Source organism: Barbus barbus (assembly GCF_936440315.1).
Source record: "Barbus barbus genome assembly, chromosome: 10".
NCBI classification, from domain to species: Eukaryota; Metazoa; Chordata; class Actinopteri; order Cypriniformes; family Cyprinidae; genus Barbus; species Barbus barbus.
Genome location: NC_136738.1, coordinates 11,102,649 through 11,174,737, shown reverse-complemented (window position 1 = coordinate 11,174,737; position 72,089 = coordinate 11,102,649). Strand labels below are relative to the sequence as shown.

Genomic DNA, 72,089 nt, shown 5'->3' with positions numbered 1-72,089 from the left:
TGAATAGAGCCTCATCACCGCCGCCGTTTAAACGCAGAGCGCGCCTCTCCTCGGGAGACCGGTCTCTTCCCCGTGCATGCACGCTGGTGTCCTCGTGGGTCCAGGAAGGGTGCGTCGAGGAGGACTGCCGCACCCGTTAGGCGGCTGACGGGCCAGGATGCCGGGCCGCCGAATCCCCCAGAAGCGCCGGGAACCAAGGAGATGGAAGGAGCCGCGCACGAGACGCCGCCGCCGCCACTCGCTCCCGGCCCCGAGAGGGGAGCGCGTGCGGCCACCGGACTCCGCCCCTTCCCTGGACCCTTCCCTTCTGAACACTACCTTCCTGCACAAGCCCCGCGGCACAACGAGGACACCAGATTCCCCGTTTATTTGGACACTTTTTCCCCTTTGGACACGTTATTTTATCCCTTATTGTTTAATAAAAACCTCTCCGAGGCTTGACGCCACGCCCACTGTGTCTGTCGTTGGCTCCTCCCGCCACAATATATATAGGTTTTGTAGCCATAGACTCATGCATGATTTGTATTATCGTTAAAAAAAAAAAGACATTTTATTTTTGAGAAACTAATTATTATTGTTTAGCATGCTATTAAAATCTATTTTTGAACAGAGTAGGCTATTAATCATAAACATGTTCTAAACATACTTAGACTCGTAGCATTCATCATGTTACAATGTACTCTCATATTACTTTTATTGTTTTATATAGAGCATGAAAACATACTCGCGCCGTAAGAAATTTAAATACAATGAATTGCCCATCATATTCAAAATGTTTTACTGGATTTCAAACATTTTAGTCAGGAATTATAGTTTGGGGATACTATATAGCCCATATAGCCATCCTGAAAATCATGTATGATTTTATGGTATAGAAGATATGATTCTGCACTCATAGACTCACGCATGCTTTGTACTATAAAAGGATGTACTTCGTACTATAAAAAATATAGTTTATATCTGAGAACTAATTGTTATCGTTTGGCACGCTATTAAAATATATTTGTGAACAGATTATTAATAATAAACATGGTCTAAACTTTCTTAGATGCGTAGCATTCATCGTGCTGTAGCTTGGGAAAAACCCAACTAGTAATGTGTTCAAGTTTATGTCACAATAACACGTTAACTAAAGCAAAACATAAACATTACTTACTCATCAGATCGATCTTCTCTACTTGATAAACTCTTGTTCTTATTTTGAGGGAAATCCAGCCTTTACTCAGCGCGTCTTCTTCCAGAAACGAACAGTATAGCAGCGATGAACTCTTCACTCCTGACTCTTTATGTTGGGCGTCTCCATGAGCGTGCGGATCACGTGGTTATTTACATGTGAACACGAGGGGGCGGGATCCCATTAAAAATAATGAATTAGACGGGACAGACTGAACATTGTGTTGGTTTCATACAGATTACTTCATCACAGAATATTTGTTTTCGATATGACTTACTTCAGTTGAAAGTAGACACTTCAAGCTTTCTATAGCGATAACTCCCATGTCTGTGTGTCGAGTATTTGCTGAGTTCCACTTCATTTTAGTGACGCGTTTCTGAAAACAGTTTGCGGAGACGGAGAAGACAGAGAGCGCACCCTGTTTGTTTTCTTTATTCTTCAAAAGCACAAAGTTTAGTTGTTATTATGAGTGTATACAAATAAAAGTAGACCCCTTACAGATTGTATTGCTCTTATCTGAACGATCAAAAATGGCAGAGTAATTCAAGCTCATTTCTGCCTTATCAGGAAAATCTGCCCCAAAACGCGTATACGTGTTTATCGGTCCCAGAGGGTTAATTGCTTCTAACCCTCAAGCACCTAAATATGTGGACACAAGTCCGCGAGCCTCTGCCCTGCCAGTCATTAGACTCCAACGTGTCGCAGTGTCAAGTCACAGACACAGCCCCTAATGCACTGACTGATGATGCAGTAGCAAAGCCTGTACCTGGATCAAGCACAAGCAGCAAGGACCAGGACCCTCTCCTCTGCTCACTGCAGGAGCCTGAATCAAAGACAGGCCCCCTTCAAATCATGACTGCAATAGATGTCCAAGGCACATCAGTGTCCGACGCGGCATTAGCCCTGTGGGCAGAGAATTCAGCCATCAGCCTGAATCTATTCAGAACACTGAAGCAAAAACATCATAGTCTACCACATGTCGCTAAGCACAGCCACTTCCCTCTCAGTCCCTGGTCGACAACCATGGCCACCTCCAAGATCATCTGCACTGTGGACATGCGATGGAACAACAGACATCTGAGTCACTACTTCCTCGTTGTCCCAGACCTGCCTCATGACATCTACATTGGAGCGGATATCATGGTCCTGCTCAATGCTTGCATTGATACCATGAACGACACCATATGGGCTCCTCTGTCACACCAACTGAAAACTTCAGCCAACCTCAAGAACCTCCAATCTGGTCAAACCATGCCAGACGCATGTGCTATGATCAAAGAGCAAGAAGCCACAGCCACAGCAAGAGTGTCAGTGTACGCCTCAACATGCGACCTGGCCAAACTCTCAACAGTAAGCTAGGCTTCTTCCAACCTTCCAGGACCTGCCTGAAACTAGGACTGACACTGGAAGCCACACCTCTCATCGAAGTGTCATCTCGTGCTGTGTATGTGTTGTTCAACAACTGTACGGCCCAAGACATCCACGTTCCCAAAGTCAATCACCTGAGATGGCTCATCAGCCAGGCATTCCACGACTTTGAACTGATGGTACCTGTCATAGGCCCTATACCAGAACAGCTAATGCCAGACGAATACAACGACACCGTAACATTCACAAAACCCCATGGAATCATTGCATCACTTCCATTCTGCGTCCAGAGAAAGCGTCTGCCGTTCAGAACTAACCGATGACACTCATCTCGCTGTCTAAACTGTCGCAACACAGCCTGCGACAGAATCACCTACACAGGTGAATACCTATATAGATGTCCCAAGGCCCAAAGCCCCTCAAATAACTTAACTGCAGAAGAACCCTACGCCGGGTTCAACGCACAAATTCAGCAGATCCTGAGTGAGGCGGATGCCCTCCACAGCGAAGTGGATCGCCAAGGACTCAAAGAGGTTCTGCACAAGTATAAGGTCTCCTTCGCAAAGGATTCCCTGGATTGTGGACTGACCAACATCCACACGGTGCGCATCCCGACAAACCCAAATGCGCCACCCACATTTGTGCGACAATACAAGGTTCCAATATCATCATATGAGCCAGTGCAAGAAATTGTTGACTCCATGCTGCAAAAGGGGGTCATCCGGCCCTGTAAAAGCACATACTCTACCCCGATATGGCCAGTCCTAAAACCCAATGGCAAATGGCGGCCCACTATCGACTATCGCAAGTTGAATCAGCAAGTACCATTGTCACGATGGCCTATGACCCAATTGGACCAAGAAATTCCCAAAATCAAAGGCTCGACGATCCTGTCCACACTGGACATTGCCTCCGGGTTCTGGTCGATCCCTGTCCACCCCGATGACCAACACAAGCTAGCAGTCACCTTTGGCAATCGACAGTACACCTTCACACGGTGTCCCTTCGGCTATGCCAACTCACCAGCTGAATTCAGCATCTTTCTGAACAAAGCATGTCCTGACGCCAGAGCCAGAGGCAACCTTGTCTATGTATATGATATTTTGATGAAAAGCTCAAGTGTGGAAGACCACCTCAAAGAAATTGATCACGTCCTAAACCAGCTGACAACGGCAGGAGCCAAAATCGCCCTTTACAAAGGACAGTGGTGCAAAACCAAAGTGAACTATGTCGGACTGCTTGTCAGAAGAAACGGCATCAAGCCACAGTCTAACCGCACCCAAGCAATCCAAAGCATAAAAGTGCCGACCAACATCTCTGAGCTGCAAAGCTTTCTGGGAGTGTGCAATTACAGTTCATCGAAAACTACGCGGACATCGTCCGACCACTAACCTCCCTCCTGAAAAAGGATGAACCCTTCGCTTGGACGGAAGCCCAGGACACAGCGATGAGCCAGCTCAAAAAGCGCCTGTGCTCTGCTCCGTGCCTGGCCTACCCAGATCCAGGAAAAGAATTCTATCTGGACGCTGGATTCTCCAGTCATTGCCTAAGCGCAGGCCTATACCAGCTCCATGACAAAGACAAGCGAGTGGTCGCTTATGCTAGTAAAACGCTGCTTCCCCCAGAATGCAAGTACTCAGACTGCGAAAAAGCTCTGCTTTGCACTGTGTGGGCCTATCCAGCGTTTCTCTAATTACATCGGTGCACAGAAAATCATCATTGAGACTTGTCACCTTCCTCAACAGTCAACGCATCAGAGATGGCGTGGTGACCAACACACACATAACTACCTGGCTAATGACTCTCCAAGGACGGGACGTTGAGGCAAGATACGCCCAAAACTAAATATAATAATTGGGAAATGGGCTAGCAGCCTGCCAAAACTGTTCAACGGACATGCTGCACACATCAGCGAAACCTAAAGAACCACCACAACCTCAACTGACGAACCACAGGTACTTCGAGGAGAATGTGTGTGAAGGAATGCCCACAGCATATGTCGATGGCTGCTCCTACAACCACAAGGGCAATTTACAAATTGGAGCGGGAGTGGTCTGGCTCAACAATGACCCTTGCCCACCGCAACAATTCAACTTAGGCCCTCGCTCATCGCAATATGCTGAAATAGCAGCCATCCTCATCACACTTCAAATGGCTCCATCCCACAACATCAAATAACTCCTCATCTGCACCGATTCAAACTACGCACCTCTCAGCTTCACCTGCCATTTAGCTGGATGGAAACAGAATGGATTCAAGACAGCTAACAACAAGCCTGTCAAGCACAGGAACTCTTACAAGCAAGCGATGCCATTCTCACTGAACATGACATCATCGTTTATTGGAAAAAGACAAAGACTTCAATGACTAAGCCAATGCCCTCGCCAAAGCAGGTGCATTACACGGAGAGTCCTGGACATTTCAATCCCTCCCACCCAACCCATCAGTGGCAGCCATAACCCGCCGCCAGCACGCCACTGGCGCACATACCCCCACCTCCTCCCACATTGCCCTATCACCTGAATTCGTTGTTGACGATCTCCTCACCCTCCAAACTGAGGTTCCAACACTGTGAACTATGGCAGCTCACATTGCCGATCCCTTATCTCATCCTTTTTCCACCTCCGACCTCACCGCTTCCTCCAAGCTCCGCACGCTCCACTCACTCAAGCACATGCTGCATCTAAGAGACGGTGTTCTCACATATGTCCCTGAGCCCCTCACTGCGCCAAAACTTGTAGTGCCTCACGGCCAAAGGGGGATAATGCTGACACACGCACATGATGCACCATGCGTGGGACACCACGGTGCCAAGGCCACCTATGAAACACTCAAGCAAGTAGCATACTGGCCTGGCATGCAGCAAGACGTAGCAGAATACGTAAAAGGATGCCTGGTGTGTTGCCAGTTCCAACCGGCAAACCCAAACCACCGAGCCCCACTGCAAAGAAAGGGAATGACTTTCCCATGGTCGGATCTCTAAATAGACTGGGTAGGACCGCTGCCACAGTCAACACAGGGTAACAAATACTTCCTCACCGTGGTCTGCGAATTCACGAAGTGGATAGAATGCCTCCCAGCTCCCAATGATACAGCAGAAACAACAGCCTGCCTGTTAATGAACCACATCTTCTCAAGATTTGGACTGCCTTTAAGGGTCAACTCTGACCGCGGAACCCACTTCACCACTGCAATCATGCAGGAAGTGTGGAAACTCCTGGGTATACAGGCCAAGCTCCCCATAAACTTCCACCCAACTTCCTCGGGTCAATTGGAACGTGGCAACCAGACAGTGGTCAGCATGTTAAAGAAGTACGTGTCCACTAATCAAAAGGATTGGGATATTAAACTTCCGCTGGTACTGATGGCCACTCGAGCCACCCCTCACCAGTCCACCGGAGTACCCCTGTTCACAGGTAGATGACAGGATGACGCTACCGCTACATCTGCTGTACCAACCGGTGACCTGAACCTCGTCACCGCCTATACCACTCACCAGTACCTGGAAGAGTTGCATCAGCAGCTGAGAACAACTTTCGCCTTCGTGCAACAGCAATTGCAACGAAGCATGGAAGGTCGTATAGCCTACTACGACCAAAAGGCCTCTCACCATAAGCTCAATGTCGGAGACAAAGTGTGTTACTACAGCTTTGCCTAAGCAAAGCAGAACACTCCCCATCACCTGTCAAAGAAGTTCTTACCTCACTGGACAGGACCCCACGAGATAGTAGACAAGCTCTCACCTGTCGCCTACCGAATCAAAATCAGCCAAGGGCGCCATGAGCCAGTCCTTCGATGGGTCCATCGAAACCAGATAAAGAGGCACAAGAGCTCCAGCCAACCGGGAAAGGGGGAAGATCAAACCCACTGACACAGACCGACAATCATACGCACTACACCACACTAACATAACTTCTGTTGTTTAGGAAACATATAGCGACCTTGCTGAAACACAACACTTACACGCTCTCCTCAGCTGCACTGCTAGGGCCAACATCTAGTAGAGAGGAGTTACTCCACACATTTGACGCTCGTTTGCTGCCTCACCTCATTCGGTGTCCTTGTGCCTCTTTTTGTTTTTCGTTGTGTCTCTTTTGTGTTTTTCCTTTTTCCTCTCTCACTGTAACTTATTTTCCCCTCTAGTCCCCTCATCAGAGAACTCCCTTTACCAATTCCTTAAAATCCAGGTCCCGAAATTAAGATTGACCCCCTTCAATAGAGTCTTTGTAACTCGTTGTGAGAACCGTGGTCAACCGATCCAGGCGACCGGGCCTTTCTCCTCAGTTTGCCCATTATCGACGCTAATAACATTTACTGGCTCGAAGACGTTGTGAATGTGGGATTTTGCCAGAGGAACACCTGTGTCAAAATCCACACTCCTGAAGTCGTTGCGTATCACGATAACAACGAACAGTTGTATCTGGCCCCAAACCTAAAGATGTGTACGCTCACGAAGGACATTCACTTCCTTTGCCCAAGTAAACCCTTTTGTCCATGATAATACTGAGGGCATCTGCAGCCTAGAATCTATTAGGCCCGACACTAGCTTCCCCGCCGAAGCGCGAACGGCTACCCTCACATACGATCAACATGAAACAGCCACACGCATTATCCTCCCTAACCAAACTCTATGGATCACGGTCCCTAAGGGCTCGATCCTCCATATCGACGATTTAGCATTGTATCACCTTACCGACGACAAGTATCAGGCTGAAATCGAAATCTCACCCATCTTCAAACAGCACTCCTTCGCCCTTGATTCAGAATTGGAGGAAAGGATCAAGAAGGAAGGAACGCAACTCATTGATTTAACTTCTGTTGATGCCGCTTTAGAAGCTATCCCTCGCCTTCCGCCCGCCGGCACGCCAATTGTTCGGTCCTGGTCTGCCGCTGACACAGCGCTTTGCATCTCTACTATTGTAGGATATGTTGTGACTTTGACACTGGCCTTCCTCCTACACAAGCGAGTGAACGCCGTTCAAGAGTCTTTCAACAAATGCACGTCAGGCGTCCCGTGCAATTTCCGACGTGATAAAACCGACCAAGAACCTGAACCGGAGAACTCAACCAACCTGATTGAGATCACGCCTATACCGCCTCGTCGAACCCCTGACAACTAAACCAATCAAAATGACCCTATTACCAATACCTATGTCTTCTCAAGTTTCTAACCTGTTACTTCCCAAATTACCCTGCACCAGGATTCAGTCAGTGACGGAGATGTTGTTTGTGCCTTGTGTGTGCCTGTTCTCCCTGCTTCTTGTTCCAGTGCTCGTTGACGTTCACAATGGAAAAAAAAACACTTATAGGAATCTGCTAGGATATGCTCTTTATTTTATTAAATAATGCATCAACTGATTTATGCGCGGAAAACTGAGCCATGCAGGGCGGGGCTTCGCCCTACAGAGACACTTGTGATTGGATCAAACAGCAAAAGGGGCAGACTGAAGTCAGTCCGTTAAAAGACAGACACCCAGCTTTGTGCTCTGCTCTCTTTGTACTGTTTGAAACTTCTGCTACTGCTCTGATCGCGCTGTTAAGCGCTTCCAGCCATTAACATCTGGCCGAGCAGTGAACAACTATCAAGACACAGTCAAACTTCTAAAGAAACTGTAACATCTGAAGCCGTAAGAACTGAAACAGACTTCCTAAGAGCATCATCACGTCACAGAGAAACCAACCAATCGCAAGAGGGCATCCCCAGTGATATCACGCAACAGCGATTTCAGCAGCCAATCCGCACCCGGGTTCCCTCGACCAGGAAAGGAACAGAGCTCAAGTAAAATCAAACAATTCTTCCTAATGCTTCTGGAAACTGGTTGCATTCATCTTTAAGTGTAAAGATAGTAAAGTTCCTTGCTTATGACTCCCTCAGGTTGAAGTTAGAGCATTCTTGAAAACGAGTGTTAGAACCTTAAACTCTCTTCATATCAAATAAATTCATTGCAATGTGTGTGTTTGTGTGTTTGCGTATTCTGTTTGTGTTATTTAGCTTAGTACTTGTGTAGAGTAGTAAAATAAACTTTGATTTTATTAAGAAATCTTTGTCTGGTGCTGGGTGATTTTCAAGTCTTAAACTATTTGCCAAAGATCGCGTTACCTATGCTCAAAATTGACCTAATCAATTCTGTATTACTGGTGGCCACGGTAAATAAAACTGAATTGTTAAGACATAACGTACTGATTTTAATGCTTGCTGGACAAGTCGTTAATGAGGTATCGTTAACAAGGTATAAGTTGGACGTTTTGATTAATATCGATTAATCATGTAAATATCAATATTGAATCTTAAGAATAGATTCCCCAAAAGCTAAATTAAAATAAGGGCTAATCCTTTACAACATGGTCGTTCTATCAGGCATATCCGAAAAGAGTGAAGGAAATTCATGAACCAATTTAATAATTTGCTCACTCTGTTCTGTTGTCAGGTGTGCAAGAAAGCTCTGAAAATCACTCAATATAGAGTTTTGAAGCTTTTTAGCTGAAACTTGTGCAACTATTTCAACTGGCTCATCTTCACTAACAGTAGCCACTGCAAGAGGTGAAACAGAGGAGGAAATTAGATCATGTAAATTAACAAGGACACTATCACCAGGTTGAAAACTATGATTCACACTTCACTTATCGTAGCGGGTCTTCATTCTTGACTGAGCTGTAATCAGGTGTTCTCTAGCCAGTTCGCAGGCCTTATACAGTTGCTCACGAACAGTGCAAATGTAGTCAAGAACGGTCACAGGTGGAGAGTTTTTAGCTAATAATTGCTCACTAAACAATTTCAACGGCCCACGCACAGGTGTGACCGAAAACAAGATCAGCCAGACTAAACCCAAGACTCTCTTTCTCTACCTCATGGACAGCAAACATAAGGTACAGAAGACCCTCGGCCCAGTCCTTCCCCTGGGCTATGCAGTAGGAGCGCAACATTGATTTAAGGGTTTGATGGAATCTCTCAAGCACCCTGCGACTCAGGGTGATATGCACTTGAGAGTTGGTGTTTGACTCCTAACTCAGGAAGGGTCTGTGTGAATGCCTTGGATGTAAAGTTCGACTGACGTTTGCACAACATGGGGCAGGCCAAAGGTAGTACAAAACTTCACCAGCTCTTTCGTTATCACTTGGGCCCTAATTGAACGTAAAGATATCGCTTCTGGGAAACGTGTTGCGGTACACAATTGTTAGAATATATTCGTGTCCTGACTTAGACTTGGGTACCGGACCCACACATTCAACAAGGAGTTGCTCAAAAGGCTCTCTCATAACCGGAATCAGCTGCAGAGGGGCAACTGGTATATTTTTGTTTGGTTTCCCAGCCAATTGACAAACAGGACACAATCTAGAAAAGTTAGACACGTCCGATTTTAATCCGGGCCAATAAAAATACCTGGAAACTCAACGAAAGGTTTTTGTAACACCCAAATGTCCAGATAGCACATGTTCATGAGCCATTTTGAACACCTGCTCACGATAACCAGCTGGCAATACAATTTGGAACAATTCTTGTGAATCCGCATGAGCTCTATCCCTCCACTTACGCATGAGCACCAAATTTTCCCAGGAATAAGTTACCTTAGCATTAGACACTTTACTGAGGGGAACAGCAGCTTCAATGCATTTTATTAATGAGGAGTCTAATTTCTGTGAAGCTGCCAACTGTTCCCTACCAATCTTTAAAGGAAAGGTAAGCGTGCCCTCACTGCTAGGACAAAGTTCTGGCTCTACAGGCACCTGATTTTCCAATAGTTGGTCACAAATTGGTGACACCAAAAAATTATTCAGAGAGATCCACCATTTCACTGAATTTAGAGGATTGGGCACGAGTCACGACACATGCAGGGAAAACTGCCAGGAATTGATGTGCGAGATCAGATTGCTCATTCACACAAGGATTATGGACCACAATTGGCCAGGGAAAAACTTCACCCCCTGCGAGGTCATTTCCAAGAATAACGCCCACCCCCTCAACAGGTAACTGAGAATGTACCCCAAGTTTTACAGTTCCTGTTACAAGGTCAGATTTCAGATAGACATTGTGAAGAGGAACATTTATGCACTGCATTCCAACTCCGTGTATAAGCACATCTGTACCAGAATAAGTACCAGACCGGGGCAATAACTCCTCTAAAATAAATGACTGAACTGACCCAGTATCTCTCAAAATGGTGACAGGTTTGCACTCAGGGTCAACGGAGACAGACACTGACCCAGACAGGGGGAAAGGTTGATATGACATATCGATTGTATAGCTTTCTTCATGTGCAGGGTGTATGAGTGCAACACTTTTAGATTTGGAAGCAGAGTTCTTTTCCTTTCACACCTTACAGTCAGAAATGTATGTGAAATGTAACAATGTCTGGTGAGTCAACACAAACTCATCAACTACAACCGTGGCATTGGTAAGATTTGAAACTCTCTGCTCATTTAAAGAGACAACAATATTTTCCGGAATACAACTTTTGACGTCCTCCAGTAAGACCAGCTCTTGAAGCTGATCAAGGGTCGTTATCCAACTGGAGAGACGGCACCTCTCGAAAAGGGTTTTCTTCTCCCTCGCGAACTTGACAAACGTCTGTTTGGCTGTTTTCAGATGTGATTTATATTTTTGACGGTATGCCTCTGCCACTAACTCAAACGCTCTCAGGGTGGCAGATTTCACTGTATCATAGTCAAGGGACTGATCTACTGGTAAAGCAGAGCAAACCTCCTGCGCTTTACCAGAAAGACTGCACTGCAAAAGCAGAGCCCGCACATCATTTGGCCAGCGCAATTTCGTAGCAACCCATTCAAAGGCAACAAAATACAAATCTACTTCCGCTTCTCTATAGATTGCTTCAGTCTGTTCCTGTCTGTTGTGCTACTGAGAGGTTTGCGATTGTAGCTCTGCTTTTTTATTGAATCTTTACCTTACTTTCTCTCTCTGTTGTTTAAAGTGATAATATATAACTAAATTATATATTATCTAAATTATATATTACCCACTATATTTCTGGTATTATCTATCAAACTAATTTGATTGTGCGCTTTTAAAACCGCGAGTGCAGCGCATTAGCATTCGTTAGCCGGTTAGCTTGTTTCTCGCGGTTCCACTCACGTTTCTATTCACGCCTATTATTGTTTTCTTTTTTCCCGCTCCATTTTCATTTCTCTCTTGCTCCATTTTTCACGAGGTCATCAAACAACAGTGGTAAGTGGTAAGTTAATTTGGTATCATTCATCAATCACGGTGAGTAATGGCTTCTTCTCCTGCTATTGTTGTTTGCAATGCTTGCCACATGTACAATTTCTCTATCCATGTCGGCGACGAAGGATTCACATGTGATAAATGCAGGGAAATAGCTGGCTGACAAAGAAGATTTTAGAACAAGAAACACGCATCCAAACTGTAGTTGAGGATAGGAAGAATGTGAGGGCTGTAGATACGGCCTTGGATGCGACTAAGTCAGGGAGTCCTGTACATTGTTCAGTTCCGGCATTAGAGCCCATGCAGCAGTGCAACTGGGTGACTGTAAGACAGCCTAGTCGCGGGTCAAAACAACACTCTTACATTCCGATCAAAACATCAAACAGGTTCTCCCCACTCAGTGACGCACCCACTGAGAAACCTGATGAAAGTGGCGATTCTATTGTAAGGAATGTGAAAAGACACCAGCCACCATAGTCCAATGTTTACCGGGAGCCGCTTTAAAAGTGCTGGCTAATGCTAAATGTAAATTCAGTAAGATTGTTATCCATGTCGGTGGTAATGATGTTCGACTTTGCCAGTCGGAGATCACTAAAAAATAATGTTAAAGAGGTGTGTGAACTTGCAAGTACGATGTCAGACACTGTAATATGCTCTGGCCTGCTCCCTGTTTACCGTGGTGACGAGATTCATAGCAGACTGCTGTCACTCAATGGCTGGATGTCTAAGTGGTGCCCGCAGAATAACAGACTTTATAGACAATTGGACAAGTTTTTGGGGCAGACCTGACCTGTTGAAAAGAGATGGTGTTCATTCCTCCTAGGGTGGTGCCGCTCTTCTCTCTAGAAATATGGCACATAGTCTTAGAGTCCGTACTGGGGCCCAGGTCAGGAAGCAGACAGACTGGCTAAACCGACCGTCTGCTAGCCGCCTCACGTCACAGAAGCCAGTTAATTATCAGCACATAGAGACTCCTTCACCTAGATATCACACTATAGAGACTGTGTCTGTTCCACTACAAAATACAGAACACGTCCAAACCAAATTAAAAGTAACAAATTAATTGATGTTCAACAAATAAAAAATGTTTACAATACAGAGAAACAATTGATAAAACTTGGCTTACTGAATATCAGGTCCCTTTCTACAAGAGCACTTTTTGTAAACGATTTGATCAATGATCATAACTTAGATTTGCTCTGTTTGACAGAAACATGGCTAAAACCAGATGAATACATTACTTTAAATGAGTCTACCCCCCAAGATTACTGCTATAAAAATGAGCCAGCAATTCTGCAGCAAAGCGATTATATCTCAGATCATTATCTAGTCTTGTGTAAACTCTATATAGCTAAAACTGTAAATTCTACTCCTTGTTACAAGTATGGTAGAACCATCACTTCTACCACAAAAGACTGCTTTGTAAGTAATCTTCCAGATTTATCTCAATTCCTCAGCATATCCAACAGCACAGAAAAACTTGATAATGTAACAGAAACTATGGACTCTCTCTTTTCTAGCACTTTAGATACAGTTGCTCCTTTATGCTTAAGGAAGATCAAAGAAAACAGTCTGACTCCGTGGTATAATGAGTGCAATCGCACCCTAAAGAAAGCAGCCCGGAAAATGGAGCGCAGCTGGATGAAAACAAAGCTAGAGGTGTTTCATATAGCTTGGTGGGAAAGTACCCTATATTACAGAACATAATTCTTCTAGAAGAAACCCTAACCCCCGGTATTTATTCAATACAGTCACTAAATTAATGAAAAATAAAGTATCAACAGGTGTTGGCATTTCCCAAGAGCACAGCAGTAATGATTTTATGAACTACTTTACTTCCAAGATCGATACTATCAGAGATAAAATTGTAACCATGCAGCCATCAGCTACAGTATCGCATCAGATGCACTATAGATCCCCTGAGGAACAATTCCACTCATTCTCTACTATAGGAGAGGAAGAATTGTATAAACTTGTTAAATCATCTAAACCAACAACATGTATGTTAGACCCTATTCCACCTAAACTACTAAAAGAGCTACTTCCAGAAGTCATAGATCCTCTTTTGGCTATTATTAATTCATCATTGTCATTAGGATATGTCCCCAAAACCTTCAAATTGGCTGTTATTAAGCTTCTTATAAAAAAAAAAAACACACAGCTTGACCCCAAGGATCTAGTCGATTACAGACCGAAAGCCTAGAGTGTCTTCTTTCCAAAGATACCTAATTTGTTTGTGTAGCACACTTTGTCAGGAACTGTTACCGTTTTAATTTAGGTAGGTTATTTTCACCTGTGAGGCCCAAAATGGGGGGCAAAGGTTAACAGGTTAAGCGTAAAGGAGCAACTGTAACTAAAGTGCTAGAAAAGAGAGAGTCCATAGTTTCTGTTACATCAACAAGTTTTTCTGTGCTGGTGGATATGCTGAGGAATTTAGATAAATCAGGAATATTACTTACAAATCAGTCGTTTGTGCGTAGAAGTGATGGTTCTACCATACTTGTAACAAGGAGTAGAATTTACAGTTTTAGCTATATGGAGTTTGCACAAGACTAGATAATGATCTGAGATATCATCGCTTTGCTGCAGAATTTCAACACCACTAACATCAATTCCACGTGACAGTATTAAATGTAGAGTATGATTTCAACAATGAGTAGGTCCTGAAATGTGTTGTCTAACCCCAATAGAGTTGAGAATGTCTATGGATGCTGATCCTAATGCATCTTTTTCATTATCGACATGGATATTAAAATCACCAACAATTAAGACTTTATCTGCAGCCAGTACTAACTCAGATAGAAAATCAGCAAACTTTTTAATAATGTCTGTATGGTGCCCTGGTGGCATGTATACATTAGCCAGTACAAACATCATAGGGGATTTATCACTACTACGTGTTTCTCTAGATAATGTTATACGCAGCACCATAACTTCAAACCAATTATACTTAAAGCCTGCCCTCTGAGAAATACTGAGAATATTGCTATAAATTGTAGCAACACCTCCCCCTTTACCTTTTGTACATGGCTCATTTTTATAGCATATTGGGGGGTAGACTCATTTAAAGTAATGTATTCATCTGGTTTTAGCCATGTTTCTGTCAAACAGAGCAAATCTAGGTTATGATCATTGATCAAATCGTTTACAAAAAGTGCTTTTGTAGAAAGCGACCTGATATTCAGTAAGCCAAGTTTTATCAATTGTTTCTCTGTATTGTAAACATTTTTTATTTGTTGAACATCAATTAGATTGTTACTCTTAATTTGGTTTGGACGGGTTCTGTATTTTCTAGTTCGGGGAACAGACACAATCTCTATAGTGCGATCTAGGTGAAGGAGACTATGTGCTGAGAGTTAACTGACTTCTGTGAAGTGAGGCGGCTAACAGACGGTCGGTTTAGCCAGTCTGTTTGCTTCCTGACCTGGAAATTGCAATTAACTTTCGTCTACAACTGTCAAAGTGGGTTTTGAATTGTGCAGGTAACTGCTATATTATAATATTGAATAATAGTCTGTTTTTTCAATGTAGCAAGCAAATGCTAAATAAAGGTAAAGTATTAAGTGCATTTTATCAAGCTTGTTGTTGTTTAACTGTAAAAAACTAAAGAGAAATGAACGTCACAAAAACCACTATTATATTTTTTTATTTGCTAATATGGAATTGCAATCTACATTTATAACAATGTTTATTTTATTTTTTATTTTCTTTCTCTCTTTCAGATATCTTGCTACTGGAGACTCCTTCCGGACCATGGCCAGCAGCTTCCGTGTTGATGTCTCCACAGTCTGCAAGGTTGTCCCAGACGTGGTGACTGCAATCTGGGACTGCTTAGTGGAGGAGTTCATGGCTGTCTCCTCCACAGATGAATGGAGGTCCATTGCAGTGGGTTTCGAGGAGAGGTGGAACTTCCCGCTCTGCTGTGGAGCACTGGACGGCAAGCACGCCCTGATAAAGGCACCCCCCAACACCGGATCCCAGTTCCACAGCTACAAGGGAACTTTTTCCTTAGTTCTCCTTGCTGTTGTGGATGCAAGTGTAGCAGTTTTACTCTGGTTGTGAACTTATTAAAAAAATGATGCTGAAGATGGAGGTCTCAGTTTCTTTTATTCTGCAGAAACACAGAACACAAATTAATTCTTTGGACACACGTCTCTCTCCTTCACTCAGGCTCTCGTTAGCAGAGCGACAGAGAACACATCTGACCCCGTCAGCGGCAAATTGATTCTAAAATGTTAATATATTCAAAGTAATAATTACAAAACATAAAACAGAAAGAAACAAATAAACCACAGAATAAAGTAGCCAACAAAATACATGTTATATGAGATAAGGTATCATATTGTGTGTATAGACATAGTATAGGAAGAATATTTCTTTTCTGCTTACTCATATCGATGAGCAATAAGATGGAAAATGTAAAACATCAAAAATTATACACAAATAACCAAACATCCAAATATGAATGTATCAAATATGTATATCAAAACAAATGTATCAAATAAAAATGCAAGTAAAATGTATCAAAATATTCAATATGACATCACTTTTGCAAACAGACCTCACTTTTTTTATATCAAACTCATAAAGTTGATTTTAAACATTTATCAACATATAACACAGTAAACATACAGCATACCTGCAGAAACACAGAGCACAAATTAATTCTTTGGACACACGTCTCTCTCCTTCACTCTGCTCAGACAGAAATGAGAAACTTGTAAGCTATACCAGTAAAGCATTCAAAATGCGATCATTTACTTTCATTCTCATGACATCACAGCCTTACATTACATTTAGACGTTCTTTATCTCAGGAAATAACACACTGAACTCATTTGGTGCACTTCAAACATTCTTACCAGGCTCTCGTTAGCAGAGCGACAGAGAACACATCTGACCCCGTCAGCGGCAAATTGATTCTAAAATGGCGCTGTTGGCGCACCGCACGAGGTATCATGTGCGTCACTAATATGTGCTCCCTATAACACAAAATCCTGCAAATATGGTTCTGCATAGAATAGATGATGTACACTGTACCTTATAACTCAGAACACAAATGAAAAACACAAAAGAAATAAGTTTTGTTGAAGTTCACTCACATTCAACATTTTATAATTATTAGCCCAGCTACATACTCCCCCCTGAACTTCACAAAACTTGTTTATTAGGGAAGGCATCTATTATGAAAAATTCTCAAGAAAACTTAGACTGTCAATTAATATACTAGTCATGGCAGCATATATGCTTCCCACTCCACAGGGAAAGTAGTCCAAACAGGTTGATCAGGCCTACTAAAGACACACTTGCAATAAGGGTGCCCCAAACACCATTATTATGACGTAAATAAGACAGTGATTTGTAAACTCAGAATCTCATGAACATTGAGAAAATGGGCCAAAAAATTGGATTACACAAAAGGAATTCACTAATATGACTCCTCTGTTTGTCTTAGCTCGATTTATGCCAGTACAGATCTTGCAAACTCGCTGACAGAACTTGTTGTCTTTACATTTTGTGCCATGTTCTGAATTAACCTATTCACAGGCTTCACAAGTCTTCCGAACCTAGTTCTAACTTGTAATCCAACTTGGTTAGAAGGTGAATCCATAGATTCAGAGGTCAGCACGCCGTCACTGACTGGACCTTTCTCTGATATGGGTGATTGTGTGTCATAATCAGTCTCTGCCCCATTGGAATGAACGGTGACATCATTGTAACACAAGTCACCTTGCACTGCAGTTAAATCAGTCCTTGAAGATTCTGGGTTCACTGCCAATGAAAAAACACTTTCTGACCCAAAGGGGACACCGTTTGGGACATCATCTGGAGTTACGGACTTTTCAACCCAACAGGCAGTTCGATCGGCAATGTTGCATGCAGACGTGGGTGTTACAGCAGCACTCAATGTTACTCCACTGCAATCAACGTCTGGTTCACTGTCATCACTGAACGAGGGTTCGAATACGTCAACCTCAATCGGTAAGAAGTTAGCTTGAAGAAGCACGTTTCTATGAACAGTTTCTTCCTGACCATTGTGGGTGTTGCGAATGCGGTAAGTATGACATTGAGGATTAAGAGCAACAACAATATAAGGTGTGGACCCCCACTTGTCTGCTAGTTTTCTCCGTCCACGTTCTCCTTTGTTCGCCAGCAAAACCTGGTCACCAACTTCAATCCTGCATCCTCTTGTCTTCTTGTTATATAGGTCCGCTTGGCGCCTTTGACTGGCTTCGGCATTCCCTTGAGCAAGAGACAAAGCGTCTTTGAAGTCATCCCTCAGACGTCTCACGTACGTATCATAGTCAGCGATGACACAGTCCCTTTCCACACTGCTGAACATCACATCCACTGGAAGCTTGGGAATTCTGCCATACATTAGATAGAATGGAGCATAGCCAGTTGACTCGTGGGCTGTGCAGTTATAAGCAAAGCTCAAGGTTTGCAACATCTGCGGCCACTTTTGCTTGCTCCTTGGTGGCAACGCCCGGATCATGTTACCCAGGGTTCTGTTAAATCGTTCAACATGACCGTTGCCCATCGGGTGATATGCAGTCATTCTGGACTTCTTCACACCAGCAACTTCCAGGAGATCGCGAATCAGTTGGCTCTCAAAGTTGGCACCTTGATCCGAATGGATCCTTTCTGGAAAGCCAAAAACGCAGAAAAACTTGTCCCATAGTATCTTTGCCACTTGCTTGGAAGATTGGTCTCTACAAGGGAAAGCACAGGCCATCTTAGTAAAATGGTCAGTTATGACCAGGACGTCCACGCTGCGACCACTGCAATTCTCCGCAGACCAAAAGTCTATGCAGACTAATTCCAGAGGGCATGATGTTTCAATGCTTTCCAGAGGAGCTCTTCCTTCAGGTTCAGGCGTTTTGCTCACTACACAGCATTTAACATGCTCACGCACATCCCACTCTAAACTAAACCAGAAGAACCTCTGTCTCGCAAGGGATAAAGTCCTACCCTGACTAGGGATGGGAATTGATAAGAATTTATTTTCCGATTCCATTATCGATATTGCTTATCGATCCGATTCCTTATCGATTCTCTTATCAATTCTCATTGGGTGAGGGAATAAGTACAAATTTGTTTGTATTAACTCACTTTAATATCTGATAAGAACACAGCACATACTCAGAGTATACACACATTATGTGTAATTTTGTTTACCACAAACCTAGTCACTGCTCGGTGACATTCGTTTATCCTCGCCTCGGTCATTTTATTCTTCCCTGCCTCTGTAAACGGAGTAGCTAGAGGTGCACGACGAGAGATACTTGCTGCAGCCTCTGAGCCAGCCAGACTCTGATGGCCGTCATCATCATCATCTAAATTTGATGGACAATGACAATGGAGATTATTATCCGTATAGTAAAAGTTTACACAATAAAATGGCGCTCACATTAACTAAATAGACAAGTTACCTTCGGCATTAATAGCAGATGGTGTCTCGTTAGCTCCGCTGCTGCTTGACTCACTTGTTGTTGCTGTGTCGCTAAGTAGTAGTGTATCAAACACGCGACAGTCCTGCAAATGAATTGCGTGCTGTGTGGCCAAATGTTTCTGCATATTGGAGGTAGTTCCCCCCTTTGCCGAAATTAAACTTTTACAAGTGTTGCAAATGACCGCATTGGTGTCTTTTCGAGTGAAATATAACCACACTTTAGATCGCTTCTGCCTCGATGACATGTTTGCTGCGTAACCAAAACAACGCAGCGCGTGTGTGATGTCATGACACATTTGCAACGAGCGGAACCGATAAGCGGAATCGTTAAGCAGGTACGCTAACGGTTCCAAGGAATCGATTCACTGGGCACCAGTTCTAAAGAAGAACCGTTTCTCGGTTCCCATCCCTAACCCTGACCTTGATGTCCAGCTTCATTGTGAATACCCTGAAGAACCTGCCTCACAAGAGAAGCCGGAACAACATACTGCCATCTCTTCTTTCCCATCAGGACATCTTTTGACACCCTGTACAACATTCCATCAAGCATCTTAAGCTTCTCCCACTGTTTCAGGGTTCTGAGCACCTCGAATGTCTCTCCGGCTCTTTCCCGCCTGGATGGCCTTTTCCCTCTACTCACATAGAACAGAACTCTTGAAAGGACCTTGTCATCTTGCTGCTTCTTTTGCAACTCACTCAGTGAGAACACTGGCAGTGGACTGGGGCCTGGAGACAAGAACTGGTGGGTATCCTGAGTGAGCCACTGGACCGCTCTACCACTTGTTCCCAACTCCCGCTGTGTATGAACATCAAGGACCGCTGACACTTCAGCACAAGTAAGTGAACAGTGGTCTAGCACCTTACAAGGGAGACATTCAACAGTACAGATGTTTGCACTTAAAGGATTAGTTCACTTAAAAAAAAAAAACTTTTGCTGATAATTTACTCACCCCCATGTCATCCAAGATATCCATGTCTTTCTTTCTTCAGTCGAAAAGAAATTAAGGTTTTTGATGAAAACATTTCTCCATATAATGGACTTCATTGGGACCCAAACGGTTCAAGGTCCAAATGACAGTTTCAGTGCAGCTTACCTCAACCGTGACCTTTTCCACGTAATTGTGTATTACGTGACATCACGAACGGGCATCACAGAACAGAGCAAGGCGAGCATTTGTGCTTATAAAACTTAAACTTTATTTATTTTTTAAATGACCGATCGTTTCGCTAGATAAGACCCTTATTCATCGTCTGGTATCGTTTAACCTGTTAACGTTCACCAGAGCGACGTCGCACTGAACGCTCTTTGTTTGCATGTGTCATTGTTTTCTAATAGAATAAATGAAACGGGACAAAGTTAATCTTGACAAACTATATATCATTCTGAGGGTCTAAGCCTCAAGCATCGACGACAGATCGCTGTTTTTCGATGGAAAGCTTATAAGGAATGAGTGGCACAAATTTGCTACATTTGTGTAAGCAGTACACATCCAAACACGCAGAGTAAAAAAGCCGTACGTACCTTTATCTCTGTAATAACGAGCCACAAACACGTCCACTGCTGAAATCCCAGTTTAGTTAGACAGGTAAGGGTCCACAGAACAAAAAATGCTTTGCAACACTGGAACAGTTCGGGATAAACTTTTGATAATACATGACAAGCATCTCCTCTCTCTCATACAGTGTGAGCGGGTGGAATGATTCCTGTCACCACAGACTCTACATGGAGATATGCCACGCCACTGAGTTGCTCTTGGCTGTGAAACTGGAGCAGATTGACTTGTACGCTCCAATACCCTTTCCAGCATACTCAAGACACGCTCCTAAGTGCCAGCTTCTGGATTTGCAGGTTCAGCAGCCTTCAACGGACTTTGAGGGACATAAGCTGGTGCAGCCGCATTCAACCTCTCACCCTTAGGGACAGTGTGAGGGTAGGATAATACTTCAGCTGCAGCGACTTGGACAGAGTTAACTCCATGTGAGACAGGCAGTTTCTTAGACTGAACATCCCTCTGGTGCTCATCAATGACTTCCTGAATTTCTGTGACTGACCATTTACTGATAGGTTTACACCTAAACACACTAGAGAGGCCTGGTTCTGGACAGTTCCTGATGAACATCATCGCAATTTAAGAACTCTTCATCTTTGTGCCTTGTTTCTGTAGATCACATTCTGCTAACTCAGCAGCTGCATTTAATCTAACCCAGTAGTCGACAGGGCACTCGTTTGCTTTGGGTTGTGTCGCATAGAAGTCGACCAGAGGTTGACATGATCAAGGACTTTCACTGAAGTAACGCCTTAACACATCATAGATGTTCCGCTTTGAGGAGATACAATTCCATCAACTTGATCCATACCTGAACTGTGTATTTGTCTGTTCCATCTCCTTTGAACATTGGGGGTTCTCTGACATCTGGCTTGACTATCAGGCTGACGTTGGTATGAGTCCGGCTTGCACGGGAGGGTTCTGATGCAACAGCATTGAATGGGATTGAACTGTGGGGGGTGACTGGGTTCTGACTGGTCAACAGCCTGGTGACGATGGAATCTCCTATCTGACTGCCTAATTCACCAATAAGATCAAGCAACTGCTGTGTAACATTATCATTGCTAGGAGTAGAGGCAGTCGGCCCAAAGAGGTTGATTTGTTGGCGTACCAGGTGATTGGGGACTATAAACTAACACTCTAGGTTTACCAATAGCAGGCTCTTCCACCCCCAACAACCCTCTACCCCTCCCAAGGTACGGTGTCATCATATCAGAATCCTTCCTACCCCCAGCCATAGTATAAACTTACAACAGTAACAGAATAAACACAAAGGAGAACCAACCTCAGAGAATGTCAGACAGGTATGATGAGGAAAAAAAATAAAAGTTTGGTGTATCAGTCTGCAAAAAAATAAAATAAGTCTCTTTTTCCTTTACAGTCTCTTTTCCTGTTACAGCTACTGGAACAGTGATGAAACCGATTCTTCAACCACCACGTTCAGCACTCCTGGCATCACGAACACGTAGCACAACTCTGGCGGTCGGCTGCGGCTGATCCAGTAGGTCACGGCACCATTTTATGTAGCAGTTTTACTCTGGTTGTGAACTTATTAAAAAAATTATGCTGAAGATGGAGGTCTCAGTTTCTTTTATTCTGCAGAAACACAGAGCACAAATTAATTCTTTGGACACACATCTCTCTCCTTCACTCAGGCTCTCGTTAGCAGAGCGACAGAGAACACATCTGACCCCGTCAGCTGCAAATTGATTCTAAAATGGCGCTGTTGGCGCACAACTCCACAACTTTATGAGGAGATCTGCAGAGGCACCTGCTGTGGGGGGGGGGGGGGGGGTGTGCAAGGTGCAGAGGACTCGCTGCAGTCTCGGTTGGGTTGCAGCAAATAATTCTGCCAGAGGCCATCCGGGTCAGGGACAGCTTCATGGCTCACTTTTCAGCCGAGGGAGCAGTCCCATGGCAACTGACTGAATAGTTTTTGTTTATTATATCCTGTGCTGTTTATGTCTAGCTCTTGTAAATATTCTCATCCTTTTGTCTTTTCTTTTGATTTACACCCTTTATATATTGTAAATAATCACATCTTTTCAACCTCTCTTGTAAATATTGCTATCTTTTTTCATCCTTAACTCTTGTAAATCTTTCATCATTTTTTGTTCAAATTTTAGATTGTTATAGTTTTCTTGTTTTCAAATGATAAATGGAGCCAGCCTCCAAAAGGAATCCCTGTCTCGTTGCTGCATTCTCATTACACTATACCACAATACTGGTCCAATCACAAATAACTACTTTTTTACTATACTATTGTGAGTGTATTTGCAATAGGATATAATTACAATGAGTGTACACATTTTTGCCATAAGTATTCTAGTCTTAACATAGAAATAATATTTTTATGTAACAAATATAAATTATTGGTATTTGAGAACAGATTTATTCTCACATGTTCTTCATACAGAATATAATTTCTAATAATTCTCCACTGAATCATGTGATCTGTTGAGCACAGTCCGTTTTCTTCCATGTGCACGAGTGTTATGAGACAGAGCGCATTCACTCTCTAGATCTTCTGTATTAAAAAAAGAGTGAAACATTTTTGTACACATGAAATACATGATTATGATGATATATTTTCTGTATGTGTTTTGAATGCAGCTCATGGTATTTTTTTATAGCAATAAAGGATGTAACTGACTAATATTAGCAGTGTAGTGTTATTAAACATACAAAGAGTGCATGTGTCTGCTTATTATAGAATCAAAATCAACTATAAATCACAATCAGAAGTCATTACAAGCACTCCATGATGGTTTAAAGTGGGTAAGCAAATACATTAATAAATTAAATACATTCCCAGATAGCAGACCAACACTGAATCAACATTGAATCAATGCTGATGCATCAATCAAATTATCATTGAATCAATGTTGAAGTTTAACATCGATTTTTCATCAGGTTTGCACCCTCAAATAACGTTAATTCAATGATGAAAAATCGATCAAGATGGTCATAAAAATCAACGTTTCTTCAACTTAAATCACTTATTTAACATTGAATCAACATTGAAACATTATCAAATCAATCCGGCTTCTTACTCCTTTCAATCAGAGAACATGCAGGACTGCAATTAATATGGATTTGAATCAAAAAGTTTCTTTAAAAACAAAAAACTTGGTGGTGACTTCAAAACATATAGGTACGGATTCACAGACAGGGCTTAGCTTAAGCCAGAACTAGGCCTTAAATTTGGATACTTAAACAGCTTTCATAAAAATGCAATAAATAAATAAAACATTACTGGTGTGCATCTTGAGACAGGCAATGACATGAAGATATGTCAGAGCAAGTTCTTTTCAGTTAAGACAGCTCAAACATGCATTTTAGTCTGGGACTAGGCTTGTGAAACTGGGAGACAGAGCTTAAAATACAATTTACATACAGAATATGATAAAATTAATGACAAAGTGACTTAATTACATGGAACAGTTAATTCTGAATTTATAAAGCAAATGCCAGGAGAAGAGCTTGTAAAACTGACAACATATAGGCCTAACAAATGCAAACTGCATCTGCAAAATGGAAGTAAATACAAATGAAAACTCACCATCAAAGGCAGAAACACTAAAGTACTACAGACTGAAACATTACCAGTTTGCTGTTTAGGACTTGAAGCTTTTCCAAGCTAAAAAATGGTGAATTCAAATTTAAGTATTTCATTTTAATATAGAAATTTTAAGCACCTATAGACATATGTATTATTTTGAAACCCTTAATATAAATAATTTTTCATGTTTGGAACAAATTGGATTATGCACTTTCCACACAGCAGCTCACTCTGTGCCCTCCATTTTTAAGATGTGCCTATTATATCAAACTACTGTATATTGATATAAATGGCATTGCTTAATTCTATATTGTTTATACATTATATAATACAAACTCAAAGAGTATATAGTCAATATATAAATGTTCCAAATCTGTATGAGTTTCTTTCTTCTGTTGAACATAAAATAAAATATTCTGAAGAATGTTGGTAACCAGACAGTAGACGGTAGCCATTAACTTCCATAGTACATTTCCCCCATACAATGGAAGTCAATGGTTTCCGTCAGCATTGGGTTAGCAACATTTTATTTATATTATATTTATGTCTTTTAATGGATTCAAATTTGATCAAACTGAATTTAAGACCAAAGGACCCATGTGGAGACTTACCATGCTCATCTTGGAGCCTGCACTGTAAAAAAAATGCTGTAAATTTACAGCAGAAATTGACAGTATTGATCCGTTTTCTAAAACAGTTTCTTACCGTAAATTAGCACGTGATCTGTGGGGGAGGGGAGTAACGGCAAGAGTGAGTGAGTTACACGACTTTTCAGTGGAATCTGCAGTTTTCATCAAGTGTGAAGTTGAAGCTCATTTACAGGTAGCAGATCACAGGTGAATATAAAATAAGTGTGCTCACTTTTAATCTTATTAATTTCATTTATTTTTCGCTTTAAAACAGTGGATGTAGCTAAATTTATTGTTCCTCAAAGTTAAGTGTGTGTGTGTGTGTGCGTGCCTGCTTGCAGCTGGCATATTTTTGTTCTTTTATTGTGCAAAAGTTAAGTATACCCAAATATAGAGGGACATGTAAAATAAGTGCATTCGTTGGATTATATTATTGAGTTGGTTTTTGAATTTGCCGCCTTTTGGCAGTATGTTTTTTTTATGCAGTGGGGGGTACTGGTCTTGGCGGAACAGCTAGGTTCTTTAGCAGGAGCTAATTGCATAGCAGCACACGTCTTTCTCAGTGGAAGTTATCCACACAGTTTTCATGTTAAATCTAATTTACAGGTAGTAGACCACAGGTGAATCTAAAATATGTGTGTTCAATTTTAAGCTTATTAATGTACTTTTAATTTTGCGCTTTAAGACAGCTAAATTTATTGTTCCTCAAACTTAAGTGTGTGTGTTCTCGTTTGTTGCATATATTTTTGTTCTTTTATTGTGCAAAAGTTAGCCTAATATAGAGGAAATATAAAATAAGTGTGTTCATTGGATTATTTTATTAAATAGGTTTTTGAATTTGCCGCCTTTTGACAGTATGTTTTTTTTTTTACACGGTGGAGGAAGTGAGCTTCTTTAGCACGAGTGAACTGCTCATGTCCGTCTCACTGGACGTTATCTGCACTGATTAAATGTCAAGTCTCGTCAAAAGCAACTCAGGGTAATCTAAATTGTATTATTATGTTGGTTTTGTACAGTATATGAACACAACCGTTTTAACAGCATATTTTTGCACTCGATAAATTTGCTCCAACTACGTACATTGAGCCGTCTTTATAACAGATGAAATTCACTTCAATTTGTGTTCATCAGAAAGAAGAAAGTCCTGTATACCTAGGGTGAGTAAAACTTGGGCTAATTTACATTTGAAAGTGAACTAATTATTTAAGACGAAACATTGACATATGGGGAAGATGCAATAAAAATATAAAAACATTTCTATTGTATGCAGTTGTTAAAGAATAGTTCACCCAAAAATTAAAATTCTGTCATCTACTCACCGTCATGTTTTTCCAAACCTGTATACATTTCTTTGCACTGCTGAATGCTCCACACGGTTGTATTTTTTTACTACTATGGAAGTCAATGCTGCCCCACAACTGTTGGGTTACAAACATTCTTCTAGATATATTCCTTTGCGTGCAGTAAATTATGACAGAATTTCATTTCTGAGTGAACTAACCCTTTACAATATAGTCTTCTCAAAGGCAAATCTTGAAATGAGTTGTGCTAATGTTTTCGTTATTGTTATATTTTTTTATATATATTTTTTGTTATTATTTTTTTTTGCTGTTTTTATTCTAGGTATGGCAGAGGAGACAAATGTTGTACGATGGATGACAAGCCTAGAGGGCCGTGTTATTTGTGAGTGTGTCCAGTCATCATTTTTGACTGCACTTGCAGCGCTGTTTGCTGTGTACTACGTCTTCAACCTGCAGTATCAAGAGAAGGCTTCTTGCACATTGGAGTTTCTTCAAAGGTGTGACACACAGAATCATCTTCATAAGAATTGACACATTCTTGTATACTATGGTAATTTGTTATATAACTGTATTTAGACGCTTCGTTGGAATAAACCCAGAAAGAGGCTCAAAGACCTGCAGAGGCAAGGTGGTCTCGAAGAAGACAGGCAAGGTGGTGAATAAAAAGTCTGCAACAGTTAATCCAAAGGTTGCCTCTCTCCTGAAAAATCTTGTGGATTTCGAATGGGATTTCATATAGGTAAGTAAATTTGCACATACACACTTATTTCTGTACCTGTCTCTTAATGAAGGTTTTGAAGAATCAAAGTGGTAGTTGCAAAGGCAGTCTATGGAAGGAAATCTGACAGCATTCTGTCATCAAAAAAGTTATTAATTTGTATTCTAAGGATAAAGAAGGTCTTACAGGTTTGGGACAACATGAGGGTGAGTAATTAATGACAGAATTTTAATTTTGGGATAAACTAACCCTTTAAATTTAAAATAGGGTTTAGAAAGAACAATAACCCAGAGTTATGGACAGTAAAGCCCTTTTTTGTGACAGGCATCATTGCACCATGCCACTGCATATAAAAAACCCTGCCGCCTCTTCTTCAAGCTCAAAATGTCTCCCCATTTACTCTCTCCTTAAAAGGGTTAGTTCACCCATAAATAAAATTTCTGTCATTTATTACTCACCCTTGTGTCGTACACACCAGTCTTAAAGGATTAGTTCACTTTCAAATAAAAATTTTCTGATAATTTACTCACCCCCATGTCATCCAAGATGTTTATGTATTTCTTCAGTCGAAAAGAAATTAAGGTTTTTGATGAAAACATTCCAGAATTTTCTCCATATAGTTTACTTCAATGGACTCCAAATGGTTGAAGGTCAAAATTACAGTTTCAGTGCAGCTTCAAAGGGCTATAAACGATACCAGACGATGAATAAGGGTCTTATCTAGCGAAACTATCGGTCATTTAAAAATAAAAATGTATATGCTTTATAAACACAAATGCTCGCTTTGCTGCGCGTTCATGAATTCACGTAATACGTAATTATGTTGAAAAGGTTACGCTTGACGTAGGCGGAAGTACCGAGTCAGTGTTTACAAGGGTGAAAAACTCCATCTTATCTTCTCCTCCAAGTTCAAAATCATCCGACATCGTTGTTTTACCTTTTAACTCCCTTTTTTTGTAAACGGCGTTTGACTTAGTATTTGCACGTTCAACTTGTAATCACTGACTCTGTACTGCTGCTTACGTCAAGCGTGACCTTTTCAACGTAATTATGTGAAGTCATGAATTTCATTCATATTTCGTTCATATTTCGCTAGATAAGACCCTTATTCATCGTCTGGTATCGAGTCCATTGAAGTAAACTATATGGAGAAGAATTCTGGAATGTTTTCATCAAAAACCTTAATTTCTTTTTGACTACATCTTGGATTACATGGGGGTGAGTAAATTATCAGGAAATTTTAATTTGAAAGTGAACTAATCCTTTAATGTTACCTTCGTTCATCTTCTAAACACAAATTAAGGTCTTTTTGATGAAGTCTGAGAGGTTTCTGTTTCTCCATAGAGATCCAGTGCAACTACCAATCCAAGGTCCAGAAAGGTAGGAAAAGGGCATCATTAAAGTACTCCATGTGACTCCAGTGGCTTAAGCTCAATTTGATGAAGAGACGTGACTGCTTATTTTGCGTAAAAAAAAACAGAATTTACTACTTTATTTACAAAATATTATCCAAAGCGTTCACGCAACAACGCCAGCTCGTGAACACAAAACGAATGCGTCGTGATGCTCTAATGAAAACGCGTACATGTGCATTGAGGTGACGCGCAAGTCTGAACACAACACACATGTGTCGTGAAGCTCTCGTGAACGTGTGTTGCAGATCAATATTTTTGTAAATAAAGTGGTAAATTGTTTTTTTGCACAAAGCACTAACGTGGCTTCATAAAATTGAGTTTATGCCACTGGAGTCACATGGAGTACTTTAATTATATATTTTTCCTATCTTTCTGGATTTTGGAGTGGTAGTTGCGTTGGATCTCTATGGAGAGACAATATGGAGAAAAATATCTTAATTTGTGTTCAGAACATGAATGAAGGTCTTACGGATGTGGAACGACACGAGGATGAATAATAAATGACAGAATTTTCATTTCAGTGAACTAACCCCCCCATTTTTATCTTTCAGACTACACCTGCATCAGTTTGAAGTTTCTGGAATATTTTTGGCCTGCTCCTGTTCCAGTTACTTGCCAGGTTTTGACACTTAAACTAAAATCACCTTCAAAAGTTTTCATATACAATACTATTTCTTAAAGGCTGTTTTTTTGGAAACACAAAAAGACTGATTATTCTATTGGTTCAGTTATGATTTGCTTTTTTGTAAAAGTATTCAGATTGTCACTAAAATGTCAATAAAAGTTGTGCTGTAAGTTGTACCCTCTTGATCCTGTTTTTTTTAACCTTGGGAAAATATTATACATTAAATATTGCAATACCAGTTTATTTGTACAAGTACATATATAGATATTAAAGTTAAATAATACGTAACTTAGAATACAGTAATGAAACTGCAGGATTACAAAGGAGTACAAAGCTGGAAACCCTGCTGCCAGTATTTTACTGTTAAATTACAGAGAAGTTGTAATTTAGATTACGGTAATGAAAATGTAAAATTACGGTACACAGCTGGAAACCCTGCTGCCAGTATTTTACTGTTAAATTACAGAGAAGTTGTAATTTAGATTACGGTAATGAAAATGTAAAATTACGGTACACAGCTGGAAACCCTGCTGCCAGTATTTTACTGTTAAATTACAGAGAAGTTGTAATTTAGATTACGGTAATGAAAATGTAAAATTACGGTACACAGCTGGAAACCCTGCTGCTAGTATTTTACCGTTAATTTACAGAGAAGTTGTAATTTAGATTACGGTAATGAAAATGTAAAATTACGGTACACAGCTGGAAACCCTGCTGCCAGTATTTTACCGTTAATTTACAGAGAAGTTGTAATTTAGATTACGGTAATGAAAATGTAAAATTACGGTACACAGCTGGAAACCCTGCTGCTAGTATTTTACCGTTAATTTACAGAGAAGTTGTAATTTAGATTACGGTAATGAAAATGTAAAATTACGGTACACAGCTGGAAACCCTGCTGCCAGTATTTTACCGTTAATTTACAGAGAAGTTGTAATTTAGATTACGGTAATGAAAATGTAAAATTACGGTACACAGCTGGAAACCCTGCTGCCAGTATTTTATCGTTAATTTACAGGTACATTTTTTACAGTGTGGTGTCTCTAAATGAGTTGTTGTTTTTTTTGTTAATGCTGATCTTTTGGTCTCCTGCTGCCCAGTTCATCTGAGAAGCCGGCTCATTGGTTAGAGTACAGCCCAGCATCCTATGCCTCAACTGATGCTCCTCCAACAGAAAAACAGCCAACCTATAAGGACGTCAGGAACATATTTGCACAAAACATGGATAGATTACAAATAAATGTCATGGGAATGTAGTTTCCGTGTTGAATGAAAAACTTGCTTTTGTCAATAAATAAATAAACAAAAATAAATACATCTTAAAATGTAAATTACCATGATCACACATCCGGCATCTTCACTTTGAAGAATCCGCTCTGCTAGCTGGCATCTCATGATGAAACCCCAGACCTCCAGACACTAGTTCAGCCACTATTCCAGTCATTTCAGAAGAAGCAATGGGAAAGCAGTTTGAGGAAAAAAAAAAAAAACACAGTAGATCAACAACTTCCATGATACACAGCCTTAATTTTTCATAACCCTTAGTGTAGAGTTTCTCAGCTCCTGTTCTCAGGCCCCCCCTGATGCTTTAAGTCAAGACATGTATTTTGTACATTTAATAATGACTTGCCTTTTATTATTAACCTTGATCCAGGAGATTCCATCCTCTGACCTAGATTAAAAAAAAAAAAAAAGGAAAAATGAAGAGTATGCAACACCTGTCACAGGTAACAATCATCAGAAAATCATTCTTACCAGATGTGAGCAAACCAAGGAAATGTCCCTCTGATGGGCCTACAAAAAGGGAAAAATGAAGAATGAAAAACACAGCTATTAGGTAAACCAGATATTGGTTGTAATTGTTTTTGTGAGGTACTGACTTAAGGTGTGTCAAAAGGTGTACAGTAAAAGAAAAGTAATATATAAAATTGTTCAAATAACATAAATTACATAAAATTATACAAGGTTTTCCCTATTTTCCCCTCCCATGAAATTCAAATAAGGTCGATGGCACGAATATTGTAGAAATATGTATTACGTATTATTATTATTATTTTTCTTTTCAGGAAGGAAAGTCAAAATCGCGATCAGCCTGAGTGTGCTATCACACACAGTGTTCAAACACAAACATTACACTCTCACTATTGTGTCTGGTAGGGTTTGGTGGGAAAACAAAGCGAAATTGAATATATTTAATGAAAATTCTTACCTTGGCCGTTCGTTGGTCTGGACGGCACGCGTTCATGTGACTAGTTGCAGACTCAGTTCACTCGGACTTGTCCAGAAAAACACATAAGTTGTAACGGAAGATAAATAATGAAATGAAATCACTACTACTTCTTTTCTCTGAGGTGAATGCATTGTGTTCGTAGCTAAGTAAAAGATCAACATTTGTCAACTGTCGTCATATAAAGGGAACTCTCTGTAAAGAAAGTAAGTGTGGGAAGTCGTGGCCTAATAGTTAGAGAGTCGGTCTTGTAATCCAAAGGTTGCGGGTTCGAGTCTCCTGCCGGCAGGGATTGTAGGTGGGAGGAGTGAATGTCCAGCGCTCTCTCCACCCTCAATACCACGACTGAGGTGCCCTTGAGCAAGGCACCGAACCCCCAACTGCTCCCCGGACGCTGCAGCATAAAATGGCTGCCCACTGCTCCGGGTGTATGTTCACGGTGTGTGTGTTCACTGCTGTGTGTGTGCACGTTGGATGGGTTAAATGCAGAGCACGAATTCCGAGTATGGGTCACCATACTTGGCTGAATGTCACTTCACTTCACAAGTTAAATATAATTATTTCTAGGCGTTATGTTTTGTCAAGTTTTTTTTTTTTTTTTAGTAATCTTTTATTGCTTACCTCTAAAAAAAAAAAAAAAAAACTATGCCGTTGCCCTTTAGGCCTCGTCTCCGTCTGTTTCGCATTTGAAATCTGTTATATCGCGCTTTGATTTGATTGGCGGTTGGCAGCCAGCTTTAGCTGCATTACTGCCACCTAATGGACTGGATTGTGGCGCATGAAATAAAGTAAACTCTGAATTCTCTCCATTCGCTCTATTAACCTGTATTCTTAGGTAATTCATTAAATGTAAATTCCACATGATTTAAATCTAATAATTATAATGAATATATAAATTATAAATAATATAAATGATAATTATAATTTAAACGTGTAATTATAATTTAAAAGTATTTTGATTTAAAAATAAAAATGTTTAATTTAAGTTAATGAACTGGATGACCACAATAATTATAAGGACATTCATTGGAGCATTTAGTCATTATCTATCTCTGGCTGAATGTACTCCTCTAGCTAGCCAAAAACGGGTAATGAACACATTAATTACTACTGTAAAAACATTACTACTACTACTACTACTACTACTACTGCTAATAATAATAATAATAATAATAATATCCTGCTGGAGTTCTATCTAATGGCCACAGTTCTTTGTTAATCCACACACTCAGCAGACAGTTTTATTTGTTAATTTAACGGTGCTACGGAAGTTCTAAGCAGCCATGCATTATTATAATTTTTCTGTCTTGTTTTCTCGTGATCACGACATAACGAAAGTTGTTGATCTCAACGTAAAAACCGTTTTCTCACGACGTAATTGTAGCTATCGTGAGAAAATCAGGGTCGCTATATTGTCTTCGACGATAAAGTTGCAGACCCGACAGCCTCCTTCTCAAGTGTCAATCACTGTCAGACAGAGCTATTTCAGTTTGAGTGAGTCCCTGATCATAGCAAAAGCGAATACGATCATCCATGATGCTGCTTCTATAGCATTTTCTCATGCCGAATACACAGAGACAATTAAGTCGTGATAACGACAAAACAACTTTCGTTATGTCGAGAACACGAGAAAATTAAGTCATGATCACGAGAAAACAAGACAGAAAAATTATAATAATGCATGGCCACTTAGAACTTCCGTAGTGCTGTGGTGACAAGTTAACAAAATTTACAGAATTTATTGTTTGATGAGCATGTGCTCACTACATTTCAGGAAAACGTACCATATTTAAGTGTTGAATGAGGGATTGACAGTCTAAAGTTTCACCAGTGAAATGCTGACCAAAAATCAACATTGATTCAATATTTGTCTTGCCTTGCTCAAGGGTTTCACCTCAGTCGTGGTATTGAGGGTGGAGAGAGTGTTGTGTTATTCACTTCCCCACCTACAATCCCTGCCGGACCTGAGACTCAAACCCACAACCTTACAAGTTACAAGTCCAACTTTCTATCCATTAGGCCAGGGGTTTTCAACCTTTTAGGACATGCGCCCCCCTAAGTTTGTCTAATTTCACTCGCGCCCCCCCACCCCCCCGCGAGCCCAAAGTGTGCGAACATCATTCACATATTATTTGCTGCGTTTCCAGTGCGTAGCATTAAGAAACATAAACATATAACCAGTTTACCTGATTCAGTGTGATGGCTGAGCTTGTTTCTGAGATAACAACATGCCAATCTGTGGTTGGATTTCTGACATGACTAACCGTAAATCATTTTACACTAGGGGTGGGCGATATGGGAAAAATATCATATCACAATTTTTTTTTTTTTTAAATATCACGATTCACGATTTTATCACGATTCTTTGTCATGTTAGTTTTACTATTTTGGTTTTACAAGTTGTCTGAGCATTACAGCCAAACTAGAAAGCCAAAACCTTTCAAGGTAGAAAAAAAAAAAAGACATTGCAGATATTTAGGCCAAAGTGGGCAAATATAAAAATCTTTGTCATCATTTTATCTTTCTTATTAAAAAATAAGAACAAAGATACAATGATGTATGAAGAACAGTGATGAAGAACAGTGCTTTATTTTCAGGTATAGGTGTATTTAGCAGGAGCATTCAATGAAATTGAATGAACAAATATAAAAATAAAACACTAGATAGACTGATTGCTAAAGCAACTGTATTAAAGATTTTCAGTCAAGAATAGTGAGTGATTTTTCTCTTTGCGTTTTGTTGTTTTGTTAACGTTACATGACTAGTTCCCCCAAAAATAAATATTCTGTCATCTGTCTGTCAATTCTGTCATAATGTTTTATTTTTATACCATCATTTACTCAAAAGTTGTTTTAAACCTGAATGAGTTTCTTTCTTCTGTTGAACATAAATGCTATTTTGAAGGTGGAAAACCAAACAGTTGCTGGTCCTCAGTGACTTCCATAGGATTTTTCTTTCCTGCTATCAAATTCAATGTGGACCAGCAACTGTTTGGTTACCCTCATTCTTCAAAATATCTTATTTTGGGTTCAGCACAAGAAATTAATAGAGGTTTGGGACAACGTGAGTGAGTAAATAATGACAGAAATTTAAAATTTATTAAAATTTAAAATTATCCCTTTTATGACAGTCGACAGCATGTTTAGTGTCCTGTCTCTTTAAGAGCTGCACGCCTCTAATATACAGACACGCATCCCTTTCTCTAACTATTTACTTTCATTTTAGAGATAACCAACTGAGTCTGTATGTAAACCTGGTGTGTTTTGACAGTATTAGCGCAAAAGATAAGTTAGTTGAGTAATCTGGCGCTGTTAGACAGGCTTTTTAGTGCGCGCGCTTCAGGTGTATGCGCTCAGAAAAAGGGCACCTCAGACCAGCGCGCGAATTAAACATTTAACCAGCAAGGCTTGTGTGCAAATAATGTACTTTTGCGATCGCGAATAAGTGCAGTGTCCTCTCAGAGTAACTCTACTGCTGTATGTCGTGTTGTACAGTACATAGAGACGGAGGCACCAGAACTGTATTTGACAGAATGTGTGCTGTAGCACGATACTACGATATTTCTTCAAAAGCAGATCGTGGAGACATTTTTATCGTCCACGATCAAAAATCGTCATATCGCACACCCCTATTTTACACCATTCTCGCTGTCGCCGAACAGCGGGAGTCAGATTGCCCCCTAGCGGATGGCTGAAGAATTGAAAGCTCGTATTCATAAATCTTCAAGGCAATGTCTCTGAATTAATTGATGCTCGCGCCTGGGGGGGCGCGCCCCACAGGTTGAAAACCCCTGCATTAGGCCACGACTGCCCTTTGTAAAGCTGCTATTAAAAAAAAAAAAAAAAAAAAAAAAAAAAAAAAAAAAAAAAATATATATATATATATATATATATATATATATATATATATATATATATATATATATATATATATATATATATATATATATATATATATATAATATTGGTCTAGTTTTGCAAACAGTAGTAGTCGTGACCAGTAGTGGTCATTGCAAACAGTATTGTAAGGCAATTACCTATGACTAGTGAGTTTGTGACTGTGAGGACCACATACACAGATGAGAGTTTTTTGGAATCTGAATGAATGAGCACAATCTAAAGTGAAGGGTTAAATTGCATAATCAAAAATACCAAGATAAATGATCAAATGACCAATAATTATTTGGAGTTCCAAACCAAATTCAAGGTCATGATAGAGTCAGAAAGTAATTTATTAATTAGAATTAAATACCTTAAACTGCAATAACTTAAGTGTTATTCACAGTAGTGCACATAAAAGACAGAACATGCAGGAAACCTTCAGCCACACCATTGGATAGGGTCATCTGGCCAATAGGGGACACTCATAGGCACGCATCACTCATTACAATCCAATATATAAAAAAAATATTCACTTGCAAATATGTCACAATATTTGTGGACGTAAGGACGGTCATTTCATAATGACTTGAACAAGATATAAAAATGAAATCCTTGTGTTTACAAGCAACAAGAACTTTATTGTGAAAATATCATAAGGGTACTTCAGAATGTTTTTTGTTGTAGAAAACCCCCTGTGTGTATCATTTGCTATCCATACCAGTATTTCCCAAGAAAACCATAAAATACAAATAACCTGGATTAACTAAAAAAGAAGACCTGATTCCCAGATGTGAACCTCAAACCCTTATGATTCAGAATGTCAAAAATCATTTGTATTATACAAAGTGCATTAAGTAGACTCTCATCAAACCACACATAGGCTATTAAAAAAAAAAAAAAAAAAAAATTACAAATCCATGCACAGAGGTGTAAGTTGTTATGGACAAGATGAGTGACAAGTGATATTCTGGAGCACCTCACTCAGAGTAGTAGTGTGTAAACTGCCATTTCTGAAAAGTATTGATAGGATCACAGTCCTTAAGAAAGATGCTGTCAGCTTTAACCCCAGCTTCCAGGCAAATGGGTCGGGAATGACCCTCCATCATCACATGCTCCGTCTAGACATAGATATAGATGGTAGACTTTGGTCAAACAATGTTTACACATTTAAACTGAGCACAGTTCCTATCTTGATATATGAAATCAAGAGTGCAACTGCACACAAGATGATTTATAAGAGAACCTCATACTTTTCATATAAAACCTTATAAAACAGCTCTTGGTTGCTTAATGGTCAATGTTAAAATACACCACAGAAACATTGTAAAACACCATAGCTACTGTACTGTGTGTATCACTGTGCAGTACCAATAGATTACAACAGTAACACTAGTTTATATGTCAAGAACTAAACCTTTTAGTGGAAAGTGATTGAATTACCTTAAATAAATAAAATGTCCTTAATATTTTTGTTATGTGGTAACAATTTCATAAAGGGTAAAAAGGCACTTGAGGGCATGCTAATTATTATATACAATGGTAAGTTTGTTAACACTTTAAAAATATATTTTTTGGTCTCACTTTATATTAGGTGGCCTTAACTACTACAGTATGTACTTACATTTAGGCTAAATCAATCATTTGATACAATGCATTTATTATGAACATACAGTATTTTTACATTGTATATTTTGATGTATAGTAAGTACATAGTAGTTAAGGTCATCTAATATAAAGTGGAACTGATTTTTTATTTTTTGTAATTAAAATGTGGTCTGACCTTCACCTACAGGTGCATCTCAATAAATTAGAATGTCGTGAAAAAGTTCATTCATTTCAGTAATTCAACTCAAATTGTGAAACTAAATAAATTCAATGCACACAGGCTGAAGTAGTTTAAGTCTTTGGTTCTTTTAATTGTGATGATTTAGGCTCACATTTAACAAAAACCCACCAATTCACTATCTCAACAAATTAGAATACTTCATAAGACCAATAAAAATAAAAAATAAACATTTTTAGTGAATTGTTGGCCTTCTGGAAAGTATGTTCATTTACTGTATATGTACTCAATACTTGGTAGGGGCTCCTTTTGCTTTAATTACTGCCTCAATTCGGCGTGACATGGAGGTGATCAGTTTGTGGCGCTGCTGAGGTGGTATGGAAGCCCAGGTTGCTTTGATAGCGGCCTTCAGCTCATCTGCATTGTTGGGTCTGGTGTCTTTCATCTTCCTCTTGACAATACCCCATAGATTCTCTATGGGGTTCAGGTCAGGCGAGTTTGCTGGCCAATCAAGCACAGTAACACCATGGCCATTGAACCAGCTTTTGGTACCTTTGGCAGTATGGGCAGGTGCTGCTGGAAAATGAAATCAGCATCTCCATAAAGCTTGTCAGCAGAAGGAAGCATGAAGTGCTCTAAAATTTCCTGGTAGATGGCTGCGTTGACTGTGGACTTCAGAAAACACAGTGGACCAACACCAGCAGATGACATGGCAGCCCAAATCATCACTGACTGTGGAAACTTCACACTGGACTTCAAGCAACATGGATTCTGTGCCTCTCCACTCTTCCTCCAGACTCTGGGACCTTGATTTCCAAATGAAATGCAAACTTTACTTTCATCTGAAAAGAGAACTTTGGACCACTGAGCAACAGTCCAGTTCTTTTTCTCCACAGCCCAGGTAAGACGCTTCTGATGTTGTCTCTGGTTCAGAAGTGGCTTGGTAGCCCTTTTCCTGAAGATGTCTGAGCGTGGTGACTCTTGATGCACTGACTCCAGCTTCAGTCCACTCTTTGTGAAGCTCTCACAAGTGTTTGAATCAGCTTTGCTTGACAGTATTTTCAAGCTTGCAGTGATCCCTGGTGTTTGTGCACCTTTTCTTACCCAAATTCTTCCTTCCAGTCAACTTTGCATTTAATATGCTTTGATACAGCACTCTGTAAACAGCCACACCTTTCAGTTATGACCCTCTGTGACTTACCCTCTTTGTGGAGGGCGTCAATGTTCGTCTTCTGGATCATTGCCAAGTCAGCAGTTTTCTCCATTATTGTGGTTTCAAAGAACAAGAGATACCCAGAATTTATACTGTAGGGATGGTCATTAATTGAAACTCAAATGTAAATATTCTATTATTTTGAGATACTGATTTTTGATTTTCATGAGCTGTAAGCTCTAATCATCAAAATTAAAACATAAAACTTTTGAAATGTTTTACTTTACATGCAATGAATGTAAAATATGAACTTTCAAGAAAAAAATGAACCTTTTCACGACATTCTAATTTATTGAGATGCACCTGTAAGTCACAGTTAAAGACAAACAATCTGATTAACCAATAACACACTTTATTATTATTATTATTTATTCAAGACATTTAGTGATCGATAACAGAGCAGGCTGGAAAAAGTAAGTAATACTCTGTGTTATGTCTTCTCCAAAAGCTAAGTCAAGCTAGTCAGTTAATGAAACTGGAAGTACGGGTTGCACAGGTGCACTGCTCTTTAAATAAAGAAACACAAAGCCTGGCTACTGACAAATCTGGTCTTCTTATTTAGTATAAACCATGCCTTGATCCAAATAGCTTAAAATGCAGATACACAAAGATGGGAAAGGCTATAGGAAAGCATTGCCAAAGACCTGGGTGTTTAAGAATCACACCGTAAGAGACCATGTCTAAAAATGTAGAAATTCTGAACTGTTGCTACAGCAAAAGACCCCTTGAAAACTGTTAACAATTTTGTCAAAAATGCACAATGTTTTGTTTAGAGGAAAAAGTGCCTCAACCCTGCAATTCTTCCCAACTGTGAAGCATGGTGGATGGAATATCATGGTTTAACAATGCTTTGCTGCATAAGGGTCTGAACACTTATGCGGTGGGCCTAGCCGGGAGATGCAGGGAAACTTAAGCTACCACACCAATCCCCCAGTGGGTTATGACCATGCATAACCACCCACAGAATCAAGAAAGACCGATCAATCTGTCAGTCATTTCTGTGTCCTGGCTGGGTGAGGCTTCCCATGCTGAGTCTAATTCAAATGAACGCTCCACTCCTGGTGGGCCCTTTCCATCAATTTCTGTAAATGTAATCTTTGCAACCATACTCCCTTCAGAACCCAGACTCCTACATGGTTCCTACATGCTGCCCAGTGGGTTACTGGAATAATGCAGCCAGAAATTAGGTATCAGCATTGTTTACAATCTGAACTACGACAGTATCTGATCATCTTCGAACCTCCCTCTTATAAAGTGTATCAAGACATTTTACAGGAGATTGTCAGGACTTAAGAGGCTTTGTGATGCAACATGAAAAGGACCCAAAACACAAGAAATACCAAATAAAGAGTGGCTGAATGTGCATTTTCCTGAGCCTTGGTCTTAAAGGGATACTCCACCCCAAAATTAAAATTTTCACATTAATCACGTACCCACATGTCGTTCCAAACCCGTAAAAGCTTAGTTCGTCCTCGGAACACAATTTAAGATATTTTGGAGGCCCGTGACTGTCCCATTGACTGCATAGTAAATTGCACTGTCAAGGTCCATAAAAGTATGAAAAGCATCATCAGAATAGTCCATCTGCCTTCAATCTGAATTTTATGAAGTGACGAGAATACTTTTTGGAAGCAAAGAAAATAAAAATAAAGACATTTATTCAACAATTTGTCTCCTCTCTGTCTCCGCATGCGTTACTGATGACAGAGAAGGGCGTACGCACTTTGCGTCCATCGGATGCTTTTCAAAATGGTGCTACACTGACATAGAGAGCCACAGAGAGGAGACAAATTGTTGAATAAATGTTGTTATTTTTATTTTCTTTGCGTACAAAAAGTATTCTCGACGCTTCATAAAATTCAGATTGAACCACTGATGGCAGATGGACTATTTTGACGTTGTTTTTTATACTTTTATGGACCTTGACAGTGCAATTTACTTTGCAGTCAATGGGACAGTCACAAGCCTCCTGGTTTTCATCCAAAATATCTTAAATTGTGTTCTGAGGACAAACGAAGCTTTTACGGGTTTGGAACGACATGGGGGTAAGTGAATATTGACAAAATATTCATTTTGGGGTGGAGTATCCCTTTAAGCCAATTCAGATGCTGTGACATAACCTAAAGAGGGCTGTGCTATCAAGACAATATTGATAAACTAAAACAGATTTGTGGGGAGAAATGGTCCAAAATTGGTCAAATGTATACAAAAGGTAGATGTGGAGGTTTTACTGCTAAAGGTGGACCAACAAGTTTCTAAATTCAAGGTTTCACTTACTTTCTCCACCCTGCACTGTGAATCATTACCCAATATATATAATGCAAATACAATTATTTGTGTGTTATTAATTTAGTCAGATTGTTTATCTATAATTGTGAGTTAAAGAAAGATCAGACTACATTTTATAAATAATCAATGCAGAAATCCATATATTTTTATTTTATTCTTGCCACCGTATGCCCAACCACACATGCCTTATTGCTAACATATATTGCTAAATCAAAACAGCTTTTAACAAAAACAATTATTCAACAATATTGAAATCCACAAAAAATGTCTAAAGGCAAATAACAGTTTATTCATGGGCTGACAGTGTTGGTTCAGTGTCCTTTATTTAAATCCAGATTAACATTAACCATGGGAGAAGCAAGTGATCCAATTTCTGTTAAAACATTTGGAACAGCTTTCCTGTAGCTCAAATAGTAGAGCATGGCGCTAGCAACGCCAAGGTCATGGGTTCGATTCCCAGTGAAAGCAAGAGCTGATAAAATGTAAAAACTGTAACTTGAATGCAATGTAAATCGCTTTGTATAAAAGCGTCTGCTAAATGCATAAATGGAAATGTGGAACAATCACATTGGGATATTATTTAATATTTCCTGTCCCACTATTCATTGATTAATTTATCAGTGTTACTATACCTAGAGATTATATTTTGTGCTGTACTTACCAAAACTTTACCAGACTTGTGCATCCAGCAGAGATGTGGTTTTGTGTTGTCACATGGTTCCATGATAATCTGTTTTTCCTGAGGAGCCAAACAGGAAGTGTTCTGTCGAAGCATCCTTAACCAGGTGTAGCTGAAGTGTTGACTCTGCAAGGCATGAGAAAACAGAAACAGTTTTTAGGATGCAGTGTTTTTTTCTGAAAGATTATACATCAGAATGGAATATCCACATGAATAATATGCATGATTTGGATTTACCTTATTTGTGAGATCACATTTATCAAAAAATAAAATGCCATTTTGAAATACCAAACATTTTCTGGTTCCAACATTGAAAATCTGAAAAAAAATAAATAAATTGTTGGATTAGTAACATAGAATAATTAGTCGTGTAAGTGATAGTGGTTTAGTTTATTTATTTTCTACCTACCAGTCCTTCTGCTTTGACTAGAGGGGTGTCCAGGTCTGGGTAGACATTCTCCAAGTACCATTTAAAGCTTTTACACTTGAGTTTTTTCCTCAGCTCAATCTGTTCTGTCAGATTTCCTATATCAGTCACACTTTTGTCCAGCAGATGATGGTAGCCATGGCCATAAAACAGCTCTTTATAGTCATCCAACCAGACCTCTGCAACTCTGGCCAAGTTTCTCTCGACTGTCTTCACACGATCCTTAGGGAACTTGTAAGGGTTATCACCACGGAAGATGTGGCCAACACGTGAGCAGGGGATGATTTCAATCTCGCCTCCACACATCCAGATCTACAGCACAAATAACACATTACCTGCTGCCACTGGGGAATGTACACAGTTATTTCAGAGTCACTCAATCTTTTAAAAGGAAAATGTAATTTTTATTTATGGTCCATAAACTATTAACAAAAAGGTGACATGTTATGCTGTTTGCCCTAGATGTATGCAAGCTTGATTTACTGACGAAAAGCTTAAAAGTGGTCTGCTTTTGACTCTCATTTACTTTCACACACCATCCTAACACTGTCTGTAGTTGAAAAGTTAAAATGTTTATTCATAGTACAATGTACAAATGGTTTTATTTAGAAAATGCCATACCCCATGAGATGATCCCTTTTTAAATTTCTGGTTAAAAAGTATTTGACCCTGCAAATAAACATTTGGCTTATTTACCTTGAAAGAGATTTCCATATTTTCCCCACCCCAGACATCCAGGCCTGGATCATATGCCCCCAGTTCATAGAAATAACTCTTGTCTATAGAGAAAAGACCCCCTGCCATCACAGGACACCTGTGGAAAAAAAAAAGAAAGAAAAAAAAGTCACCTTTAACTGCAGTTTAGATTGAGATATTTTACAACTACATATTACAACATAAATGTAGTATAACCTATAATTAGAACTAAAAGTACACTGAAACTATTATATATAATATTCTTGATAGTTAAATTGTAAGTGCTTATCTGCTCAAACATGAAAACCAATACAATTATACAATTACGATGTTCCATTCATGTTTGTTCCAGGGCCGTAAGTGTGTCTTGATTGAACACTGGGGGGCCACTGAGCAGACCAGGCTAAAAATGTAACTTTTAAACCTCTTGACATCCTAACAATAAACGGAGCACTGTTTATTACCTTAGTAACCTCAGACCTTAGTGTGATCAATGTCAATGTGCAAAGAGAAAAACTGCACAATATTATCTACATTTAAAAATGACTAATGATCACACAATTAAAAATACAGTGCTGCTTGAAAGTTTGTGAACTAAAGGCGTTTCTCACATTGGCTATTGTTAATGTTCATGAGCCCCCCCATCAGGAGAACATTGAGCAACCATGGTGTGAATGGCAGAGTTACAAGAAGAAAGCCACTGTTCTCCAAAAAGAAAATTGATTGCTAAAGATCATGTGGACAAGCCAGAGGACTATTGGAGAAAGGTTTAATGGATGGATGAAACCAAAATAGAACTTATTGGTTTAAATGAGAAGATATTATGTTCGGAGAAAAGAACACATTGTATTCCAACTTAAGAATCTTATCCCATCTGTGAAACATGGTGGTGGTAGTATCATGGCTTGGGCCTGTTTTGCTGCATCTTGGCCAGGACAGCCTGCCATCATTGATGGAACAATGAATTCTGAAGTATACCTGCAAATTCTAAAGGAAAACGTCAGGACATCTGTTTAAGAACAGAGTCTCAAGAGAACGTGGGTCATGCAGCAAGACAACAACCCCAAGCAAACAAGCCATTCTACCAAAGAATGGTTAAAGAAGAACAAAGTTAATGTTTAGGAATGGCTGAGTCAAAGTCCAGATGTTAATTCAATTAAAATGTTTTGGAAGGACCTAAGCAAGCAGTTCATAGGAGGAAACCCACCAACATCACAGAGTTTAAGTGGTTCTGCACTAAGGAATAGGCTAAAACTCCTACATGGGCAGGCTTTAAGATGGTTTAGATCCTACCTGTCCGATCGCTACCACTTTGTTCATTTAAATGGGGAGTCATCTCAATTATCACCAGTAAAGTATGGAGTACCACAAGGATCTGTCCTAGGTCCTCTGCTATTTTGAATATACATGTTGCCTCTTGGTAATATTATTAGAAAATACGGGATTAGTTTTCATTGTTATGCTGATGATACTCAACTATATAGCTCAACAAGACCAGATGAAACTTCTAAACTATCTAAACTAATAGATTGTGTAAAAAATGTAAAAGATTGGATGACCAATAATTTCCTACTATTAAATTCAGATAAGACAGAGATATAACTTATTGGACCAAAAAACATTACACAGAATCTCTTGGATTACAATTTACAACTAGACGGATGCACTGTTACGTCCTCTAAAGTGACAATTCTGGGTGTTATATTAGACAGCAGACCTTTGAAAATCATATTACCCATGTTACAAAAACAGCATTCTTCCATCTTAGAAACATTGCCAAGCTTCGAAACATGCTACCTGTTTCTGATGCAGAAAAGCTAGTTCATGCATTCATGACCTCTAGACTGGACTATTGTAATGCACTGCTAGCTGGTTGTCTTGCATCTTCAATAAACAAGCTACAGATAGTCCAAAATGTAGCTGCTAGAGTTCTTCCCAGGTCAAGAAAATATGATCATATTACCCCAATTTTACAGTCTCTGCACTGGCTACCTATTAAGTTCCATATCATTTACAAAATATTATTACTTGCCTATAAGGCCCTAAATGGTTTAGCTCCTGCGTACCTAACTTGTTTTCTACCACGCTACAATCCAACCCGCTCCCTAAGGTCGCAAAACTCTGGACTTTTGGTATTACCTAGGATAGCAAAGTCCACTAAAGGAGGTAGAGCTTTTTCACATTTGGCTCCCAAACTCTGGAATAGCCTTCCTGATAATGTTCGGAGTTCAGACACACTCTGTTTAAATCTATATCAAAGACACATTTCTTTAGCCAAGCATTCACATAATGCATCTTATAATCTTGTACTGCCGTTAAATCGGATCAAATGTACATTATTATTATTCTTTAGCTTGGGTTGAACAAATCATTTTTGCTTAGATGGAACAGCAGCTATGCTAATTATGTCTCTATTTGTTTCTCTGTTTCTGCCACGGGATTAACATCTGAGATGACCGAACACCTGAGAAAAGATAATGCCAACCGCTCAGAGAAGGCCAATGCTCAGACAACGTACAGAATTACCTAATTTTGCCATAAGTTAAATATATTAAGGTTCTGCAATATATAAATATATTGTGGAAACTTAATTTCCTGTAGAGCTACTTTGCAACGATTTGTATCGTAAAAAGTGCTATACAAATAAACTTGAACTTGAACATGTTATTGTGCAAGACTGATCAGCATTTACAAGAGACTTTACCTTCAGTTACTGCAGCAAAAGGGGGTCACACCAGATATTGAAAGTAAAGATTCACATACTATTGCAATGCACAGATATGTAACACTGGATAATTTTTCTCAATAAATAAATGACAAAGAAAATATTTTTCTCTCACTTGTTTGATTCGGTTCTCTTTGTCTACTTTTAGGACTTATATGGAAATCTGATGATGTTTTGGGTCATATATATGCAGATATATAGAAAATTCTAAAAGGATCACAAACTTTCATGCAGCACTGTATATCTGCAAGCGGCAATTATCATGGCCCAAGCACCAATGGCTCATACAACAATGGTACAGTAGACCTGTCTCTTTTCTTAAAGTGACTATTAAAGTGTCTCTTTATGGAAGTATTATTGTATTAAATTAAAACAGACAAATAATTTTGTATTTTCATGTAACTGGACCGCAACCAAGTCACTTGACAATTATGTTCATATATCTTAAACAGTTTCATTAGGATATATAAAAGTGAAGGTATTAATGTAATTATCTGTAAGCTTTCTGAAGATCACTTTTTTTGTAAACTTACTAGATTAAACTCTATCAAACTATATTAAAATAACATGAATATATATATATATATATATTGAACATTTGAAAGACCTAAGAAGAATTATTATCCTGTGGCTCTCTCTAGTGGACAACGTTAGTATTACAGTCTTCATTACTGTCACTACTATTGATAAAAAATTACTGATATTTTAGAAACGGTTGTTACCCTCTGAGCAAATTCATTAAATTTAACATGTACTCAGGATGTCCTGCTGTGTAATAAGATATTGTTATAAGATTTGTGAAGTTTGGACACTGCATTCACAACATAAAATTCAAAAGATTTGTGGCAAAACCCACAAATATATTGGTCTATATGGTTGCAACGTCACATTTTATAATAAGGTTCCATTTGTTAACATTAATTACCTACACTAGTTAACATAAACTAACAATGAAAAATACTTGTAAAGCATATTAATCTCAGTTCATATTAATTGCAACATATACTAATACATTATTAAAATCCAAAGTTTTATTATATATATATATATATATATATATATATATATATATATAATTATTATACCTGAGCTAACATGAACTAACAGTGTACAGTTGTAATTTAATTAATGTTAACAGATATTAATAAAAACTGTAACAAATGTATTGCTTATTGATAGTTAATATTAGTTATGCATTCATTAAAGTTAACTACTGAACCTTATTTTAAAGTGTTACCAAGTTATCAAAACCGTTTTGACAACTTTTTGTCAGGGGCATCTCCAGATGGTGGATATCCTTTTTCTTTTTTATAAACTCAAAATGGTGGAAAACTTCATGTAAATAAATAAACACACAGTTAACTGATGGAATTGGAAGAGAGATTAATTTTGACTATTACAAATCCATAGTTATTATCAAAAACATACGTAAAGAATAACCTTGTGGTTAATTCTTACCAAATTCAATAAACACCTTAAAAGCAACAATTCACCCAAAAATTAAAATTTCCTGAACGTTTACTTAACTTCAGGCCATCCTAGATGTAGATGAGTTTGTTTCTTCATCGGAACATATTTGGAGAAATTTAGCATTACATCACTTGCTCACCATCAGAATGAGAATCCAAACAGCTGATAAAAAAACATCATAATAATCCACTCAACTCCAGTCCATCAATTAATGTCTTGTGAAGTGAAAAGCTGTGTGTTTGTAAAAAACATAAATATATAAAAAAAAATCTATTTTAACTTTAATAATCAAGTCAATAATAATGATTCCTTTAGTGAAAAAGTCTTCCTCTGTTGTCCTCTCATCAAAAATCCACCAATGTATTTGTTTGGACTGTTTTTCTTGTTTTTGTCTGTAAACGGTACTTGATCTGTGCATATTTCTGTCTGATTTAGACCAGCTGACTTTTTCACTAGAGAAAGCAATATTATGAAGACTTGTATTTTAGCTGGATGCAATGATTTTAAAAAGTCTTAATGCATTAATTTATCACAAACCCACGTTTCCACTTTTCACAAGATGTTAACAGCTGAACTGGAGTCATTTATTATGATGCGCTTATCAGCTGTTTGGACTGACGGCACCCATTCACTGAAGATGATACGTTGGTGAACAAGTGATGTAATGCTAAATTTCTCCAAATTTTTTTGTGATGAAGAACAAGAAATTCATCTACTGTACATCTTGCATTGCCTGTAAATGTTCAGCAATTTTTCTTTAACCTGCCAAACTTTGTGATGGTCTGCCATTCAGACTTGATGTTATAAGGTGATTAATTTTGATTGGCTGTTGAAGGCTATAACTGTTTGTATATTCAAATAAAATTTTTGAACAATAAGTAACGCTGCACCAACATATCAACTAACTCTCATTAGAGTATTAGTAGACTAATATAATAAGCCTACGTAGTAAGCCTACTAAGCCTATTATCGGCTAACTTTTTATTGTGATGGTTGCCCAACAGACATGCAACTGACTCCAAGTAATTTTGCAAGTATTCTTTTTTTTGCAAGGAAACTTATTCTAACTCTAACCCTACCAGTCTACTAATACTCTACTAACACTCTGTTGAGAGTTAGTAGATATTTAGGTACAACATTACTTATAGTCAACAGAATGTGTTTACGGGGCCATCAAAATAAAGTGAAACCAAAACTTCTTACCAGCACCATCCCTAGCCACAGTGTGCAAAATTTAGTGAAGATTGGTGCTTGGACCACTAAAGATGTAGGAATTTGTTGTTTTTATTTTAGCTTAATAAAAAGCCAAGCCAAGCAGAGAAAGAATAACCTGATTTGCTGCGCTTTGTGGGGAAACCTTATGTTTAACAAAATATTTAATGGAACATAATAGGGCTTATGAATGACTGTGTTTGTAGTAAATCATTTGATTCAGTAAGACCCTCTAAAATACAGAATAAAAACACTAGTCAACTTTGTAACCTGCAAAAAGTACACCTAAACCAATCAACGAACAAATCAATAAACAAATAATTTAACAAATCTGATCAGTCAACTTGCTCTGAAATTATATATATATATATATATATATATATATAAACACTGTATATATATATATATATATATATATACTGTATATATATATATATAGTTTTAGTTTACATATGTATGTGTTCTGTGTATGTTTATTATGTATATATAAATACACACACACATGCAGTATACATTTTGAAAATATTTACATGTATATACATTTATATATTTATATTAGTATATATAAACATATGTAATATATAAACATACCATATTTTCTTATATACATGCATGTGTTGGTATTTATATATACATAATAAATATACACAGTATACACACATATATTACAGTCGTGGTCAGAATTATTGGCACCCTTGGTAAATATGACCAAAGAAGGCTCTGAAAATAAACCTGCATTATTAATCCTTTTGATCTTTTATTAAAAAAAAAAAAAAAAATGGCTTCTGTGGTCAGATGAAACTAAAAATGAACTTTTTAGCAGCAAAAACTCAAGATGGGTCAAGGATAAAAAGTACCCAATGTGTACAATGAAATATACTGCTGTATTTTTGATGTTGTGGGCCTATATTTCTGCTGGAGGTCCTGGACATCTTGTTTAGACACATGGCATCATGGATTCTATCAAATACCACCAACAGATAAAAAAAAAAACCAACAAGCGACTGACTCTGTTAGAAATCTTATAATGGGCCATGTTTGGATCTTCCAACCGGAAAATAATCCAAACACAAACCTCAAAAACAAGACAAAAATGGGTCACTGGGCACAAAACCAAGCGTCTGCTATGGCCATTCTAGTCCTCTGGCCTGAACCCTGTAGAAAATGAGTGAGGTGAACTGAAGAGAAGAAGCACCGTCATAGAGCTGTGAATCTGAAGGATCTGGAGAGATTCTAGATGAAGGAATGGTCTCTGATCTCTTTTCAGGTGTTCTCTAACCTCATCAGGCATTATAGGAAAAAATTTAGAGCTGTTAAACTGGCAAATGGAGGTTTCAAAAAGTATTGAATAAAAGGGGTGCCGTTAATTGTGGACAATGTGTATTACAGAAAAACATTTATTTCATAATGATATTTCCCCACATTTTAAATTATTATTTAAAATCATTATTCAATGAAACGTCTCGGTTACGTATGTAACCCTTGTTCCCTGAAGGAGAGAACGGAGATGTAACGTCAGTGACCGATGAATTGGGATCTCGACCAATCCACTACGAGTGTATCTAAACGAGCCAATGCACATTGGCATGCGATTATTGCATCCAGCTGCCACTGATCACAGCGTGAGTATAAGTAGGCAGCAGGTGTAGCGCATATTCAGGTTTTCGCTGAGGAGCCGAGCCGGAGACCCGGCCACTCGGCGGTGGTACAGCAGCCGTGGCGACGGGACGTGACGGGGTTACATACGTAATCGAGAAGTTCCCTATCAGTCGGTCACTCCGAGTCACATCGGTGACCGACGAATTGGGATCCCTACCAAAGGGCCACGGATACTGCCCCTTCCAGTGTCCTGTGGAAGCCTCCTGCGCCCCTGTTTTTTGGCGCAGGTCAGGGCTTAACACAGAAGGCCAGTTACTGTTGCTATGGCACTACCCACTCAGTAAGACTGGATACCACTGGGAAACGTACCCGTTCCACTTGGAACCGGACGCTGCAGAAGCCCAACCTTACCGAAGGAGGTTCAGAAGCACTTACGCATATGAACAACCGTTTAGGTGCATATGGAAGATTAGAGGAGATTGTAGCCTCTTGACAATAGCAGAACATCTGCCGGGGAAATACGGGCTCTAAGGCTATACTGTGGATTTCACACATATGGGATCCAATTAGGTCTCACATTTGGAACCCAGCCCTCTACCGGTTCTCACGGATTCAGAGTGAGGGGCCTGGCGACAGACGCTCCGCCACATCTGACTGCCGAGGGAATGGAGGAGCTCGACAGGGTCTACAGTACGGACTCTCTGGAGCAGTTTTAGCAAGCCGACCAGAAACCAGAGTCTCTCAGTGCTTCTACCCGTTTGAGGTGAGAACACAGGAGGAAACCGCCTTGAGCCAACGCCCAGGAAGATGCAACACTTCTAGTAGAGTGGGATCTCAACCTGAATGGGCAGGGCACACGCTGTGCCTGATAAGCCAGGGTGATGGCGTCCACTATCCAGTGGGCCATCCTCTGCTTGGAGACGGCATTCCCCTTCTGCTGGCCTCCGTGACAGACAAAGAGCTGGTCTGAGGTCCTGAAGCTTTGCGTCCTGTCAACGTAGCATCTCAATGCTCGGACGGGACAAAGCAAAGCAAGGGCTGGGTCTGCTTCCTCCGAGGGCAGCACTTTCAGGCTCATCACCTGGTCCCTGAAGGGAGTAGTGGGAACCTTGGGCACATAGCCAGGCCGGGGCCTCAGGATTACCTGGGTGTCAGCCGGCCCAAATTCTAGGCACGAATTGTCGGCTGCCCGGTAGACCTCCGGAGAGCGTGCTTGACTGTCAGACACCGTAGTCGATAGGCTTTGTCAGGAGCAGAACGATGAACCGCTCGGCTCCGAAGCGAAAAGCTGAATATGCGCTTGCACCTGCTGCCTACTTATACTCACGCTGTGATCAGCGGCAGCTTGATGCAATAATTGCATGCCAATGTGCATTGGCTCGTTTAGATACACTCATAGTGGATTGGTCTCTCTAAGCGCGATCCCAATTCGTCGGCCACCGACGTGACTCGGAGTGACCGACTGATAGGGAAGGTTAGATTTTTGTGAATTTTTAAAATAAAAGATAAAAAGGATTAACAATGCAGATTAATTTTCACAGCCTTCTTTGATCATATTTTCCAAGGATGCCAATAATTCTGGCCATAACTGTATGTCAACAAAAACTTTTATTTTGTATGCAATTAATCGTGATTAATCATTTGACAGCACTAAAATATATACAGTGCCCTCCAAAAGTATTGAAACGGTAAAGACACAATTGCTCTGTTGGCTGTGGAGTCAAGACATTTATAAATATGATTAAGAGATGAATATGAGACAAAACTACAGAATGTCACATTTTATTATTGGGTGATTCAACACATAGATGTTTTACCAACTAAGAAGTTCAGCACTTTTAGAGTTTCATCCCCCTATCTGATGTGAGCATAAGTATTGGAACAGTTGCCTCACAGGTCTTTCTAAGTGATCAGCTGTGTCCTGTGCATTAATTCTTCAGATATTAAAAGCAGGGAATGTGTTTTATCAGTTATATCCATATTTAACTTCAGCTTTTAATCATATTTGCAAATGTCTTGACTCCACAGCCAACAGAGCAATTTTGTCTTTACTGTTCAAATATTTATGGAGGGCACTGTAGTGCTGTCAAGTGATTAATCGCGATTAATCGCATCCAAAATAAAAGTTTACTGTGTATATTTATTATGCATATATAAAGACACACACATACAACATATATTTTGAAAATAATTACATGTATATACATTTATATATTTATACTCCTATATTTTAGATTATATATATAAATATATTTAATATATAAACATAACATTTTTCTTAAATATATACATGCATACATAATAAATATACAGAGTACACACACATATATTACTTAAACAAAATTATTCTAACATGAGAGTGCCTCTGTGTATAAGGCACGGTTCAAAAAGACATGATTGATTCAGTCAGTGTGGAAGAACTTGACTGGACTGCAGAAAGCCAAGTCCTGATCCCAGCTGAACACCTTTGTCTATACAAGTCATTGGTGTTTGGTGATGAGTTTTTGGCTCAAGGTCTGCATTTAAAGACCTACCAGAGGTGTTCAGCTGGGATTAGGACTTGACTTTCTGCAGACCAGTCAAGTTCTTCCACACTGACTGAATCAATCATGTCTTTTTGAACCGTGCCTTATACGCAGAGGCGCTGTCATGTTAGAATAGAAAAGGGTCCTGTCCAAACTGTTGCTATAAAATTAGAAGCACACAATTCTGTAGAATATCATTATATGCTTTAACATTAAGATTTGTACTCTTGAAATTACTAAAGTAGTCAAACATGTTTATTAGAAGGGGGTGACCCAATACTTTTGGCAATATAGTGTATATATAGTGTATGCCATTTCATTGATGTTACCTGATGGGGTCTGAATCCTTGATCTGGTTTTTTCTAATATATTCCTCTGGTAGCGCACTCCAGCCAAACACCAGTGGCCATCTAAAAATGCCTCTTTGGAAGTTATCAACAAGCATGTAACTGCATACACAAAAAATAAATGAATACATTTTAGTGCATGAATTTTAACAGTTCAGTGCAGCAGTGGAGGAATGATACATTGGAAAGGGCTATTGAGTCTCATAAGGACATGGATATGTGCAACATCTCTACAATGTGCCATGTACAAAATGTGGAGCACAGCATTTATTTAACCCTCTATGGGATATCGTCATTTATAAATGACGGTAAGAAAATTGCATTTAAAATACAATATTAATGTTCAACCAACAAAATTATTATAAATTTTATTTTAGTGATGTCAAATGACATCCCCTTCAACCATTAAAATAAAAATGTATTAGCCATGTGCTTCAGATTTTTGGTAACTAAGTAGTAAAGAAGACATTAGCACGTTAGGTCACATGCTCTCAAAGCTCCATATTGAGCTCATTTTAGACTACAAAATACATATAAATTCAAGTTATAAAAAATATAATTGTGCATCCAAATGTGTTTTCTAATTTTTTTTTGTCATTTTTAATGCACTTTTATAAAAACAACAACTCAGAGACCAACAAATCTGAGCGTCATGCATGACTGACAAAGTCCTATTATGTGATGCATATTTGCTGTAGCTGGCACTATTGACCAGCATTGGCAGGCAGTATAATACATTTATGCATTTCACATTTATGCATTTAGCAGACGCTTTTATCCAAAGCGACTTACATTGCATTCAAGTTACAGTTTTTACATTTTACCAGCTCTTATAATAGCCTGTGCATAATAATGCATGTGTTTTAGGTTCATTTTTGGAAGATTTTTGGAAGATGTTGAGAAAACTTATTGATGATAGTGATATGAGTTAGGGGACTGGGTGATATGAGCAAAAATTCATATCTCAGTATCCTTTGGCTGATTTGAGGTATAAGGTATCTCTGTATTTTCTAGACTTTTGTATTTGGATTAAACAAATAAAATGTAACCATGTAGGCATATATTATGTGCAAAAAAGGGTTAAAATCACATTACATTTTAACATTGTAACATTGCAATCTAAAAACAAAACTAATGCTTTTAAAGCAGAAGTTAAATTTACTAAACTAAAACTTAAAATAATAAAAAAGCACAGACTAATTGAGTAAAAAGACTATTTTGATTACCCCATTGCAGTTAGTGCTATCATACAAATACACTTAGTTGTTGGTATACAATTCTACATATGTCACATTTATTGTCCAACAACAAATATTTAAGCAAAATGTATATTTAGTCAGAATTATTTCGCTCCTATTTCACTGCGCTCTGTCTGTTTGGTGCGCTCGTTCTAAATGAAGTCTGTGAAGTTTAGCGGAGAATCGCAAAGCAAAAGGCTCATGCACTTCCGACAGCAAATTGGAAATATTTCCATGGCTTTCTAACATTTATGGAGAATATACCTGTGAAATGTAAGTTACGCATTAAGGAAAACAGCAAACACATTAAACAGCGTGAGCAGCTCTCTATATCTTACGAGTATTTTTATAAAGCTCTTAATATAAAGCTTGTCACATATTTAGAACAATTTGTATTAAGCACTTTCTCCACAGCAGTTCAGTCCACCTCTAGATATTTTTTCAGATGTGCTTTGTTCGTCCTGTAAATCGATATAAACGGTATTGCCTCACACCGTATAGCTTATAAAAATATATATATATATAGCTTTATATAGTACAAACTCGATATACCGCCCAGCCCTAATATGAGTGCATCAGAAAAGGAGGATAGAAGCAATGAGGGTGAGGGCAGTGATGAAGAATAGGTTGTTGTGGAAGTCAGGCATTTGGGTACATTATTGTATGCCAGTTTGAAATATGTGATCCATACAACAACCTCAGGAAAGATGCCAATGTCTATCGTTATTACTATACTGACAGACAGCAATGCTCCTATGAATACAGCACACGTCAACATCTACTTACGTGTGGGATACACTGAAAAAGAAGAGTCTTGTTGACTTTCACTTGTACTATGATAATTGATTTGAAATTTCAAGATGAAACACCTTTTGAAACACTAACTGGTTTTCAGGCAGTGAAATTGCATCCGAATTTGTGTAATGTTTTAGACATTTTCATGCGCGAGTTCCAGATCAAATATAGCAGCACAAGAAAAAAATTTAATGTTCATAAAGATTTTTAATGTTTTTTGAAACATTAAGACTTTCACTTCTTTTAAGATAGTGAAAAATCATTTGATTGTGTGTAAAGTTTCAGACAATTTGGCAAAAATTATTTACTCTAATGGGACAATGTCAATTATAAATGACAGATTCCTAAAATACAGGTCAAAGGTCAGATGAAAACAATTTTTGGAAAATGATTTTACTCCTAAATATATGTAAAATATAAAGTCAATTATTTTTTAAGCTGTAAATTCACAATTAGTCCTATAGAGGGTTTTGCATGACTGAATATACTTCATTACCTCATGTCCTTATCACTGATGACCTCAATAACAGGACAGACCACTTTTTTGCGGTCCAGGTAAACTCTCTCTAACAGTGGCTCCAGCCACCCCACGTTACACTCAATGTGAGAGTCCAAGAATGTCAACACTTCACCTGCAGATGAAACAACATCTGCTGAAACGACCAATAAGGCCATACACTAAAACAATATGCATATTATACAACAGAGATGTGAAATATTCTATTCGATTCTATTCTATGTATTCCAAACAGATTAAATTAAGCACAAATCCATGGATTGAATCTTTGGCACTACACTGAACTGATTCAAATGTGAGTGTACAATACCTGTAGCAATGGTGGCCCCTGCGATTCTGGCTCTGATTAGGCCTTGTCTCTCTTTCAGACGGATGATTCGTACTTTAGGGAACTGAGACATATAAACATCCAACTGCTCCTTCAGGTAGTCTACAATAGAAAAAGAAATCAATTTAGTCATAGAGAAACAAAAATCCAGAAACATATTCTTCAATTAGAGTAATTTTTTCTTAATTTTATTACAGTTTTAAAGTAAAAATGCTTGAAAAAAGAGAGTTTTTTTGTTTGTTTTGAAGATCACAATACAGTATCTTTTTCACTGTAACTTAATTTAACTTCAATTCAAGAAAAATCCCGTTCAGATTTTTTAACTTCCCTTTTAAAAGAAGTGTATAGTAAAATCAAGAAACTTCTACTTTGAACACCAGATTTTCAATTCATTAGGTGTGCAATTTACAACAATTAATTGCGGATCCAACAACTACACAAATTGACTAATTTAAAAATCTTTTTTTTTCTTCTTTCTTTCAGTTTTCATATTTGGTATCAGAGGTGTTTCTTTACCATGCCATACCATTCTTTACTATAACAGCATACTGTGTCAAACTGTAGTCTTTAAAAACACTTCTAAAAACATTTGCACTCTGTTCCATTCAATTAATCTGATTTAACTGTGTTTCAATGCAAGAATGCACATGTAATTTCCAAATGCCCCAAAACACACATTATACCAAGATCCTCTTGAAGGATGATGACATCCATGCTTATATTTTTATTTTAGGACTTGTGATGTTTTGTCGTAGATTAAGCAAGTACAGATTTTGAGTGGGCAAAGGAGTACCTTATTAAAGAATTAACTACCTACAAGTAGCAGCTCCTGAGCGTAAATTTAGGTGGGGCAGATTCTGGGTCGTAGCGTTAATATATGAAAAACATTTTGTAAACTTTATATTCTAATCTCTGAACACATGCGGACAAAATTTTGGCAGAGATATCCTTGTGTTATCCTGTGGGTGACGCGCTAATGTTGATTGACAGGCTCGGAGAACACACATAAAAGGCTATATTATAATTGCCTTAATATAGCATTTATCACCTCCAAATGTTGATTTAGAATGTTACAAGTTGTGGAGCAATTCGCGTGAGGAAAGACGATCATATGTCTATTCTCAGAATAATGGCATAAAATGGCTGCCCACTGCTCCGGGTGTGTGTTCACGGTGTGTGTGTGTTCACTGCTGTGTGTGTGCACGTTGGATGGGTTAAATGCAGAGCACGAATTACGAGTATGGGTCACCATACTTGGCTGAATGTCACTTCACTATAATAATAAAACAAACACAATTTAACCATATAAAGGCTATTCATGTGAGCACATTATTTAAACTAAATTAACAGATTTTGTTAATATGTTCCACTACTCCACATAGAAAAAAAAACAGACATGCCAACTAGTTATTGACCTGATTCAGACACATAGCTGAAGCGGATTGATATCATCTTGGTGGAGTGAGATTCACGTAAGGTAACGTGAAAATAAGCGGGGCGGTCTCAAATCTGCCCAAATGGCTCTCAATTAGAGCGCACTGCAGTTCACGTTTTCTCCACAGATTTACGTTGAAAAATTGTGGGGTGCTGTTGAGCTCGGGAGGTCTCAGGCATGGTCTGCCCCGCTTAGTATCATGTATACATGAGTTGGCCATGCATTGGATTTTAATATATACTGCTTACTTTACGACTTAAAATAGTATCGAAAATCTGAAAAATATTTGTTGCAGAATGCTGAACACATTTACAATTTATTATTGTTTCAGTTTATATAGAGGTCTATGTTGTGGATGAATATTTTGGTATTCATATAGACGAGCCACGCCTGCTACCTACTTTATGGATATCTGTGAAACATAAGCTTGTTTTGGACCATATTTAATTCTGTATTTAGTGCTGCTCACACACAAGTTTGTATGCCAAATTGGATTTTAAAAATGTGTACAGGACTTAAGCGTTTAACTATTAAACCCTGTCAATGAACTCACTTGATTAAATAATTTATTTAAAATGTGAGCAAATCGCTGAACCTTTGGTGCTGCAGTCGTCCACCAGAATGATCTCTTTGAGCAGGTGTGGAGGAGACCTGTTGAGCACACTGTGCACCGAGCGCAGCAGAGTGGACCAAACCTCGTCCACAAAACAGAAGATCACACTGGTACTGGGCAGGTCATCATGAACAAGGTTTTCTGAACATCTAAACAACACAGGTTATTGATTTGTTACACATATATTGCCAAAACAGAAGATTTGCCATGACATGCAGGACTACAACAAAAATAATCTATGGTTCAAACTCACATTTGAGGTCTGGTGTCTGGGATGGCTCTGTCTATAGGTATCTGTTCACTCAGGAATACATTAAAAAATCCTTCACTCCAGCGTCTTCGACTCTCCAGTTCTTTATCTCTGGGAACTCTTGCAGGCTGTCCAAACTGTCCCACCGCCCTGGGATCTCTGGGCCTGTCTGTCACATCTAGGGCCATAACCTTATGATGCCCTCCTGACCTCCTCCCCCGCACACTTGTAGACTGCGGTACTAGTAATGCCTCCTCTGCTGGGTCCTGAGCCCTCAGTTCAGTTGGTTTTTGAATAATATCTGTTTTCGTTTTGTTGAAAGTATTACCATGTTTCTCTGAATTTTCAATAATGTTCTTCGGTTTATCGCTCTCTGATGGTTTTAACAATTCATTACTCAAGTTCTTTTGTAAACCTGCATCTACATGTACTCCATTATGTGGCATCACTACTGTATCATTAATATGATGTACTTTCTTTACACCGTTTTCTTTGAGCGCAGGAGGATGCGTTTTCTCCTGGACAGCAGGCAGTGCTTTAGTAAGTAAATGTGCTTTGACATCTAGATTTGCATCTGTCTGTCCATTAAAAGCAGCTTTTATTTTGTTTATCTTTGTGGTTATATTCTTCGCTCTGCCATTAATAACAGTTTGTGTCGTGTTTATTTTTTCAGGGATGCTAATAATTGTTCCCTTTACAAGTGAGTTCACAATAAGATTCACTTTACTTTGATTAATTACCTCATTTTGTTTCACAAAAGACTTGTCAGCCATAGACATTGGATTCAAATGTTTGTCTTGTTTTAACTCAGCTTGATTTTCTGGCCTCGCCTTTGGCCTCTTTTTGTAAACCTTATCAACTTTCCTTTCAAACCTGAAGCTGTTTTTCAAAAACTCCTTTTTGTCTATGTTTACTTTTTGCAGGGGGTTTTTGAGCATATCCTCTACATGGTTTTTTCTCCTTCCCTGCTTTAGTAAAATCTCTCTGTCTTTCATATCCTGATTCACATCACCGATGGATATCCGCAACGCTGCGATGTCAAAAATGAGCCAGATTACAGACGCGATAAACACAAAAGCCAAGACCCTCCCACTACCCCTTAAATACTTCCTAAATTTCATTATTTTAGTACTACGAATTACTTTCAAGTCACGCTCAGTTCGGTTCTGAAAGAGTGATTTCACATTCCATAGTGTGACTACCTGAATATTAAAAAAGTAGGAAACAAATTAGAAACAGAGATATGAGTTCTGTTAAGTATGCTGGCTAAGAAAGGACAAATGCAGTGGGTTAAAATGGATTCAGTTTTAACAACATAACAGAGAATCCACGAACGTCGCACGAAATGACCAACAGAACTAAAATGAAACCACTCTGTCGCTATGGTTACAAGCGTTATTTAAAATATCGCGATAATAAAAACGGGATTTGATTGTGGTTTACTCACAGAGACGATGTTCATTACCCTCGCAACTGCTGTAAATAGACAAAACTTGTTAGTGAATGCTGTTAATGCCAAACACGGAGTATCTGAATGTAACCACAGAAGGACATCCCGAAGTCAAAAACGACTGCGTGGCAACATTTCTGCCGTATGACCTAAACTAAACTCTGTTGTCCTGCCAAACTTCCGCGGTTTTACACTCAAAGACATATTAGAAAAATATATTCATATTAGAGCTTTAGTTTCAAATGACGCCCTGAAATAGTCGCGTTAAAGTTCCTTGCTGAGATAGGCGTCGCAAAGTTTGTCATCACTCACGTGCTGCTCCGGTCCTTTTAAATGAATGTTTTCTGCACTCATTTCGACAATCCGAGAAATTCACCTCGACAGTTCTCTGATACTTCTGAGCACACACACATACACACAGTTGTGTTCATGTCTTCCACTGTGTTTTAGACATCCTACTTTAAATCCGCAGTTCCTGCTGGCGTTTTGAACATCAGACCTGCCCTGTTTTACACGTACCCACATTATGTGACGACGTGTCAATATTTAGAGCGATAATTTGGACGCACTAAGAAATTAATTCCTGATAAGTGTGGGGTTAGAGTTAGACACACTCATTTAAAACGTTTTAAAAAGTACCAGTACCATGTTGTTTTTTTTTTTTTTTTTGGATTTGTGCATGGCAGTATGGTTTTCTTATCAGTATACTTTGAAGTAGCTACTATGGGCAGTATTAGCCTACCGTTTCTTATAATAATTTACACAGAATAATCAGTCAACAGTCAAGTTTGTCCAAACTTTTGACTCTCAGTAAATACCATGGAAGTTTAATATGCTGAAGTCATGGATGATCATTCAGTTCAATATTTTCCATTGCCACATGACACCTTACCTGTACCACGGCACTGCCACAGTAATTTTTTTAAGAGTATGTACAGTGGAACATTTTAAGATATTTATATTCGTGTAGTCTGTTGAAAGATTGTAATGACTGGTATTTAGATCAAGTCTGGTTTAACCTGTTTTGTTGCAATAGGCCTACCTGACTGTCTTGTCTGTTTGTTCCTCTAGAATAGACTTTAAACCATACAGTACAGGTGTACACACACAATCTGTAAGGAGAAACAAAATAATGCTGTAGTTTAGGTGAAATGTTATTTATTCATGTGAGCCTAGATAATATAAAAAGTAAACCATAATAAAAGTAAATAAACAAGAAATGTTATTGGAAACACACAATAAAAACATTTCAAGTAATTGCTTGTTTTTAGGGGTGTATCTTGTATCGAACGGTTCAAGCGCAAGTTCCAAATGGAAGTGATCATCCCTATCCCCTTGGAGTGGGGACTTTGGAGTGAACAGGGCACGTGCGAGCCATCATTTAGTCGTCTGAAATGCACTTGGCAAAGGGAGCATAATTTCCTCATTATCTCCAGCTGGGATGTTCCCGTGACAACGCAGCACTTTGGCCGTCAGCAGATTCGCTGATGGACACCGGTATAAAAAAAAAAAGAAAAAATTTAACAAAGTTTTTTATATATATATATATTTTTTTTTTTTTTTTTTTTTTTTTTTTTTTTTTTGCATATTATATAGCATATTTTAAAAACTTTTAAAATATAAAATGTATGTTTATTTGCCACAGTTATGCTAACAACTATAATAATAATAATAATAGCAGCAGCCATATCACCCTGCAGCCCAAGACTGGTTGCCCATAACTCAGCAATGAACAAAAGTATTTTGAACAGTGAGTGGATTCTGATTAACACTGCATTCAAGGAATCAACATATGTTTGCGATATTACTCAACTCTGCACAAACACGCAAGTAGAAATCTTTGAAGCTCCCCTGAGAGCAAACACAAATATGCTGATCGGGTATGTTTTGATAGTCGCAAGCAGTACTTTTCAGTCGCACTGTAGAGCCCTGGCTATGTGCCGTGATTGTTCTCTTTTCTAATTTACATTTCACACAACCGCTAAACTGATGTGCTGAGACGGGTATAAACGAGATGGGTAAACGGAGGTCGGAGCCAGCTGCAAATGAGTGGGCCAGATGCAAGTGGGTGGGACTTAAGCTGCAAGTGGGCTGTACCAGAGCCGTTGAGAAACAGAGTTGCGACACTCCCATAGGCTTGCATAGGAACGCGGAAGTAAAGCGTGTCATGGAGCAGCCAATAGTTCCAAACAACCGATAGTAGGGATGGGCGATACCTCTTATTTTATTTTCGATCCGATACCGATATTTTCAAGCCCAGTATCGTCGATATCGATACCAATACCGATACCTGTAAAATAAAATTATCTTTTAAATTATTAAACGAATATAATCAGTAATTATACTCACTTAATATTAGATTTTAAAGCCATGTTTTTTTTTTTTTTTTTTTTACATTTCACAGGCCTTTTTTGTTTATACTGTCAGAAATTAGATATACTAAAATTGTATTTTAGCCCTTTACTGGGGCAGTAACCTCAAAACCTCAGTACCTTTGAGGGTACCTCATGAAAAATAAACATGGTGTTACATATAGTAAGTACTAAAATGTATTATTATTATTACCATGGTAAATTTGTGGTTACTACAGTTTTACTACAAATACTGTGGTAAACTGTGGTTACTGTAATAAAACCATGGTTATTTTTTTTTTAAAAGGCTGCCAGTGTTGCGATTAGACCAGACTGGGTTGGATCCATTTGCAGCTTTTATTAAGATTGGTCAAACAGGCAGGGTCAATCACCAGCAAACTGAGCAATAGAGGCGAGGCAGAGACAGAGTCGAGAAAACAGGCGAAAGGTCGAGGCAGGCAGCGAGAATCAAAAGTCCAATAGGCAAATCCAAGTCGGGGCAGGCAGAGAACAATCAGCAACGATACACAGTCTAGGGTCGAGAGGTATAAAACAAACACAGGTAATAACGCTCAGAAATGACAGCCGGGGCACATTACAGCTGTATCCGAAATCGCCCCCTATACCCTCAAATAGTGCACTATTTGAGGGGACAGCCATTTTAAGTGGTGTTCGAAACCATAGTGGATGTTCTCGAGTGCACTCATTCAATCCCACAATGCACCGCAAAAAGGAGTGTACAAGCGATGTACACTCAACGGCTAGAGAATCCCCAGAATGCACTGCGAGAGTCGCGCGCCGAATGAATTCCCGCGTCTCACCAGAAGATGGCGCCCACAGCTGAATCATCCATTCATTGATTTTAGAAGCGCTCGTCCACGGCGTAATACAGTGGAATACAACAAAGGTACACAATTAATTGTAAATTGACTATTAGGGTTTATACATAATTTCCGTGACAGAGTTCTAGATAAATCCTTCAATCTTACTATTGGAGCTGCCCGTATCAAATTATTATTTAACAGGAAGCAAACTGATTCACTCACTCGTTTTCATTCACTCCTTCAAGTGAACTATATGAGTGGACTAATGTAGGGAATAGTGAATGAGGGTATAGGGGGCGATTTCGGATACAGCCAAAGACTTCGCAATGAGGTGCTGTGTGTGAATGGCTTTTATGTGTGTGTGTTAATGAGATGCAGGTGTGGAGTGTAATCAGTCCCAGGTATGAGGCATGATGGGAATTGTAGTCTGAGGTGGCGTGCAACAGTTAGTGTAGTGCTAGAGTTCATGTGGTGAGCAAATGACCTCTGGTGGTGAGTTAATGGAAGTTCATGGCCAGGATGCCTGACAGCCAGAATGCTGTACTCCTAAAAGTGAAACTTTAGCATATTTTTTTCTGACAGATTTATTAACAGCAATTACAGAACATAACATAATCTTTTATCTTTTGAACTTTTAACAACAGTTTAAATTTACTTACACAAACTAGCCTATCTAAAATAAATATATATAAGATTTTGTAATATTTTTTAAATAAGTCTCATGCTCACCAATGCTGCACTTATTTGAACAAAAATACAGTAAAAACAGCAATATTGTGAAATGTAACCAATAAAATAAATATTTTCTATTTTAATGTAGGCCTTTAAAAATGCATCTGTGATCAAAGCTGAATTTTCAGCATCATTATTCCAGTCTTCAGTGTCACATAATCCTTCAGAAATAAATATAATATAATTTGATGCTCAGGAAACATTTTAGTCTATTTTTCCATTTAGAAGCTTATTTTATGCACCGAGTTTCTTGATAAATAAAATTAGTTGTTTAAAAAAATGCACTTTAGAATCGATATTTACGATATATACAACACCAGTATCAAAAGTATCGATGCTTTAGGATCCATCCGCCCATCCCTAACCGATAGTTTCAGCATTGAAGCCCATTAATTTCAGTCCTTCTCAAGCACACTCGCTGAGAATTTTGAGGAAATTACAGCATTTTTGCCATTTTAACGTATTAGTTTACCTCTCGGAAATCTGACCAGTAGTTGCATTTTATGAAACGTGTTATAGTTAATGTTTATTTTTAGATAATAGGCAGTATATGCTATATTTGCAGTTAGATAACGTGGATATATTATATAATAAAATATTTTGATTAATACAGTTGGTTGCCTTTTTTATTTTGAAGTATTTGCAAAACTTTTTTTTTTTTTAAATTTACATTTAGTCATTTAGCAGACGCTTTTATCCAAAGCGACTTACAATGTGCTTTGACAAGTCTCAGTTAGTCTAGCACATTTCACATAGCAATGATTTTTTTTTTTCATAAATATAAATAAATAAATAGAATAGAATAGGTAAGTGCTAGTATTAATTGGTCAGATGGTGTTTAGATGTTTTTTTTTTTTTTTTTTTTTTTGGAAAATGGCTAAAATCATTTCTAGCATTTTTTCTAGCATTCATTGATATTAACTTGTGTATGCATATTGAATACTAGATGACCATAGATGAAGAAATATATATTAATACAATAACACATTTTACATACTAATTAGATTTCTTATACTCTTTAAATAAGCATAATTTATTTCCTCATTGATCTGCACATCCACAGGAATAAGTGTAACACAAAAACTCATGCCTCAAATCTCCAATCTTTATTAAGCAGTTTACACTATTTATAATTTGCATACAAAAAAATGTAACCGCCTTATCCTGTGTGTTGCATTGTACTATGTTTTTACTCCTCCATAGTTAAACAAGAAAAACCCATTAATATTATTTCCATTAAATTCCATAGACAAAATGCTACTATCAGTGTATTAAACAAATTAATCAATAGACCTTTTGTGTTAATATTTGCCGGAAAATACTGCTGTTGTTGTCTGACCCGATTAATCCCATTCAAACCTATTGACAGCGCGGAGTTGTTTGGAACTATTGAGAGCTCCATGAACCACGTGACCGCGTGGCGGCGAGATCAAAGCGTGTCGCAACTCTCTGGCTGTGTTCGAAATGCCATACTATCATACTACTCTTACTATTTCTGCAGCATTCAGTATGTATGCTGCTCATAGTATGCACATTTGCTGTATGCATGAAATACCCGGATGACCTACTACATTTGCCAGAATCTGCTAAATATAACTCAAGTATACTGAAATCAGTACAGAAGCTGTGTTCTAAATGGCATACTATCATACAACTCCTACTATACTGCAGTATGCTGTGTGAATACTGTGAATAGTATGTGAATTTTCTGTATGCATGGAATGCCCGGATTACGTGCTACATTTGCTGAAATTTGATGTATACATCTGAAGACGCTGCGGGTACTGTTTCCCAGAATGCAACGCACTCCATGTGACCTTTCATCTTCAAACGCGTGAGTGAACTGGAGGCGGGGAATAATAATTATAAATGTTACACTTGTATATGCACGTTTATACATATACATGTAATCTACAAACTATCGCTGTGCATTTAAAAACAATATCATTTGTAGGACATAAATTGTACTTTAATCTATACGGCACTTTTCCGAGCAAGTCAAATGACGTCACCTTTAGCTCTATAGCGCTTTATACATTGTTTCAAAGATATTACATAATAATATTAATATTGCAGTAATATAATATATAAATAAATTATATATATAACTAGTTCATATTTCAATTAAGCAAACAGAATTAAATTCCGATGCAAACAGCTCTAATAAGAAATGGAGTGTATTTACTCTAAGGACAAATAGACCAATTTGTTGTCAGAGGCTATTTACATTAACTCCGCCCACCAATGCCTGCCTGTGATAAACAGCTCTGCAGAAGACCAAGCGGCAACCTCCTGCTCCCTCTAGTGAAACCAACACGGAAGTGATTAAAACTGCAATTCATCGACTAGCCGCTGGAGGCTGGCTCCAAAAGGGAGTCAATCACATTGACTCTCCATGTTAAAATGCCCAACTTTACAGTAGAAAATTTATTTTGGTCTATATAGCTAATTTTGCCCTTCGTGACAACTGTGAGGGGGGTGAATTTTTTTTATAACTCATCCATTTAAATTATATTAAGCCTTAAACTTCTGCATAATTAAGGGCGTGGCCACTTGAGTGACAGGTTGATTGACATTGCTGTCTCTATCTGCTGTCTGTTAGCCGTCACGTTACCTCAGCCGCTGAACTTGGCATCTCTACCGTGTTTCTGCTTTTGTTTTATACAGTCTATGGCTTTTTTCGTTATTATTTCTTAAAATTATCTAATAAAATGGCTTGTTGTGCGGTTAATTGTACTAACAGACCGTCCAAGTCTAGGCTCCATTTTTTCCGGTGAGTGATATTGTAATGTAATTTTATTTATTAATTTATTTATTCTTTATAATTTTATTTAAAACTTAACTACACTCCAGAATCCGACAGACTGTAATTGGCTGTAACGTTAGGCCTGTAATTAACATTACTGGTTAAGCGTTTTCCTCCAATAGAAAACTGTTAGGCTATAATACAAACTCTGTGGCTTAAAGAATTAAAACCGATTAAAACTGTTTTTAAAAGACGAAACTCAGTGAGAACATGATTAATAAAGCATACTATATACAGACAACCAGGCACCTCATTTCCGCCCACGTCCCGCCTCATTGCCCATTTTGGATCATCCGGGAGTGACGCGCGGTGACGCGTTGCCAAGATGGCGGCGGTCGGCTCTGCCCACTTTAGGCTTCAAAAACGCTCTTCAGAAACCTACGAGTGACGTCACGGACACTACGTCCAAATTTTTTTTTACAGTCTATGCAGAAGACACGTGTATTTCTGTAGAATCAGTGGCGGAGAGAGTAACAGATACGAGCTGCTGTTGATGCGAGTGATCCGAGTTCGATTTCGGCTTTTGTCAAACTCGTGCGACTCCTTTTCCCATCACATACCAGATCAGAAAGGCATTTATTTTCAATAAAAAATTAAGTAAATATTTGAAAAGTGGAGATTAAACACCTCATTAATAATACAGTGTGCTTAGCTGTTAGTAGGTTTTTGTCCCAATAAAGTGGCGTTCATCAAATAAAATGTATGATAATTTACACTAAAATGTTGTTGTCTAATATGTTATTGCATACTGTTTTATAATGTACTACAGTATAAATATCTGCCACCTAACTACTATTTACACACCTGTTGCTAAAGAAAATGCTGCTATTTTATTGTAAAAATAATTTATCATTATTTGCACTTAGTGTAATTAGATTATATCACTTTTTCCACTTAGTGTAACTGCCAAAAATATTGTTCAGTTAAAGACAGCTCATTCAGTTCAGTCTAGCCTATGTAAAGTTATTCAATTATGAAATTAGTTCAATTGGTCAATATTTTTTGCTAGTATTAAGCCTTAATAACAAGCCTTTGTAAAAAGAATAGTTAGCACATTTGTTTGTAAGGTAACAACCTTCACAGCTGTGCTGAATTAATGTTTGTGTTTGTCATGTGACAATTAAACATACTACTCTGAAATATTTGTTGCTTACTGTCTACTGTTTCACACACTATTCTTTAAAAAATAGTAGGCAGTATACACTGTGTACTGGGCAGTAAGCAGTATGCCATTTCGAACACAGCCTCTTTCTCTGGGTTGTACAAACCGACAGATGATTTTGATTGGTTTGTTTAATGTCATGTGGGTTGTAGTATCGGTTCACGCTCCTGGTGGCGGTAGTGGGGCGACTTTCAGCGGCGGCACAGTAGATGAGTGGAAAAGGTAAGCGTGATGTACAATTTTTGTTTGTTTTGTTTTCTAAAAAGTATTACAAGCTCTGAAAAGTGAATTTTCTTGGTGGCTTTTGTACAGCGTTTTCTTGGTACCACACACAGCTTACAATCTTGCGCCTGACAATATCTTCTTCTTTTTTTTTCTACATACAACTAATTTGCTCTCCAGGTTATGGATACCGAAGACCATAAGCAGGTAATGTAATTGCATGGCATTGTAATTTTGGCAACACTTTCTAAGCCCATATTTATAATACATTAAGGGTATTTTAAGGCATTATAATGAATGCATTATAAAAAACCTGATAATATGTTATATAATCTTATGAATATCAATAAGAACAGTTTTAATGTATTACAATATTTACTTATTTGTGGTTATAGCTTTTAAGAGTATGATGATTTAACTTGGGTAAGGGTTTTATATTCTTTCATTCACAACATTCACACATTTCCGCGTTCAATAACTTCGTTAATCTGCATAAAAAAGGCTAATATCAGTCAGTTAAAATTACAGACTACTATGAGCACAAATCACAACACATTTTTCAGTAGAACTCGGCGTTTTAAAGCAGCTGATAAACACAGTGTCGTGACGTCATCGCTCATCTGAGGGACTATCTACAAATAACATGTTTCGATTACGACAGCCTGCAACGATTTACTGTCCATAGTAAAGTTATCAGAGTACACGACATCATAGAGGTTTATTAGGACAAACTCTTACATTTTAAACAGCTGAAACAAATACTTTAAAAATATTTTAAACAATAATAAATATAAAAATTTATTTTTATAAAAAATAAGTAATCGCGTTTGGTCTCGTACTGTATCGGGTATCTTGCCAGTGTGTGCACTTGCTTGGCCATTTTTAGTTGATAAACAGGAAAGTGGGTTCAAGTGCCAGCAGAAGGCAGTGTAATGAAATAGTCTTTAAGAGAAGCAGTCTATCAGCGGAAGTTTAAAATCAGCTCGTAAGTGTATTTACTTGTCTCAGTGTTTAGGGCATTTGCCGTTGCTAGGAAACGCTTATTTTGTTTACTGTGTTGAGAGGTGCTGAAATCGCGTTTGGTCTCGTACTGTATCGCGTATCTTGTCAGTGTGTGTACTTGCTTGGCCATTTTTAGTTGATAAACAGGAAAGTGGGTTCAAGTGCCAGCAGAAGGCAGTGTAATGAAATAGTCTTTAAGAGAAGCAGTCTATCAGCGGAAGTTTAAAATCAGCTCGTAAGTGTATTTACTTGTCTCAGTGTTTAGCGCATTTGCCGTTGCTAGGAAACGCTTATTTTGTTTACTGTGTTGAGAGGTGCTGAATCGCGTTTGGTCTCGTACTGTATTGCGTATCTTTTTTACCATTTTAACCATTTTTAGTTGATAAACAGGAAAGTGGGTCCAGCTGAATTGAAATGGTGATTTGTTGTATTGGTATAAAAAAGGTTATTATACCGCGGCAGTCGTCTTAGTGTGAAGACCGAAGAGTGTAAAGACCATCAACTCTACCGTGCGACTTCACCGGGCAGGGACACCGGCAAGGGATAGAAGTATCGCTTTTTATTTTAGTTTTTTCATTTATATGTTTAGTATTGAAATGTTGTTATATGCATGTGTCAATTTTATTTAATTTCTTTATTTTCTTAAATATGTGGGTATATAGTATTTATAGAGTTGTAACTTTTAGTTTTAGTTACTTTTTCTTATTTGTAAGTCGCTTTGGACAAAAGCGTCTGCTAAATGACAAAAGTAAAAGTAAAAGTAAGTAAAGTGAAAATATTTTGTAATTTTCTAATTATAATTTTCAGTTATTATTTCAAACTGTAGTCGTGTGTCAGGAATGTTTATCATCTTGATCTTGTATGTTACAAAGGGATATTTATTAATTTGCTTTGTCAGACACATAACTGTTGTAACAGGACAGAACTCAAGTTAAAATACCCCACAAGGTGGCAGGTGTTTTCCAGCAGAGGCGACCTTTGCTACTGTTGCATTCATACAGCATTTTTTTTTTCTAGTAAAGTGTTTATTAAAAGTACATATTTACATCAAATCTATAGTTTTGTTCTCAATTGATTATAAAACCTATTCAGCTCGGGATGCACAAATACACTAATGAAAATACATTTATTGCTAAGTTCTTAGTTTGTTTTATATACACTATATTGCCAAAAGTATTGGGTCACCCCCAATGAACATGTTTGACTACTTTAGTAATTTCTATGAGTACAAATCTTAATGTTTAAGCATATAATGATATTCTACGGAATTGTGTGCTTCTAATTTTATTGCAACAGTTTGGACAGAACCCTTTTCTATTCTAACATGACAATGCCTCTGTGTATAAGGCACGGTTAAAAAAAAACATGATTGATTCAGTCAGTGTGGAAGAACTTGACTGGTCTGCAGAAAGCCAAGTCCTGATCCCAGCTGAACACCTCTGGTGTGACTTTATGCAGACCTTGAGCCTAAAACTCATCAACAAACACCAATGACTTGTATAGACACTATAATGACAAAATTGTTGGGACCCCCCCCTTCTTTAGAACAGAAAAAGGCACTAACAAAACTGTGGCAACAAAGATGGAAACATTTCTCCTAAGTATTTCTCAGGCACCACAATTTCTCAGGACCTGAAGTGGGACATTCACATTGACTCTATTGTGAAAAAGGCCCAGCAGAGGTTGTACTTCCTTCGCCAGCTGAGGAAGTTCAACCTGCCACAGGACTTGCTGAAACAGTTCTACTCTGCCATCATTGAATCCATCCTCTGCACTTCAATAACTGTCTGGTTCAGCTCAGCTTCCAAATCTGACCTCAGAAGACTACAGAGGGTAGTCCAGACTGCTGAGCGAATCATTGGCACAACCCTTCCCACTCTCCAAGAACTGTATTTATCCAGAGTGAGCAAAAGGCTGGTAAAATCACTCTGGACCCCTCATATCCAGCACACCCCCTCTTTGAACTGTTGCCGTCTGGTTGACACTATAGAGCTCTGAGCACCAGAACGACCAGACATAGGAACAGTTTCTTCCCTCAGGCAATCCATCTCATGAACACTTGAACTGTTAACAATAAACATGAAACACACAACACTATCACACTTTTTATTTTTATTTTACACACATACTTATTACATTTCAAATTTGCACCTAATATTGCACCGAAGGTGCTTAGGCACCTATTTTAATCGTTAGCGCTCTTATTCTTCTTCCGTTTCTTCCGCCGAAAGTCAATGGCAGCCCATAGAACCGATTGCGGGAAAGTTGTAAAATTTGGCACACTGATAGATGATACTGTCAATAGTAACCACACCAAATTTGGAGTCTCTAACTCAAACTCTCTAGCGACACCACTTGTCAAAAAATTCAATTTTTAAATGCTAATAACTTTTGAACGGTAAGCCACAGAATGAAAATTCTTTTGAATCCTTGGCTTAAGCCGAGTCGATTCATGTCCAAAGGTTTAGTTTTTTTTCCGCTATCTTCAATTGTTCCTAAAACCTACTTTGTCGAACTCGTCCTAGTCGATTCGTCCGATTCTCACCAAAATTGTCTCAGATCATCTACAGACCATGGAGGCAAAAAGTTATGGAAATCAAGTCGATTCGTCCAAGCGTTCTCGAATACCACACTAACGAATTCGCCAAAAAACGCGCAAAAATGGATCTGAGCTTATATCTCCGCAAGGGTTTGATGGATTGAGACGAAACTTGGTGTGTGTCATACCAAGCATGATTTGAGGCTACCTGCAGTGTTTCGGCGCTATGCCACCTAGTGGTCAGGAGATATGAAAAATGCATATTTTTGCTTATAACTTGTGAATAGTTTGGCCAAAAATCACAAAACTGGTCTCATTGGATTCGTTACATCATGCCGAGTCCAACCATATCCAATTTTCCGAGTCCAATTTTCTCATGTCAGCCATTTTGGGCATCGGCCATGTTGAATTTTGTCATAAAATGATATATTTTACGAACGCACTGACATATCGTTACAAAACTCAGTATGCTTCTTCGGAAAAAAAGAAAACCTACTTTTTTGAACTCCTCCTAGACCGTTGGTTTGATTTTCACCAAAATCAAATCATATCAACTTCAGACCATGCTGACAAAAGTTATGGATTTCGTGTTGATAGACAAAACTGTTTTCACGTACCACAACAACGAATTTGAGACATGATGCCAAAATGACACTTGAGGTCGTATCTCTGCAATGCTTTGGCATATTGACACCAAACTTTGTGTGTACCATTGTCACCTCACACAGAACACGCCACATCGATTTGATAACGGTGCCACCTGTTGGTCAAAAGTGAAAAGTCATTCAATCGTATTACTAGTAATTTTAAATGATTTTTCAGCCATTTGGACTACAATAATCTTAAAATGGCTTCAGTTACTCATTTCTGAAGTTGGTCTGATACTCCGTGCCAAACTTCCTCTCTGACCTTGTGATTTTCTTTAAAAACCTACTTTTTAGAACTCCTCCTAGACCGTTGGTCCTATTTTCACAAAAATGGAATCATATCATCTTCAGACCATGCTGACAAAAAGTTATGGATTTTGTGTTGATAGAAAAAAAGAGTTTTCACATACCACAACAACAAATTTGAGTTATGATGCCCAAAATGACACTTGAGGCCGTATCTCTGCAATGCTTTGGCATATTGACACCAATCTTTGTGTGTGCCATTGTCAACTCGCACAGAACACACCACATTAACTTGATAACAGCGCCACCTATTGGTCAAACGTTATAAGCCAATATATCATATTACTAGAGGTTTATATAGGATTTTTCAGCCGTTTTGACTAAATTAATCAGAAAAAGGCTTCAATTATTAATTTCTGCAGTTGGTCTGATGCTCCGTGCTATGCTTAGCTCCTTATTTTGCCACTGATGTGCTTGGCCCCGTCATTGCTGCTTGCAGCTATATTATATATTGTGTTTGTGCTATTTGGCACATTGTCCATTTTTGTATATTTGTACATTATTTTATTTTTATTTTTTTATTATCTGTGTCCTGTCCTGTTGCTGTCATTCTGTCACACTGTGGAGCTACTGTCACAAAAAAAATTCCTTGCATGTGCAAACATACCTGGCAGTAAAGCTAATTCTGATTCTGAGTCTGATTCTGATTTAAAAATTGTATTTCCATCTCTGTTGCAACAGTTTTGGACGTGTCTAAAATGACAGTACCCTTATGTACAAGTCATTGGTGTTTGGTGATGAGTTTGTGGCGCAATGTCTGCATATAAAGTCACACCAGAGGTGTTCAGCTGGGATCAGGACTTGGCTTTCTGCAGACCAGTCAAGTTCTT

General features: G+C 38.6%; 1 protein-coding gene across 1 annotated transcript; it reads right to left on the bottom strand.

Moving 5' to 3' along the window:
• Positions 1–35,398: 35,398 nt before the first annotated feature.
• Positions 35,399–59,153, bottom strand: galnt5 (polypeptide N-acetylgalactosaminyltransferase 5). The gene is made up of 12 exons (XM_079426961.1): positions 58,981–59,153; positions 58,666–58,694; positions 57,222–58,420; positions 56,951–57,117; positions 54,903–55,022; positions 54,572–54,707; positions 52,025–52,144; positions 42,165–42,282; positions 41,451–41,780; positions 41,279–41,359; positions 41,024–41,167; positions 35,399–36,195 (listed from the first exon to the last, which is right to left on the bottom strand). Exons 2-12 carry the CDS (start codon positions 58,678–58,680, stop codon positions 36,055–36,057), a joined length of 2,571 nt encoding a protein of 856 aa, XP_079283087.1. The 5' UTR covers positions 58,681–58,694; positions 58,981–59,153; the 3' UTR covers positions 35,399–36,054.
• Positions 59,154–72,089: the final 12,936 nt, after the last annotated feature.

Excerpts from the sequence above, each read along its gene's own strand:
- galnt5 (XM_079426961.1), bottom strand. Across the intron at positions 52,145-54,571 it reads ATCAGTGATAAGGACATGAG|TTACATGCTTGTTGATAACT; the intron begins GTAATGAAGTAT and ends TTGTGTATGCAG. Across the intron at positions 41,781-42,164 it reads ATATGGAAATCTCTTTCAAG|ATCTGGATGTGTGGAGGCGA; the intron begins GTAAATAAGCCA and ends TTTGTGCTGTAG.